This window comes from Ranitomeya variabilis, chromosome 8, assembly GCF_051348905.1.
Source record: "Ranitomeya variabilis isolate aRanVar5 chromosome 8, aRanVar5.hap1, whole genome shotgun sequence".
NCBI lineage: Eukaryota > Metazoa > Chordata > Amphibia > Anura > Dendrobatidae > Ranitomeya > Ranitomeya variabilis.
Window position 1 is genome coordinate 35,743,398 of NC_135239.1, and position 54,829 is coordinate 35,798,226.

The window sequence follows — 54,829 nt, forward strand, 5'->3', positions numbered from 1 at the left end:
AAAAACGCTGTGTAACAAAGCTCCGACATAAACCTTCCTTGGAAAATATGGTTGCTATTGTCCATGGGTTATGTGTGGCACTGCAGCTCACCCACATTCACTTTAATGGAGCAGGTGTGGGAAAGAAAATGTCGCTGAAATCTTCAACGTTCCAGTTTACTTTTGGTAGAGATTAACTTTATATTGCTGGATGGAATGTAAAAAATAAGATTCTACCCCGATGTTATGTGATGATATAAAGTCATCAATTGCATTTTGCCGCAGACTGTTTTTTTCCCGTTTATTTCCTGTACATTCTCTTTTAAGACGTTTCTCTCACTATAAAGTTCCATTAAGTTTTAATTGTTAGATAAGAGTTACAAGTAATAATAATGAACATTCTCATGACAAATTAATGCAGCAAGAATCAACCTGGGTTTTCTCTCACTGTATTTATTTACTTTACTCACTTATATAGCGCCATCATATTCCCCAGCGCTTTATAGACATCACCACTGTCCCCATTGGGGCTCACAATCTAGATTCCCTATCAGGATGCCTAAGGAGTGTGGGAGGAAATCAGAGGAACCCACGCAAACACGGGGAGAACATACAAACTCATTGCAACTGTCCTTGGTGGGATTTGAAACCAGGACTCCAGCGCTGCAAGGCTGCAGTGCTAACCACTGAGCCACCATGCAGTGCTAACCACTGAGCCACCTTGCCCTATATTTGTGTGAAGGTCGTCCCATGGTGTCTAGTGTTTGAGGAAACAACGTAGATTTTTTTTTTTTGTAAAACAGGACAGGAAAGTACAGCTTTGACTTTCAGGTGCCAACACATAGTGGCGCCGGGTGCGGGGGTCAGAGAGGTGGCTATCCTGGGCGCCACATTTTATGGGGGTACAAAATTTCATCCTCTTTTTTTTTTTGCTTTGCTCTCAATTCAGTGGGGGACAACGAAGCCCGACAGGCTTTTTTGTTGCCAAGGCATGAGGTTAGTGTAATAAAATAGTTACATAAACAGTGTAAACAATGTATTACAACATTCTATAACTTTTCTTATGTTAAAGTTAAAGAAAAAGCAAAGAATAAACAAACGTCTTCCAGGTCAAAGTATATTTAAAGGGTTTGTCCATGCTTAGGGCTCAAGTCTGCAGTCATTCTATGTGACTGCAGACTTGTGAATCCCCCCAGAGCAAACATTGCTCACTGTCAGGATTCCCTGGTGTCGGAAGCGCGTGGTCATATGAACACCAGTATATGATATGCATACTTCCGGCCACTTTCCGACTAGACTTGGATTCAGAGAGGACGTGCACGTCTAGTTGGCATGTGACCGCACATATGCAAAACACATCCATGCGGTCACATGACCGCCGCCGGAGAATTCTGACAAAGCACAATGTCAGAGTGACTGCAGACTTGAGCATCCCCTTTAAATCAGTAGTCCCTTAACAAAAATATGTGTGCTTGGCGGATAAGGGTTCAATACTAGACCGGTGGAAGGGACTCGGTCAGTACAGGGCCTTACCCCGGGTGTTGGCAACAAAAGCCTAAGTTTTTTTTGTCTGGTCCCTGAATGTAGACTTAGGGAACAAGAAGAATTGGATTAATACCCCCCAATTATTATAGCCCCCCAGAATGAAGTTAGAGAAGAGTTACATATGTGTAAGTAGTGTAGCCCCCCATAGGCTCATAAATAGAGCGCGAGAATGCACCTGGGATGGATCAGAGGCGGACTGTGACTAGCCCCCCACTCACATCATATTAGGAGTGGAGAAACAAGGCCCCCAATCTCCAATTATTATGGGTCTTTTATTATTATGGGACCTTTCAGGCCCCCATAGACCAATACCCAGGTGTGACTGCAACCCCTGCTCCCGCCATGTGTCTGCATGAGACCCCTCACCTCATACTTGTCCCTTTCCCCAGCACAATATTAGTGGAGGGGCCACAAAGGGCTTTGCAGGCGGCCACACACCGTAGATACCGGAGAGCAGAACCCGACGATTTGGGTAAATGACCGTTTACCCCTAAAGGAGGGATTGGACATGTTGGTTTTCAGCATGCCCCATCCCTTTATTTCCAGGGGAGATAAACCAGCGTCAGAGGGGTCCCCATTGGGAACACTTCACTGTGGGAATATCACTGTGTTATAGGGGTCAGGCTGTACCGTGCCCACTCTGCATTATGGCGACTGTCTGTAAGAGCCCCCCGGGCGCTGTATGGCTGCACAGATCGCGGAGCAGGGCCATGCTGGGCACATGCCCGGGCACACAGGAGGCCGCTGGGCTGATGGTGGCACACAAAGCCTGGCACACACAATGGGGGCTGCACGCACCGAGCACACAGGGGACGGCGCCCCCTCCCATTGGCCGGCCGGGTGGGTGAGGGGCAGCGGAAGGTCCGGGCTCCGCCTCCTCCAGGACACGTTCTCATCACATACACACAGTGCATGCAGCAGACGGGGGAGACCTGGGCCGGGCCCGGGACACACTGAGCGCAGGCAGCAGGCGAGCGGTGGCGGCCGGCGGGACATGGGGCGAGGCGTCAGCACAGCCCGGGACTGAGCCGCGCACCTTCCCCGCCGCCTGCTCCTACTGCTCGGACACTCGGTGCAGCACCGGCCGCAGCCGCACGGAACCGCGCTCCTCCCCGGACCGGGAGTCGTCACCGGGGGTCGCTAGGCCGCCCCGCCGCTCGCTCGTCATGTTCGCCAAGGGGAAAGGCTCCGCGGTGCCGTCAGACGGGCAGGCCCGGGAAAAGTAAGTGTGGCCTGGGCTGGGGACGGGGAGAAGCTCGTGCGGAGCCTTTGTGCTGCCCCTCACCCATTATGTGCCCTGTGCCCCCCGAGCAGCGGCTGCCCCCTGTGCTCTGCGGACCCCTGACCTCTATGTGTGCCCCCCGAGTAATGTGTGCCCCCAACTCGTGTCCTGTGTACAGCACTGCCTTGAAAGCTTGGACCCCCACATGTTGGTGCCCCCCAAAGTGCAGTCTTTGCGTGTTGGCTTCCCCCTTCCAAGCGCGGCGTTGCTTGTTGGTGTCCCGTCCCCCCCCCCAAAGCGTGGGCCTTGCTCATTGGCGCCCCCCCCCCCCCCCCAGCGTGGGCCTTGCTCATTGGCGTCCCCCCCCCCCCCCCAAGCGTGGGCCTTGCTCATTGGCCGTCCCCCCCCCCCAAGCGTGGGCCTTGCTCATTGGCGTCCCCCCCCCCCAAGCGTGGGCCTTGCTCATTGGCGTCCCCCCCCCCCCCAAGCGTGGGCCTTGCTCATTGGCGTCCCCCCCCCCCCCAAGCGTGGGCCTTGCTCATTGGCGTCCCCCCCAAGCGTGGGCCTTGCTCATTGGCGTCCCCCCCCAAGCGTGGGCCTTGCTCATTGGCGTCCCCCCCCCCCAAGCGTGGGCCTTGCTCATTGGCGTCCCCCCCCCCCCAAGCGTGGGCCTTGCTCATTGGCGTCCCCCCAAGCGTGGGCCTTGCTCATTGGCGTCCCCCCCCCAGCGTGGGCCTTGCTCATTGGCGTCCCCCCCCCCCCAGGCGTGGGCCTTGCTCATTGGCGTCCCCCCCCCCCAAGCGTGGGCCTTGCTCATTGGCGTCCCCCCCCCCCCCCCCAAGCGTGGGCCTTGCTCATTGGCGTCCCCCCCCCCCCCAAGCGTGGGCCTTGCTCATTGGCGTGTCCCCCCCCCCCCCAAGCGTGGGCCTTGCTCATTGGCGTTCTCCCCCCCCAAGCGTGGGCCTTGCTCGTTGGCATCCCCCCCACAAAGCGCGGGCCTTGCTCGTTGGCATCCCCCCACAAAGCGCGAGCCTTGCTCGTTGACGTCCCACCTCACAGCGCGAGCCTTGCTCGTTGGCGTCTGCCCCAGAAAGCATGGGCGTTGCTCGTTGGCATCCCCCCCCCCCGATAAAACGTGGGCCTTGCTCATTGGTGTCCCCCCCCCCCCCCCTCAAAGCGTGGGCCTTGCTTGTGTTGGCATCCCCCCCACAAAGCGCGGGCCTTGCTCTTTGGCACCCCCACCACAAAGTGCGGGCCTTGCTTGTTGGTCCCCCCCCAGAAAGCACTGGCCTTGCTCGTTGGCATCCCCCCCACAAAGCGCGAGCCTTGCTCGTTGACGTCCCACCTCACAGCGCGAGCCTTGCTCGTTGGCGTCTCCCCCAGAAAGCATGGGCGTTGCTCGTTGGCGTGTCGCCCCCCCCCCCCCCCCAAGCGCAGGCCTTGCTCGTTGGCGCTCCCCCAAATTGTGGGCCTTGCACGTTGGTGTCTCCTCGCCCCCCCCCCAAAAGCACGGGCCTTGCACTTTGGCGTCCCCCCCAAGCGCAGGCCTTGCTCGTTGGCGCTCCCCCAAATTGTGGGCCTTGCACGTTGGTGTCTCCTCGCCCCCCCCCCCCAAAAGCACGGGCCTTGCACTTTGGCGTTCCCCCCCCCCCCCCCCAAGCGTGGGCCTTGCTCATTGGCGTCCCCCCCCCCCAAGCGTGGGCCTTGCTCATTGGCGTCCCCCCCCCAAGCGTGGGCCTTGCTCGTTGGCCCCCCTCCCCCAAGCGTGGGCCTTGCTCATTGGCCCCCCTCCCCCAAGCGTGGGCCTTGCTCATTGGCCCCCCTCCCCCAAGCGTGGGCCTTGCTCATTGGCCCCCCTCCCCCAAGCGTGGGCCTTGCTCATTGGCCCCCCTCCCCCAAGCGTGGGCCTTGCTCATTGGCGTCCCCCCTCAAAAAGCGCGTGCCTTGCTCGTTGGCGTCCCCCCTCACAAAGCGCAAGCCTTGCTCGTTGGCGTGTCGTCCCCCCCCCCCCCCCAAGCGCAGGCCTTGCTCGTTGGCGCCCCCCCAAATTGTGGGCCCTGCACGTTGGCGTCTCTCCCCCCTCCCCCTCCAATGTATGCGCCTTGCGTGTTGGCCCCCCTCAAAGCGCAGCCAATGTGTACGCACCTCTCAATCCATATGTAGTGTGCAAGAACATGCCACGTGTAGTCTCTGGACCCCTGATCTTTATGCACCCCATTATGCACCTTCTGATTAATGGTTGCACCATGAAATTTGTGCCTTCTTTGGTTTGCGGACGCCTAAGCTTTATATGTATGTGTGTATTTTCCCTTATGTACCCCATCCCATGTGTAATTCACCCACTGCTCCCTAATCCCATGAATAATTCCTGTGCCCCCATCCCATATATACCCCTGAATGTTTTCACCCACAAACATGTTCCCCACAATGTTATCTGCTGCTCCCAAAATAATAATAAATGTATATAGCGCCATTAATTCCATGGTGCTGTACACTAGATGGGGTTGCAGTAAACAAACTACCGGTAACAATGACACACTAGTACAGAGGGGCGAGGACCCTGCCTTGTGGGCTTACATTCTACAGGATGGTGGGGAAGGAGACAGTAGGTCGGGGGTTGCAGTAGCTCTGATGGTGTTGAGATGGCCGTGTGGTCATTACAGGATGTAAGCTTCTTTGAAGAGATGGGTTTTCAGGTTTCTTTTGAAGGATCCAAATGTGGTGGATAACCGGATGTGTTGGGGCACAGAATTCCAGAGGATGGGGGGATATTCGGGAGAAGTCTTGGAGGCGATTGGATGAGGAGCGAATAAGCGTGGAGGAGAGAAGGAGGTTTAGGGAGGACCGGAGATTACGTGAGGGAAGATATTGAGAGATAGGTTATGGATGGCTTTGTAGGTCAGTGTTAGTAGTTTAAACTGGATACGCTGGGAAATTGGGATCCAGTGAAGGGATTTGCAAAGAGGAGAAGCAGGAGTGTAGCGAGGAGAGAGATTAGTTAGTCGGGCAGCAGAGTTAGGCTACTTTCACACTCTTCCGTCTTTTTTCCTCCGTCGCAATCCGTCGTTATGGCAAAAAAAGGATCCTGCAAATGTGCCCGCAGGATTCATTTTTTTTTGCCATTGACTTTAACTAACGACGGATGGACACACGTCGCATCCGTCGTGCGACGGATGCGTCGTGTTTTTGCGGTCTGTTGTGACAAAAAAGTTCAATGTAACATTTTTTTTGTCCGTCGGCTCCGCCATTTCCGACCGCGCATGCGCGGCCGGAACTCCCCCCACTCCTCCCCGGAACTCACAATGGGCAGCGGATGCATCGTAAAACTGCATCCGCTGCCCACGGTTTGCGACGGCCCCGTACCGACGGATGTGTGAAAGTAGCCTTAAGGATAGACTGAAGAGGTGCGAGAGTGTTAGAAGGTAGGCCACAGAGGAGGATGTTGCAGTAGTCGAGGCGGGAGATGATTAGGGCATGCACAAGCATTTTGGTAGATTGAGGGTTGAGGAAAGGCCGGATTCTGGAAATATTTTTGAGCTGGAGGCGACAGGAGGTGGCGAGAGCTTGGATGTGTGGTTTGAAGGACAGGGCAGAGTCCAGGGTTACTCCGAGGCAGCGGATTTTGGGGACAGGGGAAAGTGTGATTTCATTTATTTTAATAGATCAGGTAGGGAATATGTGCGAGATGGAGAAAAGATTAGTTCAGATTTGTCCACATTGAGCTTGAGAGGTGACGTCTGGGCCAGAGAGGTAGATCTGAGTGTCATCAGCATATATATGTATACTTCCCATTATGTACCCCAACTTATAGGACCCCCATTTTTTCTGCTGCCCCTAATCTAGATATTCTCCTGAATGTGCACCCTAATAGATGGTGAATGTCCCCCTCATTATCCCCTGAATGTTTGCTGGTCTGTATCTGATGCACCCTTCTGTACTGTACCCCATGAATTTCTGCACCCTTCCATTTGGCAGCTCATTTATCCCTCAGATTATGTACCCCCATTTGTTCTGCTGTCGCCCTGGCAATGTGCCCTCATATTAATGACTGTGCTCTATAGTGGTGGCTACTTACTCACTTGTCATTAGATGTTACCAAAATTATTGGTGCCCCTTAATTAATTTGTGCCCCCCAACAGGAGGGTTGCTGGCTTAGTAACCCCTCTAGTTTTGTGCGTCAATATAGCCCCAGTGCCCCATAGTGCTGGCATTCTCTTCCAGAGCTTCTGTACCCCAGCCGCGATGGCCTGTAAAACATCCCTTTAAATAGTTGTGATGCCACCTGTGTATGATCACAGCGTCTGTGCCCAGCGGGCATCTGTTTTCTTTGGGGTGTTTGCGATATTTACCGCTCATCATCCTGGTACTGTATATTGATTACCCTGGGGTCCATATTTTAGAGAAATTCAATCAATCCTGTTTTAACCGTGCAGCAATTTAAAGTGACGACGCCTCTTTGAAACCTTGTGATGTCATAATTTAAAGGGGCATTTTAAAACATGGCGGCTTCCCTCTTCATACATTAGCAGGCTTGACCATAGGTTGTATGTGATACTATCTCTTGGCCTCATTGACTTTATTGGAGCAGAGTGGACAGGTGTGGCGCCGTTTCTGGATGAAAGTGGTAATGTTTCCAAATTTTGGATTACCGTACTCCTTTAAATGTATTCATATACCAAATCTTCCTTGAAAAGGGGTCTGGCTTTCTTCTCTAACCGCACCACTTCTCGTTCGATTGACAGCTGCCCCCAAATGCCTCAACTTTGAGATCACAATCTAACAAAAAGCTCAGGCTAAAAGAATAAAGAAATACATTAAAAAAAAAAAAAAAATTAGTCTTGACGCTTTCCCATCCCCTGGTTTGTGCACTTCCCGCTGCAGTGATGAACAGACATGTGACCGCTGCAGCCAATCACTGGTCCCAGTGGTCACATGTCCCTTTGATGGCAGATAAAAATCAAACATTGAATGGGAGTGAGTGGTTTCTTAAACTTTTGGTTCTTTTTTTTTCCCCCCTCATTTTCTCACTTTAAGGGCAATTACAAAGAACTCCTTCCAAAAAACAAAACAGTCTGCTGACATGTCCACTGATTCGCTGCAGAAATAAACAGCAGCCTTTATTCTGCTAATGCATATGTAGTACAGTTTTGGTGTTTTTGACTTTTTGTTGTTTTTGCAGCCCTATATATGAATATTTTTGCATATTAGGAATCTATTTCCGTGGAATATTGCTGCAGACTTCAGTCTTTTCCACTTTTTCCTTCTGTCCACGACCGGCTCCATCTTGGTGACGTTTCCCCTCTTATGTTCATGTCCTGTCTTCTTTGGTTCAGGTTTCTTCTTTTCCTGTTTCCCTGGTATTTCGTGTTTCGGACCCCCTCCCCCATTTTTTTCCTTTGTACACTCTCTCCAGCATTGATTGTGGTCGCTTGTCCACTGTCTGATCTTCTGTGACCCGTGTTACACGTAAGCCTGAACCCGCAGCGCTACATATAATAATGCACTTGAGAAGTTCAGCAATCTGGTGCGCCCGTTGCATTATTTTATTTGCAGTGACCTGGAGTTAAAGCGGAGAATTCACATGTGGCTAAAATTCACGCTACTGTCCTATTTATCTGAATGGGCCTTGCAGAAATCAATGCACTGTTATGAACTGGCAAACCAGACCTTACCCCTTTTATCAATGGATACCAAAAGCGTGCACAATGGTGGCGATCTTGTGATTTACCTACATGGCCAGCGCCATCCTGAATGCACTGGTTGCTCAGACTGGAGAATGGCGCCTACATCTGTGGATGACTTGTTTTATGCGCGTTCCGGAGATGGTGCAGCCATGATTTCCGCGCACCATCCTGAGTTATGGATACAGATAGTTGGTGCAAATTGATTCACAGAACCCTGTCTTATCGGCCACGTTGGTAAACTTTGACAGCTGGACGGGAGCCCCGAGAATCTGCCAGCCTGGTGCGACCTTACATGTGCGCGACATCTATTCCCTGCATGCAAACCTGGAGCCAGCAATGAATTCTGGGAGATTACAGCTCTGAAGTTTACAGAATTGTGAATGCAGCTCTGGACAAGCTGTACTGTAGCTACCGAAACTCCAATTTTTCTCGTCCTTTAAAAACATAAATAAATTGCTAAAGGTGTAGGTCTCGAATGTTTGCACTCTGATTTGGCACATTGAGCTGCCTTGTGTCCCCTACAGACTAATTATGGGGGATCTCAGTGTCTTGTTACCGTTGTCCTTGTAGCTCAGGTGTTTTGCCTCGTCCTCCTTCTCTGTACGTGTCTTGCATCTTCCTAGGTGTGTAAGATCCATGCTTATAGTTTTCCCCTTTCTCTTGCAGACTTGCTCTTTATGTATATGAATATCTACTTCATGTGGGTGCCCAGAAATCTGCACAGACGTTCCTGTCAGAGGTGAGAACTGAATGGCTTCATTGACATAGATATATTATGCTGTCTTTTTCAGACTATAAGACGCACCGGACCTTAAGACGCACCCCAAATTTTTAGAAGCAAAATGGGGAAAAAAATTAATGCGTCAAATGGGGGTCCATCTTACAGTCCTGAATTCAGCTTACTCGGGTGGGGGATCGGTGGAATGGAGTCACAGGGGGTGTTTGGTGGTCCGGTGATGATATGACCCAGACTGGTGCACACGTTGGGTGGTGTGCGGAGCTATGGTGACATTTTGTGTAAGCCCCCACACTTCTGTTCCCTCAATGCTGTGGCCTTCGGAAGAATGGCCGCATGCGCAGACAGATCTCGGCTACGAGATCAGAGAGCTGAGATCTCAATCTGCCCATGCGTAGCCTCTGGCGGCCATTTTCCTGGAGGCCAGATTGATTCTCCAGGCGCATTGGAGATTGAGACCCCGTGTTCCTGCTGATTTTTGTAGGTTAGTACTGTCGACGATAAGGTCCGAGTCCTGGCCACAGAACCGGCTGAGAGTCTTCTAACCTGAACTTAGTGGCCTCATATAGACTTCAAGCTCAAGTTCTGGGTCAGGAGATTTTGGACATTGTGGTCCATCCTTGTTCGGCAAAAGTAAAACGGACTCTCGGAGAGTGATCCACTACCGGAATTGTGACCGCACTTGCTCAGAATTTTATTATGGGTGATCCATTTCAGACAAAAGCAATGCATAATCGTAAAGTCGGGCCACCCATAGAGTATAGTAATTATTTCTGTAGGCTCTACTTCAGTTTTTGCTCCCAAATGCAAGTGGAAAAGGAACTTTATAGGTGTGAGCTTATTATCAAAGGCACAAGCGAGTCTGTAGATGAACCGGACAAAGGGATTCTCCGTCGCCTCTTGCATCCTACCACTTGGGTCAACTAGTGCCTGTCAAATATCATGCATGTGCCCTATTCCTTAGAATGAGGTGTATGCATAATATCTGCCTTGCATAGCAGTCACCTACCGACCCAATGTCTTCCTGATTGATGAATTTGAAGGTGCTGCAGAAGCCCTCTTAAAGTTTGGAGGGATACGGCCTTTGCTATTGCTGCAAGAAACCCCTGTCTACTTGTTTTACTCATCTGTGCAGTGTTCACATCCTTCATTCCTTGTTCTTACAGATAAGGTGGGAGAAGAACATCACATTAGGGGAACCTCCAGGATTCTTACATTCGTGGTGGTGGTGAGTGAAGCATTGTACAAATTTGTTCCTTTTTTTTTTTTTTGAGAGAGAGCTGCACTATGATTTTGCCCCCAAAATATAAAGGTTGCCCTGTTCGTTAGTAATAAAAGGTCCATTTATATTGTAAGTAGTGGTGCGCGAGTATGCTCAGATAAGGTGTTATCTGAGCATGCTTGGGTGCTAACCGAGTGTCTTCAGCGTGCTCGAAAAATATGTTCCGAGTCCCCCGCGGCTGCATGTCTCGCGGCTTTTCGACAGCTGCAACATATGCAGGGATTACCTGTTTGTTAGGCAATCCCTGCGAGACATGCAGCCGCAGGGACTTGGTACATATTTTTTGAGCACTCTGAAGACACTCGATTAGCACCCGAGCATGCTCAGATAACACCTCATCTGAGCACGTTCACTCATCACTAATTGTAAGACTATCATAAACACTCGGGATAATTTTGCAGTGTAAACAGGATACCACCCAAAGAGCGACCAAAACTCTTGTTCGTCAGGTGAAACATTTTCTGTAGCCTCTAGATACACATAATTATTATATTTTTATGCATTTCATGTCCTCTCTTGTTGGAATTGGTGTAGATAGTTGGTTCTCCAGGTTCCAAGACTTTCATTGTAGTTTTTATTATAAGACTTTTTTTTTCATGGGCGTCTTCTGTTTATACTTTGTGGAAAGGTTTCTGTGTGTTCATACCCTGACTTGTTACCTTTCTTTGCACTCAGTGTATTTTGGGACCTGTACTGTGCTGCGCCGGAGCGCAGAGACACCTGTGAACATTCAAGTGAAGCGAAGGCTTTCCACGACTATGTAAGTAGCTGGGGTTTTCTGCCAGTATTCCCCTTCCATAAAGAATCATTGATGTTGTGCTTGTTTTGTGGTTAATGCTACAATTTACAGGGGTCTAACGTTGCAGCGGTGCGGTAGCAGAACTGGGCAGGTAGACATTGTCGCTTGGTGGGGATGAGTTGCCGAAAATCGTTCAGTGACAATCGTCAAATGATTGTGCAGTATCAGGAGGGGTTTGTGTAACCGTTGATAAATTAAATAAGTCCATTGCTTGGCGTTCTCCGTTCCACAAATTAACGCTGAATTGTCATTCAGTATTGGCACATGGCTTCTAAATTTTAGCCACACTCATTAACTGGCTCTTTCTGCTAAGCCATGCCCCTTCTCGAGTGTAATAAGGGTCTAAAACACATAATAAAGGTGATGTAAGGCATGCAGGACAGATTTTTTTTTTTTTTTTTTTGGGTGTAAATTGAGGCGCATGTAGCTTGTGAAATCTCCCCTAGGGGGTCTGGTTGATCCATCGGACGGAGAGCTTTATAGGCAGATTGTTTTTCCCCTGGTGCGGACAGGTTATTACTAGATCGTCATGTAACATCTCACCTACTGTGTAGGTGATGATTGTGATCTCTTGGTGAGATCCGGTGAGCTTGCTATGTAAGTAGCAGATCTAATATTGCTTAATTTGTGTTGTATTTGGCAGCATTATACATGTTCCGTAAACCATGAAGGCGGCCATTTCTCACACGCAGTGCAGTCTGTAGCTTTCTGAATATTTTGGGCTATGGTTAGAATTGTGGAATAATCATCGTAAGGTCTGTGGTAAACGATTTCTGTTGGTTTTTCTGTCAACTCCCCTCGATGAGAGAAGGATTGGGCATGTTTGATTTCAGCATGACTGATCATCTGGCAGCGACTGGAAACAAAAGGATCGGTTGGTGAAATTCCTCCTTCACAATCCTTCTCTCCCATAACATCATTAATTTGGGGAGAGTCGGGAGACCCCAGTACATATCATCGTTATCCGATCCCGCCAAAGGGATTGTGAGTCTCCGTCGCCCCTCCCATTTTTTTTTTTTTTCTATTTTCTGACATAACGTCAACATCGTTGCAGCCAATCATGGAGCTCAGTGGCTTTGACTGTTGGATTCTGTCTACATGGGTAAAGCCTCTGAGCTCTGTGATTGGCTGCAGCGCTGTCAATAAATAAATATATATATATATATATATATATATATATATATATATATACACACACACACACACAAAATATATATTTATATATATATATATATATATATATATATATATACACACACACACACAAAATATATATTTATATTTTTTATGTTCTACATTGTTATATTAAACGCAGAATCATTTTTTGCAACTGAAGGAATAGCCCCGGCTTGCAGAAGTGTATATAACCTCTCAGCAATTACTGTCCTAATTCACTAATGAGAATAAATGAATATTGTTAGTGGCCAGCAGAGTGTAGAGACCCTGATACAAATGACATCACATTCCACGATGGGGTCAGAATCTGTGTTTTCCAGGAGCGCATGGTCTTATGACCACTTATAGGCTTCAGTGGAGCCAGAAGTGATCCTGTGCCTGACCTAAGGGGTCATGTGTCAGGCTACCACCCTCCATGGCCCCATAGCCGGCCTTGTGGGTGGCCAAGCCAAATTAATTTTTTTGGTTTATCCACTCTGATTTGCAGCCTTACAACTTATGTCTATGTGAAAACTGAACTGCATGTTCACCTGTAATGTATTGCTCACATGCATTTGTGCACCATTTATTTTATTTTTTTTTAGCCGCAGTAATGGTGTGGTTCGTACCTTAGAATCCATAGTGACAGTATTAAAAAGAGAGAGGAAAAATTTGCACCTCAACAAAAAAAAAAATATATATTGCAGTACCCAAAATGTGAAAACTTTTGAAGTTGGACTTAGACAAGGTTGTTTGAGCCCCGACGTCCCATAACCATATATTGGTGCAACCTGGATATAGCATAAGTGCTACCATGGGGGAAATAATGCAGCAGGGGCTCAGTCCATATCAGACAACTGTACCCGGCATTAATTGGGCAGTGATGCGTGTCCTATACATTCATGCTGTTTCCATCTTATACATTTTCTACATTTTTTTTTTTTTTCTTTGGTTTTTATATGTTGAGGCATTGATGAATGACTCTTCTGGAGGGTGAGTTGACATTTCGGGTGATGAGTCAATGCTTAGTCATCATCAGTGAACCAAAAATCCCAATTAATTCTTATCGTGATGAACGCCGTGTACGTCGCTGCCAGTTTAATGGAACATTGTACTTCTCTTCAAGACTGGAGATGTGACGTCGCTGATCAGAGGCCCTGGGCTGGAATCGGATCTAAATTTCATATAATCAGATTCTTCCCTGTACGAAACTAATTTCAAGCTGGGGTGTATTCATAATGGATTCGCAGGTCTCTGCTCCAGCACCCAGGTCACTCCTTATTCCCATGTCTGTGTGTTCCCATCGGGTAGGAGGGGGATCTCAGGGCTCCGCATAGTGTTGTCTGCAGCACATCTTCCATGTACATTGGGTGTTTTTTTTGGGGGGTGTTTTTTTTTTTATACAGCAAAAAAAAAAAAAATCTGATCTGCCCTATGTGACCTTATTCGTCATCTGATTGCCACCATGTTTACGCAGCCCAGTGATCTGGAAGAGCCCTGTTTGGCCGATTGGCCGGCCTAAATGGACCTTAATTTGTTTTATCGTTGAGATTTGGCATAAAAAAAAAAAAATTGTGTTCACAGCTCTTACGCTTCTACATGGTAACAGACTACAAACAAAACCCTGTTTAATCTGGTCCTGCAGTTTTATTTTGTTCATCCCACCATGAGAAATTTATCTGATTGGAAAGTAGAGGATATATTTAAAGCCTAAAGGTACCGTCACATTAAGCGACGCTGCAGCGATAGCGACAACGATGCCGATCGCTGCAGCGTCGCTGCTTGGCCGCTGGAGAGCTGTCACACAGACCGCTCTCCAGCGACCAACGATGCCGAGGTCCCCGGGTAACCAGGGTAAACATCGAGTTGCTAAGCGCAGGGCCGCGCTTAGTAACCCGATGTTTACCCTGGTTACCAGCGTAAAATGTAAAAAAAACAAACAGTACATACTTACATTCGCGTCCCCTGGCGTCCGCTTCCTGCACTGACTGACTGACTGAGTGCCGGCAGTAGCAGGGCACAGCGGTGACGTCACCGCTGTGCTGTGCTTTCACTTTCACTTTGCGGCGCTCAGTCAGTGTGGGAAGCGGACGCCGGGGGACGCATGTAAGTATGTACTGTTTGTTTTTTTTACATTTTACGCTGGTAACCAGGGTAAACATCGGGTTACTAAGCGCGGCCCTGCGCTTAGTAACCCGATGTTTACCCTGGTTACCAGTGTAAAATATCGCTGGTATCGTTGCTTTTGCTGTCAAACACAACGATACACGGCGATCGGACGACCAAATAAAGTTCTGAACTTTATTCAGCGACATCACAGCAGGATCCTGATCGCTGCTGCGTGTCAAACTAAACAATATCGCTAGCCAGGACGCTGCAACGTCACAGATCGCTAGCGATATCGTTTAGTGTGACGGTACCTTTACAGTCTTAATTTTTATTTCATGAATGAATTGTACATGTGAAAATGAGATATATTACAAAGTTGCTTATCTGGGAAATGTGCTGCTTTCTTTTGGATTGTTCTTTCACTCTCAATTTGCAGGTAAAACCTGTGTTTAGTTAATACAGGATTTTCCCATTAATGAAATGGGAGTAGATAGTTGGTGCTCATAAAGTTTTTTTTTATGGAGAATTTGCTGTCTTTCAGGAGAACTAGCAGCAGAATGTCTGCCTGCCTCTAGCTCCTCCCTCCGTAGAATGTCTGTCTGCCTCTAGCTCCTCCCTCCGTAGAATGTCTGTGCCTACCTCTAGCTCCTCCCTCCGTAGAATGTCTGTGCCTACCTCTAGCTCCTCCCTCCGTAGAATGTCTCTGCCTACCTCTAGCTCCTCCCTCCGTAGAATGTCTCTGCCTACCTCTAGCTCCTCCCTCCGTAGAATGTCTGTCTGCCTCTAGCTCCTCCCTCCGTAGAATGTCTGTGCCTACCTCTAGCTCCTCCCTCCGTAGAATGTCTGTCTGCCTCTAGCTCCTCCCTCCGTAGAATGTCTGTGCCTACCTCTAGCTCCTCCCTCCGTAGAATGTCTCTGCCTACCTCTAGCTCCTCCCTCCGTAGGATGTCTGTGCCTGCCTCTAGCTCCTCCCTCCGTAGGATGTCTGTGCCTGCCTCTAGCTCCTCCCTCCGTAGGATGTCTGTGCCTGCCTCTAGCTCCTCCCTCCGTAGGATGTCTGTGCCTACCTCTAGCTCCTCCCTCCGTAGAATGTCTGTCTGCCTCTAGCTCCTCCCTCCGTAGAATGTCTGTGCCTACCTCTAGCTCCTCCCTCCGTAGAATGTCTCTGCCTACCTCTAGCTCCTCCCTCCGTAGGATGTCTGTCTGCCTCTAGCTCCTCCCTCCGTAGGATGTCTGTGCCTACCTCTAGCTCCTCCCTCCGTAGGATGTCTGTGCCTACCTCTAGCTCCTCCCTCCGTAGGATGTCTGTGCCTCTAGCTCCTCCCTCCGTAGGATGTCTGTGTCTGCCTCTAGCTCCTCCCTCCGTAGGATGTCTGTGCCTGCCTCTAGCTCCCCCCTCCGCAGAATGTTGGGCACACCAATTGCTGCCATCTAACATTCCATGGAGGGAGGAGCTTGAAGCAGTTGGACCTTCTGCTGCAAGTTCTGCATAGTACTTTATGAGCACCAGCTGTTATCTCCTATCTCCATAATGGGATAATTACTTTTGCAAAACTGCGATTTGAGAATGAAATCTTTAATCCAAAATGAGAACCCAAAGTGATTTCTCGCGGACATATTACAAAGCTTCTTATTCTAATGTGAATGATTTATGTCATAAAATCTGTTTAAAGTTTTAAGTTCTTATTATTGCATTATCAGACTACGCTGGCTTTGTTTGTAGTCTGTTACCGTGGAGACACATAGAAGCTTTAGGTATAAACCAGCGATCCGCTCTGATCATTAGTATGTTGCTACACAGAAAAAAAAATATCAAAGATCCTTAATATCTAATGAGAAAAGCTAGTTCACTGTGATGGGTATGAAGGCCCACAATGATGTTTGGGGGGGGGAGGTTAAATGTGCAGGAGCCATCGTGTTGAGTTTCAGAACCAAATCCTTTGGCTTTCAAGGACACTAGTGAAAACATGCACATGTGCATATGTATGGGGGAGCCGGAAGGAATCGCCATCAATCGGACGAGCATGTGACCGTTGTGTGGCCAGCCTTGGGGTGTATCCACACGTGCCAGTAGTGGGCAGAAATCGCATGCAATAATGCAAATTTTGATGGGCCAAAACGGCTGTGCACCACGTCATGCGTTATTACTGCCTCAATAGTGAGTGTCTTATGGGGTGTCGTATGTTGCTCTTTTTAATTTCTCCTCTTGGATATCATGTCTCCAGTGACCAAAGGTTGCAGATCTCCACCAGAGAGGGGCCGCTGTTGCCCCCTGACTCATAAACCTCACTTATCTGTTTTTATTGTTCTTGGTCAAGGAAACAAAAGGGACACACAGCCATTCACATCTGCAATTCTGTGCTAAGAACAAAAAGCCTCTCTTACATTGGGAGGTAAAGGACAGCCATAAATCAGTGAACCAGACTGGAACACCTCTGCCCCAGCCTCATCCTCCTTTTCACAGGGGCTAATTACCAGCTTTGTGTAGTGGCTTCTGACAATGTGACGCAAACCCCCATCCCACCCCTGGTTTCTGACGAAAACTCTTATCGAGGCATGGATGTGGCTGATCATATTCTAACGTGATGTGAACCGCTTCACCCATCCCCCTCCCCGGTGAGTGCCGCTGTCTCCATCCTCCAGAATGTTTTGCAGCGCGAGGATTAGCTGGACTCCGTGCACAGGTGTCCAGGGGAGCAGATGTGGATTAATCTGCTGCCTTCTGTGCAGCGCTGCTCACATCCCTGACCAAGGTGTACTTTCCTTTAAGCCCGATTTTCATACTTTTTCTTAGGAGACATTACAACTTTACAACGACTCGGACCGTTTAAATCACTTTGATTTTAGTTGTTGCAACATTCCTGGCAAAAAAAACCAAAACATTCTGCATGGCAGTCCCCCCTCTATATAGATGATGATGATGATGATGATGATGATGATGATGATGATGATGATGATGATGATGATGATAATAATAATCATCTTTATTTTTATATAGCGCTAACATATTTCCGCAGCGCTTTACAGTTTGCACTTATTATTATTATTATTATTATTATTATTATTATCAGATCAATCCACCCTCATCCATCCGCTAGAGTCAGCTTCTCACGTGTGGTTCTTGGGCCACATATGAAGTCCAAACCAGGAGTGTACAACCTTTCCGGCACTACCTATAAAACTTCCCATGGAATAGGATATGCCTATTTACCTGGAGTCCCCTTCTGATTTGGCACACCCGAATAACAGGCCAAGGTGGCCATTGAACCCATTCTGACTCTCAGCAGATTGTTGCACTTCCGGGGGTCTCCTGTCCCGAACGAACAGTGTGTGTCTATGATGATGCGGTAGGTTCAGGACAGGAGACCCACGGTCATGCCAGATATTGCAGCAGCATTATTAAACCACAATGGGAGAGAGCCTCGTTCTTGTGCAACCATTTTTAGCAAAGAGTCCCAAATATAGGGGTACCCCAGATGTCATTGTCACCCCTGCCGCAAAAACGAATGTGTATTATTCAGTTCTACAGCGCGACTAATGATTTATCCCATGCTGCCTCATGCATGATGTTCAGAACTACCAGTTGGGTATTGTTCGGGGGTGAGAATGTCATTTATGTCTCAGTTATTAACATGGGATGATTCCTGCCTATAAATAAGCAGTGAGTGACTATATACAAGTCATTGATCGCCTGTTTAATTGTCCCTTTGCACAGGCTGATCATGCAATCGTTCTGTCTCCATGCAGCATACAATATTAATGGCACCCATAAACTATCTGGTTGGCCTACAAGCTAATGTTTTGCTAGTTCGCCGGCTCATCTGTGCTATGTCTATATGGGCCGGTGAGCCTTTATACTTCAGTAGTGCGTGCATTAAATAATGTATTCATTGAAGTTGCACGAAACGGTGTCCAATCAGTGTTCTACAAAAAAATAGGGTTTGTGCAATGATTCCAGTTACCAATGATCCTTGGTGTTTTATCTGCAGAGGAAATAATCCAATAAAATAGGAGCCGTTGTACGGTGACAATAAGGGGCAATTAGACATATTTATGGTTTAAGTAGCCTGGACAGGAAATTGTACAGCACCGCTGATTGTCCGAGGAAGACCCTCGTCTTTTATGATTCCCCCAGGACCTGGGCTGGGTGCCTGCACTAATCCTGCCTCTACCAATATCTGCCGACGGAGAAAGTGTTACTTGCAGTCTCCGTGGAGGTGCTGGATTCACTTGTCACTCCTTCAGTTGAGATAAATACGTGGTTTCGCTGCTGTGTACTTAACCGGGTAACATAACCCATCTCTAGCGTCCATGACGGTGCCAGGGTGAGGGAGAACAATGATAATTGGGCAACTGAATAGACGTCTCCATGATTGCTGATGTAAACGGTCCTGGCAATGTTTCTTCTCGTTCTGTTACAGGTTACATTTCGCTTTTTATATTTGTTCTTTGAGCAAATACTTCTACAAGTTTGGTAGTTTCTGTATCTCTGATGGTGAGGAGGTCGGATCTCCTCGAGGTGACAACACACCTTAAGGCGCTCTTGGATAACTTGACACCTGTAAACGCTTTGTTCCCGATTTATCTACAGGTTTTAACGCCGACGAACAAGCAAAATGCTCTTTTGTAAGGCGGTTGAATCATTTATGCATTCGGTATCGGCAGCACGTCGCTCCTTGTAGACAATGTCGTATGGGGACAGAGCAATCGTATTAGCGATGGTTGTGCTCATCGGTCTCTCTAAACAATCCCCTGAAGAAGCACCAATTGACTTGTCTACTTGGCGCTTCTTAAAAGGCCAATCTAAAGGGTTCCATCTAAATACCCGATTACATAGGTCAGCCAAATACTTTCCAATGACACCTATTTCTGCTATTTCACTGTATGCATGCACCAGTTTACTGAGCGTGCATGTGTTGTGAATTCTAGCTACTCCCGTAGCTTCTTATGGAGCCTGAGCACAAAAGATTGAGCATGTTAAAATTTCATGGTGCATTTTAGATGGCACGTTTCTGCAGGTTAACTAGTGACCATGGACTTTAGCGAGTATATATGCTGGGGTGCGCAGTCCGTCACAATGGATTAATGATCTGTGCATTTAAAGTAGCTCAAGTGCTGCTAAGTAAGGGTACTGTCTCACAGTGGCACTTTTGTCGCTACGACGGTACGATTCGTGACGTTCCAGCGATATCCATACGATATCGCTGTGTCTGACACGCAGCAGCGATCAGGGACCCTGCTGAGAATCGTACGTCGTAGCAGATCGTTTGGAACTTTCTTTCCTCGCTGGATCTCCCGCTGTCATCGTTGGATCGGTGTGTGTGACACCGATCCAACGATGCGTTCGCTTGTAACCAGGGTAAACATCGGGTTACTAAGCGCAGGGCCGCGCTTAGTAACCCGATGTTTACCCTGGTTACCATCGTAAATGTTACAAAAAACAAACAGTACATACTCACATTCCGGTGTCCGTCAGGTCCCTTGCCGTCTGCTTCCCGCTCTGACTGACTGCCGGCCGTAAAGTAAGAGCAGAGCACAGCTCTGCTGTTACGGCCGGCGCTCAGTCAGTGCAGGGAAGCGGACGCCGGGGGACGCGAAGGTGAGTATGTACTGTTTATTTTACATTTTACACTGGTAACCAGGGTAAAAATCGGGTTACTAAGCGCGGCCCTGCGCTTAGCAACCCGATGTTTACCCTGGTTACCCGGGGCCTTCGGCATCGTTGGTCGCTGGAGAGCGGTCTGTGTGACAGCTCCCCAGCGACCATACAACGACTTACCAACGATCACGACCAGGTCGTATCGCTGGTCGTGATCGTTGGAAAGTTGCAGAGTGTGACAGTACCCTTAGGGTACCGTCTCACACAACGATTTACCAACGATCACGACCAGCGATACGAACTGGTCGTGATCGTTGGTAAGTCGTTGTATGGTCACTGGGGAGCTGTCACACAGACCGCTCTCCAGCGACCAACGATGCCGAGGTTCGCTGGTAACCAGGGTAAACATCGGGTTACTAAGCGCAGGGCCGCGCTTAGTAACCCGATATTTACCGTGGTTACCAGCGTAAAAGTAAAAAAAAACAAACCGTACATACTCACCATCTGATGTTCGTCAGGTCCCTTGCCGTCCGCTTCCCGCTCTGACTGAGTGCCGCCGTACAGTGAGAGCAGAGCGCAGCGGTGACGTCACCGCTGTGATCTGCTCTCACTTTCCGGCCGGCAGACAGTCAGAGCGGGAAGCGGACGGCAAGGGACCTGACGAACATCAGATGGTGAGTATGTACGTTTTTTTTTTTTTACTTTTACGCTGGTAACCACGGTAAACATCGGGTTACTAAGCGCGGCCCTGCGCTTAGTAACCCGATGTTTACCCTGGTTACCAGCGAACGCATCGCTGGATCGGTGTCACACACAACGATCCAGCGATGACAGCGGGAGATCCAGCGACGAAAGAAAGTTTCAAACGATCTGCTACGACGTACGATTCTCAGCAGGGTCCCTGATCGCTGCTGCGTGTCAGACACAGCGATATCGTATGGATATCGCTAGAACGTCACGAATCGTGCCGTCGTAGCGATGAAAATGCCACTGTGTGACGGTACCCTAAGTGGTCCATATGTGTGAGGTAGGTCAACACAAAGGTGGGAATGACATTCTTTTGTGCTGAGAAGATAAAAACTGAATGCTTCTCCCCCCCCCAACATGCATCAGGAGTGAGAGAACAATTCAGGAGATTAGGAGTAGAGACTTCCAAACTTCATCCCTGTCCAACTACTGGGAAGACGGGACACAAGACTGCGTAGTTCTGTGTTCCCCTGGATCCCTGCGTGTAGGGTTGTGTCCGACTCCCCCTGGCTCCTTGCGTGTAGTGTTGTCCCCCAGGCTGCCTGTATGTAGCATTGCGTTCCCCCTGGCTCCCTGCGTGTAGCTCTGCCCCTTGCGTGGTCCTGTGTCCTCCTGGCTCCCTGCATGTAGCCCTGCTCCCTGCGTAGTCCTGTGTCCCCCTGGCTGCCTGTAGGTAGCATTGTGTTCCCCCTGGCTCCCTGCGTGTAGCTCTGCTCCCTGCGTAGTCCTGTGTCCCCCCTGGCTGCTTGTATGTAGCATTGTGTCCCCCCTGGCTCCCTGCGTGTAGCGCTGCTCCCTGCGTAGTCCTGTGTCCCCCCTGGCTGCCTGTATGTAGCATTGTGTCCCCCCTGGCTCCCTGCGTGTAGCCCTTCTCCCTGCGTAGTCCTGTGTCCCCCTGCTCCGTGCATCATCCTGTGTCCCCCTGGCTCCCTGTGTGTAGCATTGTGTCCCCCCCTGGCTCCCTGCGTGTGGTCCTGCTCCGTGCATCGTCCTGTGTCCCCCTGGCTCCCTGCGTGTAGCCCTTCTCCCTGCGTAGTCCTGTGTCCCCCTGCTCCGTGCATCATCCTGTGTCCCCCTGGCTCCCTGTGTGTAGCATTGTGTCCCCCCCTGGCTCCCTGCGTGTGGTCCTGCTCCGTGCATCGTCCTGTGTCCCCCTGGCTCCCTGCGTGCAGCCCTTCTCCCTGCGTAGTCCTGTGTCCCCCTGCTCCGTGCATCGTCCTGTGTCCCCCTGGCTCCCTGTGTGTAGCATTGTGTCCCCCCCTGGCTCCCTGCGTGTGGTCCTGCTCCGTGCATCGTCCTGTGTCCCCCTGGCTCCCTGCGTGTAGCCCTTCTCCCTGCGTAGTCCTGTGTCCCCCTGCTCCGTGCATCATCCTGTGTCCCCCTGGCTCCCTGTGTGTAGCATTGTGTCCCCCCCTGGCTCCCTGCGTGTGGTCCTGCTCCGTGCATCGTCCTGTGTCCCCCTGGCTCCCTGCGTGTAGCCCTTCTCCCTGCGTAGTCCTGTGTCCCCCTGGTCCGTGCATCGTCCTGTGTCCCCCTGGCTCCCTGTGTGTAGCATTGTGTCCCCCCCTGGCTCCCTGCGTGTGGTCCTGCTCCGTGCATCATCCTGTGTCCCCCTGGCTCCCTGTATGTAGCATTGTGTCCCCCCTGGCTCCCTGCGTGTAGCACTGCTCCCTGCGTAAAGCTGCCCCCGGATCCTCCATAGATCCTCTTCGTTTTACTGGTCTGCTTTTGCCCGCACATATTAGATTTCTTTCAAAAAGGCAAAAATGGGTTTGCCAATGTTAATTTGTGCTTTCTAGGATTAGAAAGTACTACTCAAACAAGACCCCGATTATTAGTCTCTGCAGGGTCAAAATAATGAAACTACACCTTGCCTCCTCCATATTAAGGCCTTGTTGATACTTTCATCGCTTAATGAGGATTTTGTTATGAATTTCGCCCTGAAATCCACAAAAATTTGCTAACAATCTGCACCCATTGCATGGGCATAGTGTTTTCAGCGAACATCGCTCTCGTGCAACTGCAGAAGAAAATCAAATCTGCTCCTTTTCAAAATAACACATGGAAATAACTTTGAGTTGTGGATGTTACTTCTGTGCAAAGGTGTCTTGTGATCAAATTTGGATATTAGAGGATTTTGTTTTTGGGATAATGCTTTGGTTTAGAAAGTCATAATTTCCAGGATCCATTGCGCTTCTTTTGTGCAATATCTGAAATGTTTCTTGTTTTGTGGTCTATCTTGCGGACGCTCGGTTAGCGGAGGATTTGTTGTGGACTTTGTTGCCCGTTTCACCTGGTGCATTGATAAGATTTGGTACAATCTCCTGCACTTATACTGTGCGCACAACCTGAAATATAAGGTGATGGTCCCTAGTGACGCCATGTATGAGTCAGTGGTCTATGGACTCGTCCCTGGATGTCCGCCAGACATCCATCCTGCCTCTGGAAGGGACAGCCATGCCTCCAGACCATCTGCTCCTGGAAATCTGAAGACTTGTCCTCCTGTGAATAAGACAATGGAGCGAGTGCTGGTGCTACACTTCATGAGCACCTGACAAAGCCTTTCTTTCCAACTGACGGAAATATGGCACTTTGCTCAGAAATGTAACGGATTATTGGGACTTCAATCTATTGGGGGTGATGGCTGGAGTTGGCCTTTTACGGTAGCGTTGATGCTGATCATTGCTTTCCAAAATGTAAGAATTCACGGCGTGCTGCCGATCTGAGAATACACAGGATGTCCTGAATGTGCCGTAGAGTCGGCCATCGCTCGTGCACTGCGACATTGCGGCAGATTTGCCGTGCAATGGGGAAGGTCCCAGTTTGCACCCCTAGGGCTTCAGGCGCTCTGTATGGTCACGTCATATGGTAGAGGGGCTCTTATGATGTCCTCTCACAATCGATGGCTGTCAGGGAATCCGTCTTGGCCATGGCATGTGCCGTGCACTCTACTATGATCTCTGTAGGGCAGCGTTACAATTCTGAGGCTACTTTGTTTTGGCCGACTTGTGGGGTGACCTTCATGGCCGATGTCGTGATGGTTCTCCTTTTGCACACAATGGTTAATCCGCCAAACTGGACGCCATCCAGTCCGCTGGCTCTATAATGGTTAGCTCCGTTTCTTTGCAATGTTTACCCCCATCATGCCACACAATCAATTATTTTCTCTTTTTGATGGGGTGTTTTAAATGGTCGGTAGGAGGTTCTCTAATCTAGGGGGACAGCAGCCTGTGGCCCACCAGCTATGGAGAAACTACAGCTCCCAGCATGCTAAAGTTGTGGATTCCTGCTTGGATAAATCCAATAAATGCTTAATCGTTTATATTGGATCATATTGCTCACTTTATGGGCATACGTAGTAAAAGGGAAGTGTGGCCCCTGACAAGCCATCAACAGCAAACTTGACAGTTTTAGGGTGACCAGGTTCACAATGTAACGTGTATGGGCCTCCAGACACTCCCCAACAGCAGGCGGATGACCAAGGATCAGGCATATTGATTTTCAACATGCCCTATACCTTTGTTCCCAAGTAAAGGTACCTTCACACGAAGCGACGCTGCAGCGATAGCGACAACGATGTCGATCGCTGCAGCGTCGCTGTTTGGTCGCTGGAGAGCTGTCACACAGACCGCTCTCCAGCGATCAACTATGCCGAGGTCCCCTGGTAACCAGGGTAAACATCGGGTAACTAAGCGCAGGGCCGCGCTTAGTAACCCGATGTTTACCCTGGTTACCAGCGTAAAATCTAAAAAAAACAAACAGCACATACTTACATTCACGTCCCCCTGCGTCCACTTCCTGACTGACTGAGCGCCGTACAGTGAGAGCAGAGCGGTGACGTCACCGCTGTGCTGCTTTCACTTTCACTTTGCGGCGCTGAGTCAGAGGAGGAAGCAGACTGCAGGGGACGCAATGTGAGTATGTGCTGTTTGTTTTTTTTACATTTTACGCTAGTAACCAGGGTAAACATCGGGTAACTAAGCGCGGCCCTGCGCTTAGTTACCCGATGTTTACCCTGGTTACCAGCGTAAAATATCGCTGGTATCGTTGCTTTTGCTTTCAAACACAACGATACACAGCGATCGGACGACCAAATAAAGTTCTGGACTTTATTCAGCGACCAGCGACATCACAGCAGGATCCTGATCGCTGCTGCGTGTCAAACGAAACGATATCGCTAGCGAGGACGCTGCAACGTCACGGATTGCTAGCGATATCGTTATAATGTCGTTTCGTGTGAAGGTACCTTTAGATAAGCGCCGCCAGAGGTGTTTTAACAGTTGCATACTCTCCTCTCTCCATTAAAAACATATGCATACTCCGCCAAACAAAGCGTGCATGTGTATGATGGTGTCGGGAGGAATAGCGGATGGTTATTAAAGGTGTCTGGACAGTGAGATGGATGGGATGGCAAAGACTCTGACCGTATAAACTTCCTTACTTGTGATTTAAAATATGGTTTACTTTCATTGCTCTTTAATACCGGGCAGTGATCTTTCCTAATGCTAATTTTTTTTTTCTTCTGCTTCTTGTGTTAGTGCAAGATTAAAGTCATATAAAAAGTCCAATGGTAGAGTATAGGATGTTATGCATAAGGGTAAAATTAATAGTAATAATAATAAAATTCTGCAGGTGATAAACATGCTATTTCAATCTTTTATTGCTGGTCCTTTGGTGTACATGAATGCTGGGATTCTGCAACTTTTTATTTTTTTATTTTACATGCATTCTTTTTCAGGCTCCTATAATATATGGAATAATGTTATATTTATTATTTGTTTAAATTATATATAAATAGCTACTTTATGACCCCCAAACCCTCCCCCCCCCCCCCCCCCAGTATTACTTGTCCCAGTGCAGAAGTCTTGGGGGTCACTTCTTCCTGATCAGAGACAGGTCATATGTGTTTTCTTTAGGTTGTAGATCAGGCCTCGGCTTTGTTTCTCCTCATCTCTTCCCCTTTAAGATTTGTCAGTGCAGCAGTTCAGGGGTTAATGCCCTGTGGTTCAGAATAGGGCAAGCAGCAGTGTGGAGGACCCTGAGCAGATGCATGGGGAGGGGGTGGGGAAGGGCAGTATTTGCATAACTGATTAAGGCCTTCAGGGGGATTACTTGGAAAAAAAAGGGGGGAAGGGTTTTGGTGGTGACACAATGGATGCTACAAAGGATGGGAGATACTCTGCATTCCCCTATAATGCCCTTTATTGTCAGGAATTTCTTCCAGGACTGATCCCATGGGCAGGGTAAATCTGTGCCCTGCAGATAAGTGTGTATGTATGTATGTAGCATATACATATGTGTGTGTGTAATATATTATATTTTATATATATATATATATATATATATATATATATATATATATATATATATATATATATATATATATATATAATTTTTTTTCTATATTATCTATATATATATATATATATATATATATATATATATATATATATATATATATATATATATATATATATATATATATATATATATATAATTTTTTTTTCCCAATGCAAACATCCTGTTATGTTGGCGGTGATGAGGTTAACAGCGGCGTGCTCGTTGCTGTTTCCTTGGATACGACTCTGTAATGTGCAGGTGACCCACTGGTCGCAGGAGTCTCCTGACTTTTTGACGTTCTCTTGCTGATGCTTTATCCTACAGAATTTCTGGCATCTTAAGTATTCGTGTTGCTGTGAATGGCACCTCTCAATCCCCCCTTCCCTAACCTGAGGATCTTCTCGCCCCCCCCCCCCCCCCCCCCCATTTTTTTCTTAACCCTCCCCAGACCTACATTTCTTAACTTTTTATACTCTGTACACTATCTTATGAAATCGATAGTTTTAGCAAAATACGGTATATACAATACATAAATTGTATCCACACATTGTTTAAAAAATAAAACTGCCTGCAGTGTAAAGCATGGTGGACAGAGTAGCGGCCTGAGAGAGGGGTGCAGATTTCTCGCTGGTGGTTGGTGTTGGTACTCGGTTCTTGGTAGCTTTTGGGAGGGGGAGCACATAATGACGAAGGTAGAGACGTTTGCTGACGCGTTTCACATGGTCATTTGCGCTGCAGCCCCAGCGAGCCATCCTTGTATATTTTGCTCCTGTTGTAATGAGTGCGAGCTCTGCTGTCCGGTAAGAGCGGCGCCCCTGCTTAGCATATTGTGCCTGATTGATGGCTGCCAGGCTGGAACAGATGCCCCCGCGCCCCCCTGACGCGCCCCAGGACACCCTGTAGTCCATAATAATAGGAGACATGGGAACAAAGAGCGGCCGGCCGATCTGTGAGTCTGATGTCTATTCTCTTCACACCTGCCTTGTTTACTTGTACCCACCGCCAGGCACAGATCTGCAGATACCATTTTTTTTTTGTTTCTTGAATTTTTCAGCACAAAAAAAGTGTCCAACTTGGTTAACGAGAAGAAAAGGCCTTCATTTATTTTTGAGGGTTAACCCTCTTTTTTGCCTAATAGTTACACGGCTGCCAATGTTGAACCCACTGTTTTAATGTGGTCGAACTTAAATTAGATAAAGCCCCAAATCTTGATAACTTGGAACAATAGTGTGTTAGAGGAATTAAACTATTTTGGGTGTCCATGCTTATTTGACGCTTGTCTCCAAAAAAAAAGAAAAAAAAATTGATCTTCCCACCATCCCCAACCCATCAGACCTGTTTTATCTCCTGAGGTGTGGTCCACGGCGAAACTTCAAAACTGGCCATTCAACTTTGGATAATAAATCAACTGAGCGGAAAAGAAAGAAGTTACAAACTCTTATCATAGCGGGCTCGCTGACTGATGCTCAGTTAACTTGTTCTGCAGCCTGAAAGAAGCAGATCTCTCCCCCATACACAGTAACGTTCGGTTCACCTGAGACTCCTCTTGATGGCGGCTTACTGCACAGCCAAATAGTTGCCGTAAAAATTCAGAAGACCGGAAATATTTCTCTATCCTGACTTCATGTTTCAGGGGAAGAGGAAGAGTAGGGAGACCTCCACACAAATTAACTTGGCATATTGAGGGGTCTTTACACCGTTTGTCCTCAGTCAGTTGAAATACTCCCCGCGTCTCACACGCCACATGACTGTCCGGAGAAATAGCTGTCAAGCTAAGCTAGCATTCTGCTGAGAGCTATTGACAGTGTATGGCCGCCTTAAAGGGGGGTCTTCATGACTCGGCTTATCAGATACTTAAGGCCTACTGTTGTTCTGTCCGCCTTTACAATCAATAAAAGTTTACAAAGATGATGATTCAATAAACCAATATGGCTGCACTTCCTGTTGTTACTCTGATAAAAAAACAAAAATGGCCGCTCCAGCTGAATAGAAAAACACCAAAATCTCTGAAAGTAAAAGTAACCTAGTGGCAAAACTTTGCCCTTCCCTCTTCCTTAGGGTGTACTAATAAATGGCCATGTTTATGGTTTGTGTGGAAATCCACTTTAAACACGCCATAGTAGATATTGGGGAGGGGGGGGGGGGCGTCCGACTGTTTGGCCTGATATCAGGTGACTTTCTAGTGGCCGCCTTCTGCTATGAGAACAGCAGGTGTGACAGTTCTCGCCGACTGAAGATGATGTGATTACTTTAATTAGATAAGAGACTTAGCGGGATTCCAATTAAACCTACCTGACTGCACCGCCAGCTAAACCTGTCAGCTGCCATTAGGTCATCGGAGGCAGCAGACAGTGCCCGCTCGGAGAGTCATGCCCATCTTCTGATGTGTGGCTGTGCAGCTTAGTACAGCGCCCCCATGCGTGCTCCTTAGGAGGCACCACACTGTATACCTTCAGCTGATCAGTATTAATCGGTACCAGTGCAGGAATCCCTGTAATGTAAGGCAGGATGTAACAAGAGGCTAATGGGCTCTTCAGCATGGAGGGTACTTGACAAATGCAGGTTATTTTCCATGATAAATCAGGGTGTTGTAATGCAAAAGAGAGTGGGCCGGGCGGCATGTATATAGCATTATTGCCCCCAGTGTTATGCTGATTGCTGCTCTTTCATGGCATTGTGATATTGGGGCTGATCTCATGCTGTGCCTGACCCCAAGATCTGGTACAACAGCGCCCTCTGCTGGCAGAAGGATGGAATCACTGTTTGTTTTTTGTCTTCTGCAGTTTATAACTTCATTCTGGACAGCTGCTCCCATAGTCTCCGTCTGTACCAAAAGTGAAGGGCGTCTTGTATACTGGGAACCAAACCGCTGCAGCCAATCATAATTGGCTGTGGTTGGGTGACTTTCATAATCATATAGGAGGTCATCAATTCCAGTGACTGAGAGGTGGGGGGAATTCAAGGAGTCAGCAATGGTTGTTTATTTTTTTTTGTCTTGCTTTTTTGATCATTCCCTTCTCTTAAGAAAATGATGAAAACAAAAAATATAATAATCCTCCTGCTTTCCAATCTAGGATGTTCAGGTACTTCCTATATTAGGGGTGGGTTTATGGATCGAGTACTGATCGCTGTTTAGCCATGTAATATCTGGCAGTGGCACATAAATGGTTCCAATATGCACGTGCCAATGTTTGGGTGCCCATTGTCTGCTGAACGCCCCCGTCATGGCCATCTTTGTATCCCCATGAATGTAGGAGTGTTTTTTTTTTTTTTTTTTTTTTATACTTTACAGTGCAATACTGAGGTATTTCGGTGTGTGTTTATATAGTATAAGGGATCAGATGGTTGCAGGTTCAAGATATCAAAGAGGCCCCCATCAAATAAGTGAATAATAATAATAAATGTAAAAAATAATAGTTTGAATTTGTCCCTTTTTCGCAGTAAAAAAAAATTTGTATGCATGTTGGTATTGCCACATCTGTAAAAGTCTGTTGTATAGAAATTTAAAAAAGAATTAAACCATACAGTAAATGCTGTATTGGGGTGGAAAAAAAGCCGTAAGTATTTAGTAATTTTTCACCTCCCAATAAATGGGCAATCAAAACATCGACTGTAACCTAAAAAAGTTATGAATAAATAAATAAAAAATGGTTGTGGGTCTCAAAAAGTGGCAACACAAAGCAAGTTTTCTTTTTTAAGCTAAAATAAAAAAAAAAAAGTTTCATATCGCTACAGTCCTATTGCCTTAGAGAATTATGTTGCTTTTTTTAATTTTTTTTTTTTTTTTTTAAATCGAATGCTGAAACCAATGGTGAAAATAATACCGGTAATAATAATAATAATAATAATAAAAAAAAGACACCGGCAATAAAATATTTAATAATAATAATAATAACGGTAATACCGGTAATAAATAAAAAAATATATATACCGGCAATAATAAAAATACCTGCAATAAAATATTATTATTATTATTATTATTATTATTATTATTTATTTTTCTATAAATGGGAAAGCAAAGCGTACGTGACTTCAGTCAAGGCCGGAACTTATTGTCATGGGAAATCATGGCCATCATATAAGTGGCTGTATGAGACAATGAAAAGTATTGCTGGCTGGGACACTGGGATACAGGCCGCCTGTAAGCCGGGGACTCGCAGGTTCGTAGTTGCATGGATAACCTGTAAATGACAGCTGCGGTCCCCGGAGGACAGAGGAGGTCGTGCCTGCAGTCCGGAAAAGTAGATTGATTTAGAGGGGCGTTTCATATCAACCTGAAAAAGAAAATGTTTTGGTGGAACTGCCGTAATTTTTTTTTTGCATTTTGTATGGTCCTAAAGTCAGAAAATGAACTTTGCAGTGTGATAACTTGTGGCCGCACTACAGATGCTGAGACGTGTGGTTGTTACGGCCATCTGACTATATACAGGTGCACTGGTTGATTCTGTGTTATGCAGCACGTTTTTTCTCTTTATTTAGGGGTAATTTATAGTCTTATAGCTTTTTAAGGTTAGTGTAATCTGTTATCAGCCATTTGTCAGATGAGGGTCTGACTGTAGAATCTTTAGTAACATGGACTTGTAAAGTTTGTGGTCCAAGCACACACCAGGGTACAGTATTAAGTTGAGATCCATGCTGGGCCTTGTAGTTCCCCAGTAGCTGTATAACCACGTGTTGCTTACCTCTGTTTTTCCTCTCTTCCGCAGAGCGCAGCAGCCGCCCCGAGCCCAGTGCTTGGTAACATTCCTCCAAACGATGGCATGCCGGGAGGGCCGATTCCCCCTGGATTTTTCCAGGTACGCTCCTTTTTACGGTTTTCCGTTCGGGCGAGCGTTCCGCAGCAGCTTCATCCTTTCCAGCAGGAACGCAGTCTTGTGCAGCAGCCAGATCTCCGATTAGTGGGCGTACAGGTGCCGAGGCGTCCTTCCTCTGCTGCTAATTATGGGACCCGCTAATCAGCAGGAATTATCAGTGGCATTAATGTTTAGCAAAGCTGTTAAACAAATGCTTGCAAAATGGCTAATTAATTTCTCTTAATTAAGGCAACTGCTGGTGGTAACTAGCCGTGCCTTCTCTGGCAGAGGGTTCACGGGACGAGCTTCTGCTCACGGAGCATCACAGCTGCAGAGTCTGCTCCACAGAGAGCGGAGGGATGTCGCCGCTATGATACGGCGCGCGCTCTGCTCCATCTGCACACACCAAGCCGAAAAATATCAAAGCTAGAGAAAGCGCGCCAAGAGCTTTTATCAACGATTAGCAAGGGGCGCTGCAGTGCCAGTCACTAAGACGCTGTTTTGTCTTCAGCAGGGGCCACCTGGTTCACAGCCATCGCCCCATGCACAGCCACCTCCTCACAACCCAAACATGATGGGTCCTCACAGTCAGGTAAGTCATTTCATGCCACGGCTCATGAACAACAGCGCCACCAATATGCGTAGTCTGCGTCAGGTATTACAGCTCAAATCGCTCATTAAGCTGCAAATGTAATGTGGCTGCTTTCATTCTGAAATGGTGCAACCTCTGACCATGGGTTGTGTCTGGAATTGCATTTATTTAAATGAAGCTAATCTGCAATAATTTTCTCAACCCAGGATTAGGGTTCGTGCTTCCATGGTTTTTTTTTTTTTTCTGTAATTTTTTAAAGTGCAGTAATGGTCCATCTAGGGGGAAGGGTGGTGGTATAGCCATAGGAGGTGCAGAGGTAGCAGTGGAGGGATGGTGGTATAGCCATAGGAGGTGCAGAGGTGGCCATGGAGAGGTGGTGGTGGTATAGCCATAGGAGGTGCAGAGGTAGCAGTGGAGGGGTGGTGGTATATCCATAGGAGGTGCAGAGGTGGCCGTGGAGGGGTGGTGATATATCCATAGGAGGTGCAGAGGTAGCAGTGGAGGGGTGGTGGTATAGCCATAGGAGGTGCAGAGGTGGCCATGGAGAGGTGGTGGTGGTATAGCCATAGGAGGTGCAGAGGTAGCAGTGGAGGGGTGGTGATATATCCATAGGAGGTGCAGAGGTGGCTGTGGAGGGGTGGTGATATATCCATAGGAGGTGCAGAGGTAGCAGTGGAGGGGTGGTGATATATCCATAGGAGGTGCAGAGGTAGCAGTAGAGGGGTGGTGGTATATCCATAGGAGGTGCAGAGGTGGCCGTGGAGGGGTGGTATAGCCACAGGAGGTGCAGAGGTAGCAGTGGAGGGGTGGTGGTGGTATATCCATAGGAGGTGCAGAGGTAGCCGTGGAGGGGTGGTATAGCCACAGGAGGTGCAGAGGTAGCAGTGGAGGGGTGGTGGTGGTATATCCATAGGAGGTGCAGAGGTAGCCGTGGAGGGGTGGTATAGCCATAGGAGGTGCAGAGGTAGCAGTGGAGGGGTGGTGGTGGTATAGCCATAGGAGGTGCAGAGGTAGCAGTGGAGGGGTGGTGGTGGTATAGCCATAGGAGGTGCAGAGGTAGCAGTGGAGGGGTGGTGGTGGTATAGCCATAGGAGGTGCAGAGGTAGCAGTGGAGGGGTGGTGGTGGTATAGCCATAGGAGGTGCAGAGGTAGCAGTGGAGGGGTAGTGGTGGTATATCCATAGGAGGTGCAGAGGTAGCCGTGGAGGGGTGGTGGTATATCCATAGGAGATGCAGAGGTAGCTGTGGAGGGGTGGTGGTGGTATAGCCATAGGAAGTGCAGAGGTGGCCGTGGAGGGGTGGTGGTGGTATAGCCATAGGAGGTGCAGAGGTGGCCGTGGAGGGGTGGTGGTGGTATAGCCATAGGAGGTGCAGAGGTAGCAGTGGAGGGGTGGTGGTGGTATATCCATAGGAGGTGCAGAGGTAGCCGTGGAGGGGTGGTGGTGGTGGTATAGCCATAGGAGGTGCAGAGGTGGCCGTGGAGGGGTAGTGGTGGTATAGCCATAGGAGGTGCAGAGGTAGCCGTGGAGGGGTGGTGGTATAGCCATAGGAGGTGCAGAGGTAGCCTTGGACCTGAGGGGGCGCACAGCTTACACTGTGACGTAAAACACTACTATTTTATAATGGTCCTGGGTAAATGGACGTTATGTTGTAGACCTTTTACAGGGGCCCAAATGTTGAGATACGTTTTTGATGAACACTTTTGCATTGATATCTTAAGATACTACAATGTATATTTCCGTCCGCAAACACCAACTGAGCTCTGCCAGATCTGCAATTACTTTGCACATAACTTGTTTTTTTTCCAATACTTTTAATTTCCTATTCCAGCCTTTTATGTCTCCTCGATATGGTGGCGGACCCAGGCCTCATATAAGAATGGCAAGTCAGGTGAGAAAAATAAACTACGTCGTCATTGGCAGCATTTACTGACCTTTTACTGAACCACAATCTCGCTCATAACCGATCATAGGAAAAATTCCCCACTATCATGAGTCCGGACTATTTTTGCAATAATATTGGCAGTGGTTAATGCCACTACTGGTGTCCCTGTGGGACCTATGCTGCCATAAGTCCGTGGTGGGACTGTAGCCTTAATTGTTTTTATGCATTACTGTGGATCTAACAATCCCCTCTTACAGCCTCCAGGGGGCGTCCCAGGATCACAGCCTTTGTTACCAAACTCCATGGATCCAACCCGACAAGGTAACCCTCTGATGAAGCAGAACGCGCCCATTTCACAAGTCACGTGGAGCAGCCTAATAATTAGTTTTTTTATTCTTAAGGACACCCTGGTATGGGAGGACCCATGCAACGGATGAATCCCCCTAGACCAATGGGCCCCATGGGTCCGGGACCTCAGGTGAGCAACTCTGTTACTTTAGCCACTGATTCTTCTGCGTCCATACTTTTATTTTCACCTCCTTTTCAGTTAACAATCGTGCCGCATGCTTCTATACCGGTATATCTGTCATTATCACTGGCATTCCTAACGTGCGGCTTGTGTGCATCATAAAACAAAGATCCGATTGGTACTTATATGCATACCTCCCAACTTTTGAAGATGGGAAAGAGGGACAAAGTTAGCGGCGCACGAAGCGCGCCGCGGCAAATTTTAGGCCACGCCTCTGACCACACCCATTCATAATTAGTCACACCCATATCCACGTCCCAACTACACCCATTTAGCACTGCTGATCACACTGTTTCATATACAATAGTTATAAACAAAAAAATATGGCCACACAGTGCTCCATACTGTATAATGACCGCACATGACGCTCCATGCTGTATAATGGCCACACATGACGCTCCATACTGTATAATGGCCACACATGACGCTCCATACTGTATAATGGCCACACATGACGCTCCATACTGTATAATGGCCACACATGACGCTCCATACTGTATAATGGCCACACATGACGCTCCATACTGTATAATGGCCGCACATGACGCTCCATACTGTATAATGACCGCACATGATGCTCCATACTGTATAATGACCGCACATGATGCTCCATACTGTATAATGACCGCACATGATGCTCCATACTGTATAATGACCGCACATGATGCCCCATACCGTATAATGGCCGCACATGATGCTCCATACTGTATAATGACTGCACATGATGCTCCAGACCGTATAATGACCACACATGATGCCCCATACTGTATAATGGCCACACATGACGCTCCATACTGTATAATGGCCACACATGATGCTCCATACTGTATAATGACCGCACATGATGCTCCGTATTGTATATTGACCGCACATGATGCTGCATACTGTATACTGGCTGCACATGATGCTCCATATTGTATAATGACTGCACATGATGCCCCATACTGTATAATGGCCACACATGACGCTCCATACTGTATAATGACCGCACATGATGCTCCATACTGTATAATGGCCGCACATGATGCTCCATACTGTATAATGACCGCACATGATGCTCCATACTGTATAATGGCCGCACATGATGCTCCATACTGTATAATGACCGCACATGATGCTCCGTATTGTATATTGACCGCACATGATGCTGCATACTGTATACTGGCTGCACATGATGCTCCATATTGTATAATGACTGCACATGATGCTCCATACTGTATAATGGCCGCACATGATGCTCCATACTGTATAATGACCGCACATGATGCCCCATACTGTATAATTGCCACACATGACGCTCCATACTGTATAATGACCGCACATGATGCCCCATACTGTATAATTGCCACACATGACGCTCCATACTGTATAATGACGGCATGCATACCGTATAATGGCCCCACATGATGCTCCATACCGTATAATGGCCGCACATGACGCTCCATACTGTATAATGACCGCACATGATGCTCCATACTGTATGATGACCACACATGATGCTCCATACTGTATGCTGGGTGCACATGATGCTTCATACTGTATAATGACCACACATGATGCTCCATACTGTATAATGACCGCACATGATGCTGCATACTGTATAATGACCGCACATGATGCTCCATACTGTATAATGGCCACAGTTCTCCATACTGTATAATGACATACAGGCACGCAGCTCACACACACACGCTCACACACATGCACACGCACACAGCTCACACACACGGCCCACACACACGCAGCACACACACAGCTCACACACGCACGCAGCTCACACACATGCAGCATCACACACACAGTATCACACATACACACGCAGCATCACAAACGCAGCTCACAAACACATGCAGCTTTGACACAAATGCATCACATACGCAGCCTTCACACACACACCCATCACACACACACGCAGTCATCACACACACACACGCAGTCATCACACACACACACGCAGCCATCACACACACACACACACACACGCAGCCATCACACACACACACGCAGCCATCACACACACACACACCCAGCCATCACACACACGCAGCCATCACACACACACACCCAGCCATCACACACACACACCCAGCCATCACACACACACACACCCAGCCATCACACACACCCAGCCATCACACACACACACGCAGCCATCACACACACACACACACGCAGCCATCACACACACACACGCAGCCATCACACACACACACACGCAGCCATCACACACACGCAGCCATCACACACACACACCCAGCCATCACACACACACACACCCAGCCATCACACACACACACACACCCAGCCATCACACACACACCCAGCCATCACACACACAGTGACCCAGCCATCACACACACACACCCACAGCCAGGTTGGCACTAGGAGGGTGCTGGCTGGCACTGTTAGAGGTGTTACAGTGCTACCTGTGGATGGAGAGGTGCATGGACACACTGCACTATCTGGTTTGCAGGCTTCTCCCTGCCGCCCCTTATCCGCCATACACAATGCATGCCGGTGTGTGCCGGTAATGATGACCGCCTCCCTCCCCCTCACACGCCGCTGCCGCCTCCGAGTGACACAAGGACCAGACTCTGCGCCTCAGCATCGGGTACCACAGATTCCCGCGCATGCGCGTTGCGGTGCGTGGTGGGGGAGACACCAGGCTGGAGTCGGCGCCGCGCACGCAGCTGGTCCCTCCTTCCCCGATCTCCTGGCCCAGATTTACTAAACAAAGGCTGCAGAGTGTGATCATGCCGGCCGCTTACGTCACTGACCCCGCCCGGAGTGCGGGACTAGTCCTAATCGTCTCTACGTCCCGGAAGTGGGCGGGGCTTCACCGGCGGCCGCAAATTCGGGATTTTAAATGCCCGAAGCGGGACAGCGGGACCCCGGTGCCAAAGCGGGACTGTCCCGCTGAAATCGGGACGGTTGGGAGGTATGCTTATATGTATTTTTGCAAAATGAAACCTGTCCGATCTTGATTCTCTGATCATAATTACCAATGCAAGTCTATGGGTCAGTGAAAAAAATCAGATGGCGTCCATATTCTGCACGTTTGGATAGGAGAAAGTTTAGAAACCTCCATTTATTCCTTTCCCCCATACAAGAAAAAATGGTGACATTTTAACAATGACAATGAAAAACAAACAAACTGGTAAAACCTGGACTTTTTTTTTCTTTTGCATATGAGAAAAAAAATTCACTGGTGACTGAATGAGCCCTTATACTTTAGTGGATTGGTCTGGAATAATTCAGAAATGTGTCCTTTGGTTCAGTATAGCACATGTGTCACTACACCCAATCCACAGTTATTAGAAAGCTTACCCCACAAAACACGTGCATGGATAGGTCCTAACCGTCCGACCTTTGCTGGCCCCACTGATCTGCCCCATTATTTAAGCGATTGGCTGGGGATCTCAGGATGAGGATTTGCACCCATTAAAGTTTTTGATATGTAGCTAGAAATCATCAACCTTTATCTTAAGTTAAGAATACCTTTTTAGAGGGGCATGTACGCGTGTATTTTGACCTAAAAAAAAAAAAAAAAATCATCCCAGTTTTCAATAAAACTTTGGCTCTGAATTCTGATGGGTTTTCCTGCTCATTGCTGGTTGCAGAATGAGTAATCTGAGAACCTGTCAGTGAGCTAGATGTGACCATTTGCTTCCCTGCACATTACTGGCTGCACAATGTTTGTTTGTGGTTTTTTTTGTGGTTTTTTTTTTGATGACTTGCCAAGCATTGGAACATTTTAACCAGTTCCGGACCTGGCCATTTACATCTGTTTGCATTCTCCCCCCCCCCCCCCCCATAAAAAGCGGTGTAAAGAGCTGTAAAATTGTTACTCATTTGGATAGTCCAAAAATGTTAGCATCTTTTTCGTGATCCATTTGGTTTTATTTTAATTTCACACTTTTTTTTTTGCCTACACAAGGGGATATTGGTGGTGAAATAAGGGAAATGTGTCTTGTTTCACATTTATCTGATTTTTTTTTTTTTTTTTTTTTTTTTTACCACAAACTACATTTTAATGTGTTCTGTGACCATTTTTATATATTGGGCATGTGTTTTTTTTTTTTCTCCTTTCCCTGACGAGAGCAGTGCTAACTATTTGTATTGACCAGTATTCTTTTTTTTTTTTTTTTTTTTAACGTACCATTTTATTTTTCATTTATTTCACGCATTGTCTCCTACCCCTATGAGGTTATAAAAGACCTTTTGGGGATAATTTCAACATTTTTATTTTTTGCCCAATTTCCCCTGTAACCGGTATATTGGCCCCAGTTGCTGTAGAAATTCAGCCTCGCACCGGTATATCAGAGCTGACTGGGTCTCTTAGGCCATAACAGCTCCTGCCTGTGATCACCAAACTGATGAGTCTGGGGGAGAAAGTGCCGTCAGCACCTTCTCTTACTGTATACACAGCGACTGGGAAGGTGGAGGTGGTAATAAACCCTGTCTGCCTTCTCTATGGGGCGCTCAGATGTGTCCCATACACTTTAAGACTTGGTTACAGCCGTACATGTTGATTAAAGGATACGAATAATCGACGAACCCCTCTGATCATGGACGTGGGTTCCTCGCCTCCCAATGCCTGAAGTCGTTAGTGCCTCGGGTTCTGCAGCGCTTATGGCTGGATCAATGGAAGCATTAATCATGTCCTGTGTCGACTAATTATGATAATGATCAGGCTTCTGTTTGCTTCATCTGCAGCAGAATTCGGTAGATGTGCGATTACTGGACGGCATGTTATTCTGTGGGACTAACCCTCTTGTTTTTCTTCTCTTCCATTTCTTTCCGGATGATCCCCCCCGTTACCGTAGTCTGATCCTTGGTTATCATTGCAGAATTATGGAAGCGGGATGAGGCCACCACCCAATTCATTAGGGCCTGGCATGAGCATGTAAGAGGGCGTTTCACGGGAGCGGTAGGGGGTGATGTATAGTTTGTTGAAAATAATGGATTGATTTCTTTTAGGGGTCCTGGTGCGGGGAGGCCGTGGCCAAATCCAAATAGTGCAAATTCGGTAAGTCTAGCTTACTGGAGCAGAGGTTTTTTATTTTTTTTGATTTTTGTTTTGATTTTTAAACTTTTATTAATTTTTTTTTTTTTTTTTTTAATTCCACTTTTAATTTTTAGACTTTGGGGGGGCATTTACACCCCCCATTTTTTTGAAGTCCTTGTTTCCGACCATGGATCCCATTAAACATTTATTGTGTAAACCTACCACATAGGGCAACCCTTATTACGTGCAATGATTTGTATATCATTTTATTTCTTAGCAGATTCCCTATTCGTCGTCATCGCCTGGCACATATGTGGTAAGTACTAGAAACTCTGACTTATGAAATTAGGATGTGGCACATTTACTATAGCGGTAAAACAAAAATTCCTATCAAAAGGTAAAGCAGTTGTTTAGAAAATTAATTTTACAAATATTGATTGCATGGCTTGTATCTTCACAGGGCCCACCTGGTGGCGGAGGACCCCCCGGAACGCCCATCATGCCCAGTCCTGCAGGTATGTATGATGCTTGTGATATACGGCTATTTATTATAATAAATATTTGTATAGAATATATCAAACACATTTTTTTTTATTTATATTTAATTTTATTGTATTATATATTTTTTATGAATTTGGCAATAATCTCCGTATAAAAGGAATGCATGAAAATATTTTATTTTAATCTTTGTTTTATAGAATCCACAAACTCAAGTGACAATATATACACAATGATAAATCCTGGTCCGCCCACAGGGAACCGCTCAAATGTAAGTGAATCGGACTGCCATAATAGTGGTCATCACCCTGTGGCTGTCCAGATGCTGCAAAACTACAACTCCCAGCATGCCCTGGCAGCCCCAGGCTGAGAGATCCTTTTCGAATAGCTGACAAAGGTTGGAAACTACTTCCATTATAACCTATTTTTCATGTGTTACGGTCTATTACAAGCTGTGAGATTTCATTGAACTTAGTCAGTCCCTGCCATCTTATTGCACACTTTGACCAGGCCATGAAGATCCTGTATCAATAGTGAAAAATACTTGGAAGTACTACAACTCCTCAAATTCTCATGCAACATATGATGCTCGATTTCTCCTTCAGTTGCAGGCAGGTGGGGCGGCTGCCTGCATTTTATAAAAGGGTCTTTATACTCATGAGAAGTCCCCTTTATATGTCAGGAAGATCTTAAAAAAAAAAAAAAAAAAAATGAACTCAATACCAGTATAAAAAGACGGAAATTAAATTGGTCGACTCTCTGAAAGCGGAGAAACTAAAGGTTTCATAAATGCATTTTGTTTTTTTTGTTTTTTGCTCAGTTCCCAATGGGACCAGGCTCAGATGGACCTATGGGAGGAATGGGTGGTATGGAGCCTCATCATATGAACGGGTCATTAGGTAAGTGATCTGAGAGTGTATATGTAATATTGGCCGTTGGTTATTAAAATTGATTTATACTCCATTCATACCCTAATATAATATAATTTTCTGTTTGTTTTTTTTTTTGTTAGGATCTGGAGATATGGACGGACTCCCTAAGGTGAGGCATCACACATACTAACTATATCCTAACAGGGGAAATCAGTGACTGGGGTGTAGAGTAAAAATAAAATCTGATTGCCCTCCTACCAAAGTTTCCTGGTCCCCTCAGTCCTGTGGAGGAGCTCAGATATTAGCACTTTAGGGTTCGTCTCTGCCTGACTCTCTTGGTCTCAATTTAGGGATTCTCCTGACCTTTGATGTTTTTTTTTTTTTCTTCGTTTGCACATGGAATTAGTGGATGATCAGCGCCGGTCTTGGCTTTTACTTAAAGGGTTATAGCACACTGTATTGGTCTCCTGGCCGACTTTTTAATAAGTAAATTGTAAAGTTGAAAGTTTGCAATATTACCAATTTAACAAGTTGAGGTTTATCCCTCAAGTTTTCTTAAGCAAATACGATTATTTGGTCTAATCAAAGGAGGCATGAGTATAAACCGCTGTGCGGACGTATCAAACCTTCGCTATATACAGCCAGAGGAAAGCCCGCTATGGGCCTGTACATCTTATCGAGGATACTAAACATGTTAATTGAACCCCCACAAAAATATAAGCCACCGGCATATTATTTAGCAGCCAAAAGTACATTCCATCTAGTAGTTTATATAAAACTAATGCAAAAAAAGTTTTGGGGAAAAAACAAACGTAAAAGCTTATTTAGTAACGTGCAAAATTTAACATGGAGGTAATATTTGGACCAGTGAATGTCTTGTATAAATAGTTGTAATAGTGTCACCCTATGAAATACAGCTATAGATTGTGATTATGTTCTTTTGTCTTCCAGAATTCCCCAAATAACATAAGTGGCATTAGTAACCCTCCTGGGACACCGCGAGATGACGGAGAGTTAGGAGGAAACTTTCTTCATTCCTTCCAAAATGACAATGTGAGTCGTTTTACTTTATTCACATCCCCGTATTTTTTTTTCTTTCTACGTGGTTGATGGTTGTAAAATGTTCAGGTTCATTTGTATGAACTGACTGGCGGCACTGAACGACCGCCGATCTGCAGCTTCTTTATTATCCCGTTTACAAAGGCAGACTGCTCAATCTGTCATTTTTCTTGGCAGCGGAGGACAATGAGCTGCTGAGAACGATTATTTTGTGCAGCACAAAAGATAATTTCACTCTACGAACGAGTGTTTTGCTCATACATCGGTAGCCTGTATTATACTGCAGGGTTAAAGTAATGAACTCCACTTGTCTAAATCGGGACTCGCCAGAGATCATTTGACCGCCCATGGTGATTGCTGAAGAAATAAATGTTGCCGATTGAAATTAATATAAAATACATGGTCCTGCCTACCAAAATTAATGTATGCATGTGTGCCCTAGAAAGGTATATGGATGAGACAGCACCTTCTAGATTTGTGGTGTCAGACCTGTGCTCTTTTACACAACACCCCACTGTGCAGGAAACTGCAGCTGGCCCTGACCACTTGAAACCAGTGGTGTGCCCCCTTCATTTTCCAGGTTGGGACAAATCCGAGAGGTTAAAGGAGTTGTCCAGGTTCGGTTCAAGACTAGTGAATCCTCACAGTACGATTTTTCAGGATTTTCTGATGCCAGGAGCAGGCAGGTGTGTGACCACAAGTATGCAATTTCCATACATATGGTCACATGCCAACTAGACCTGTGCTGCAAGTGTATTGAGAGGGCATGGATCCGACTAGTCAGGATGTGGCCGGAAGTATGTAAATTGCCTACTTGCGGTCACATGATCTTTGCCTGTTCCCTGCGTCAAGAGCATCCTGACCGTGTGCACATAAAGTGACTGCAGAATTGAGCCCCAAGGTGGAAATTCCATGCATGATCCTTTTGCTTTCAGGGAAGATCAGTTGCAGTGGGGCTTTTACCTGTCTCCCCATTGAAAACCTAATCGCTGTGTTGGGGACGAATGAAGCTCCCAGTTAAAAGTTCTGCCGCCCGTTCTCATTTGTGTGGTCAGCTATAGTCCCACGTTCGTGGTGATTATCACATGTGTAACCCCCGTGTTTCATTCTTTCAGTACTCTCCCAGCATGACTATGAGTGTGTGACGACGGAGACAATACTCAACTCAGCTGCTGCTCGGAAGAATCCCGGTGATTGGAGAAGAGAATTGTCTGGAGTTGCGGAAATGACGAGAACGGCTCCTTCAGTTTGGTTTCATGTAATAAAAAGCCAAGACTTTTTATTCCATCAAACACAGTACAAAAAACTGTCACGATGAGAAAATCCTGCTCAGAGGATGTATATCTGTACAGAAAACTTTCTTTTTTTAATTTTTATTTTTTCCAAGAGGAGACTTTGCGTTATAAAACCTGATTGCTGTGTCCTTCCCCCCCCCCCCCCCCAAATGTTCTATGTCTGTGACGTGATATCCAGGAGAATAGCTGAAATAGGAAACTTCATGTCCTTTTAGTTTTTAGCTTTTTATTTTATTTTTTAACGAACTGAGAATCTCAGATGCCCACTTCCCTCCAAAGAGTTTTTTTTTTTTCTTGTCTCATGCACCTCCCAGGAAAAAAAAAAAGTTCTCCACTGTGCAGAAATTCTGCTCGGACCTGCACCCTTCTTTACCTCATACAATACAACACTTGATATTTGTTTTTAAACACCTAAGACTCTTTATTTTTTAAGTCTACAAGAGCGATAATTAACTAGAAACTTCTAGAATCCAGAGGAAGAACTGGGAAAAGGATGTTTTATAGGATTGCAAAGCCTGCAATGTACAGGTTTGTGGCACTGGTCTTCAGCGAGGTGGCACTGGTGGAGGAAGTGGGCAGCAAAGACATCCCTGCCAGGCTGCCATCTGCATAACCACTGCCTGGTCTGGCTTCCATCATCATCAACGTCGCCCTAGAACATGTTCCGCTGATATACAACACTGTATTTTAATTTTTTTATATATATTTTCAGACTGAAAGGAGAAACTTTTTTTTTTTATAAAACAGCTACACTCTGGTTTTGCTTGTTTGCGTATTAAAAGGGACAGTCCGTGTAAGCTGTTTGGTTGAGTTTCTGATCAAATTATCATGTGTTCCAGGGTTTTTTGTAAATCTTATTTTTTTTTTTTTCTCATTTTATTTGCCAGGAGTAACTGACGGAGGGAACATTAGCCGCTCCTCTCAGGACATTGTTACAAAAAAAATTCCTTGTGTATTCAAAAATAAAAAAAAGGGATAGTTAAATTATTGTCTCTTGATATGGGACAGCTTGGAATGATATGGTTAATTTTTCCGCCTCCATGCTGTAATAAATTTAATAAATTGAAACAAATGTCTAGTGGTTTATTTTTCTCCTTCGCCTCATTGGGGACACAGACCGTGCATTGGGGGACACAGACCATGGGTGTATGCTGCTGACACTAAGTTAACACAAAAAAGTTAGCTCCTCTGCAGTATTCACCCTCCTGCTGGCTCCCAGAGAACCAGTTCTTGCTTAGTTCTGTAGGAGGCACACGGACGGGTCTGCTATTCAGACCCAAAACTCATTATTTTATTTTTTACAATGGACAAAGGGGCGATGGATCCTTTGAAGGCTCCGATCTCCCCGAACCATCAACAGGCGAGCACGGAGAGTGTCGCTTCTCCGTATCCTCTCCTGCGACGTGGGATGCCACTGCCTGAGCTGATTCTTAGGGGCGACAGGTCCCTTAAAGGGCACCGATCTCCCCACACCTTCAACGGACAAGCACATGGAGTGTCATCTCCACGTATCCTTTTCTGCAGCCAGGCCTATTGCCGGACATTCAGCCCTGCCCCATCCTAGGGGATTAACCTCTTGGATGTACAGAGGCCCACCTCGTGGCGTCCGAGCAGTCCCCACTGCACCACCACTGTCAAAACGAATGGTACAAGGAGGCGGATGGTCCCTCTCCACCTCACTCCTAAAGGTATGGTGGATTATTTTACCCCTTATCCCTGCACTGTCCAAACCAGCAGCAGCACAGGAGGACCTGCAGCATGCTGCCTTACCTGCCAACCGGCAGCTTCTCCGGGTAAGTGCTGGGGCTGGAGGCCTCCTCTCAGGCAGTCTGGGGCAATGCTGGGTAAGGGGGCCATCCTCATTGCAGGGGCATGCATCGGCACCGCAAACTTAGTCCCTGGCTTTGGCCCTGTTGTAGGCCGCAACCACAACTCCGCCCATGCTATGATGCGAAGCAGAGGCTGTGTCGACCGGTCCTGACGCTTCTCGCACAGCAAAAGAAGCGCCTCTCAAATCTCGGCCATCTTTCTCCCCCCCCCCGCAGACCGTCTCAGCACTATCTGCCATCAAGACGGAGGCAGCAGGTGTTGTGCAGGGTCCACACAGTCAAAGTAAAGCAGAAGGAGCGGGGACACAGACCTGGGTAAGGGAGCGCTGCATTTTACAGACTGAATCTCTCCATGATCCTCCTCCCTGCTGTAAACCCTTCTTTTATTCAGTCGCCATGACAGCACAACGAGAGAGGGGATCCGCCCTTCAGGGACAGGAAACCTCAGGCATAAAAGGGCGGCACCTCACTCCCCCGTCAGTTGGTTTCCTGTCCCTGACAGGGGAACCTCTTCAGGCAGACCCTATGAAGAGGGTTGAAGATTAAAGAAGAGATCCCACGTCTGACAGACTGACGCAGGTAGCGGGGGTCCCCTACCTCGGTCTGGTCAGATTGTGGAAGCACCACACGGCAGGGGTACTGTCTGTGTCGGTGACAGCAGAGAGAAGCGGCCTCTGGGAGTGGCCGACTTCTATTGTGGGCCGCGCGTACCTGGTATGTATTTAGGGCTTGCTTCATGGGGTCGCGTCTGGGTGCCTCCGGGGGTCTGTGCGCTGCACGGGGCGGGCGTGCTGATTGCTCCGGGCGGCACTGGCGTCTCCCTGCGCGTGTCTGCCGGCGCTGCTGTGGTCGCAACCGGAAGTGACGTTTCCGGATGTTGCGACGGGCGGCGCGGCTCGATGACGCGGCGGGGCATGCGCAGTAGCGTCGTCCTCGATCAATGGCGGCGCCCTGTTGTCCGGATAGTGCCGGATCTCGCAGGGGGCGCGGGCGGGCCCTGGGGAGCGTGCCCTATCAACACTAATCGCACCACCTGGAGTTCCTGCTGTCCCCCATCCGGGGGTGGTACCATGGGGGTATATTAAAGGAGCTCATGCTGGCTGCAGGCTGCTCCTGTTCCTTTTCTGTAATGGATTCATCGGACGGAGCATCGCGGCTGGTCAGGCAGCAGCAGCAAGAATTGGAAGAGCCTCAGGTCAGCTCCCAGCAGCGGTCTAGTGGCAGTAGTCGCGCTGGTGGAGCTAGAGCGGCTCAAAGATCAACCAAGTCCTCAGGCCGTAAGGAACCTCCGGCTAAGAAGGACCCCCCGATCACGGTACCATTCGCTACAGGGATGGGTAAGTGAGCTACGTGAAAGTACGCTTTCTGATTGCTGTCCCTCCTTGTATTCCCTCTCTCCTTATTAGGGGAGAAAATGTACCTCTAAAACCAAGCATAGGGAGTGTGCCATATGTACGGAGCCACTTCCAGATGGACATAAAAAGAAGCTGTGCAAATCCTGCATACAGCATTTAATCGAGGAGGAGGCCCCTGACCTAACGTCTACTCTTAGGGACATGGTTAGACAGGAGGTCAGAGATTCCATGAAGTCCAGGTCTCAGAAATCAGTCTCCAAAAAGAGGAAAGAGATTTCATCCCTGGTGTCAGAGGTGGATTCAGAGTCAGGCGGTGTGAGCTCGGATTCACTTCCGTCTTCATCATCCTCAGAAGATATAGAGTCCAGTCGAGCCTGTCTGTCACTAGATAGGGTTAATTACCTAGTGAAGGCTGTTAACAACACCATGGGGATTGAGGAAACCCAGTCAGAAAGTTCTATTCAGGACATTATGTTTAAAGGCATAGACCTTAAAACCCGAAGGTTTTTTCCGGTAGTAGAAAAAATCAAGTCGCTGATTATGAAGGAATGGAAGAAGCCCGAAAGGAAAGGTTCGCTTCCACCAGCTTTCAAAAGAAGGTATCCTTTCGAGGAAGAGGCTTCATCTTCTTGGGACAAGGTCCCGAAACTGGATGCAGCGGTGGCCAAAGCATGCAAGAAGTCCTCTCTCCCATTTGAGGATTTGGGTAATTTAAAAGACCCGCTTGATAGAAAAGCTGATGTGTTCCTTAAAGGGGCTTGGGAGACATCTGCGGGATCTCTGAGACCAGCAATTGCGGCCACTTGCACGGCCCGGTCATTGATGGTGTGGCTAGGCCACCTGGAAGATCAGCTTAAGGATAAAGTTCCTAGAAGTGAAATCCTATCGTCTATGTCCGTAATACAGGATGCTGCAGCCTTCCTTTCTGATGCATCAGCGGATTCCGTTAGGCTGGCCGCAAGGTCCTCAGCCTTATCCAACGCAGCCCGCAGAGCACTCTGGATAAAATGTTGGCCAGGAGACTTACAGGCCAGATCAAAGTTATGTGGCATCCCCTGTGAAGGGGTTCATTTGTTTGGTCCAGTATTAGATGAGCTGCTTGAGAATGCAGGTGACAGTAAAAAACGATTCCCTCTATTGAGAAGACCCTTTTATAGGCGAGATTACACCAGAGGATGGTCTTATCGCCGAAGATCCGATAGAGAGCCAAATAGAGATTCGACCAGATATTACAGCAGCAGACGAAGAGGTAGAGGTTATTTGTTTAACTCCTCTCGAGACTCTAAAAAATCTCAATGACTGGCGGACCAGGTGGGCGATAGGCTTTTGGCCTTCTACCCAGCCTGGTTGAAGATCACCAATAGTCCATGGATCCTCAGTATCATTAAAGAGGGCCTAAAATTTCAGTTCCATCATATGCCTCAGGATTAATTTAAATTAACTCCTATCCGTCGTTCTTCCGCAGAACAATTGGCATTGGAGTCAGAAGTCCATGATCTCCAACAAAAGGGGGTTCTGATTAAGGTACCCACGGAGGAACGAGGTAAGGGGTTTTACTCCCCTTTATTCCTGATTAAAAAGCCTGATGGGTCATATCGCACCATCATCAACCTTAAAGGCCTGAATGAATTCTTGCTGATCCCATCCTTTAAAATGGAATCTGTGAAAACAGCAATAAAACTTATTTTTCACAATTGCTTCATGGTCGTCTTAGATCTGAAAGACGCCTATTACCATGTCCCAATACATGTAAATCATCAGCGCTTTCTCAGGGTGGCGGTTTCTCTTGCCGGCACAGTACAGCACTTTCAATATCGGGCACTCCCTTTTGGTGTTGCAGTTGCACCCCGGGTTTTCACTAAGATCATGGTAGAGGTTATGGCACACCTTCACGAACAAAACATACTAATAATTCCCTACCTAGATGACTTATTGATTGTGGGGCATTCAGAGTCACACTGTAAAGACCAGTTGGAAAAAGTGATAGCAGCATTACATAACTTAGGATGGGTTATTAATCTCAAGAAATCGCGTCTTCAGCCCTTAACATCGCAGGAGTTTTTGGGTCTTATCATAGATTCGGGTCAGCAGGAATGTCGCCTGCCGGACTCAAAAGTCCACAGTATTCACCGGCTGGTCACCAGAGCGATTAAAAATCCTGTAGTCTCCTTAAGGGGGGCAATGTCACTTTTGGGTTCTCTTACTTCTTGTTTTCCGGCGGTGCTCTGGGCACAGTTTCACGTTAGGTCTCTGCGGTGGGATGTTCTACATAATTTTCGTCGGCTGGACGCTAACCTCGATAACAAATTTTCACTATCTGTTGAGGCCACTGATTCACTAGTTTGGTGCACACACATTCCAAATCTTCATTGAGGGGTACCCTGGTCAAATCGAATCACGCGAATAATAACTGATGCTAGCCCCACGGGTTGGGGGGGCTCACTGGGAGAATAATTGCATTCAGGGTTTGTGGTCCCAGCCTGAACGAGAGTCCTCCTCCAATTTAAAGGAATTGTTGGCGGTAGAACGTGCCTTAAATGGGTTCCTTATACCTCTACAGGGTAGACATGTCAGACTACTCTCTGACAACCAGGTGACCGTTGCCTATATTAACCACCAAGGAGGTACGCGGTCTAGATCATTAATGGACGTTGCGAATCGTATTTTTCAGATGGCCGAAAATCACCTGCTCTCCCTTACGGCTCTCCACATAAAGGGAAAACTAAATACCATGGCCGATTATTTAAGCCGCAACGAACTCAAACAAGGGGACTGGTCTCTAAAACCGGCTGTCTTCAATCAGATCGTACATTTGTGGGGATGTCCGGAGATAGATCTCTTTGCCAATCGAGGAAACAGAAAACTACATCAATTCTGTTCCCTAAATCCAAGGGACAACCCGTGCGCAGTCGACGCTCTCTCAATCTCCTGGAACTTCGGTCTCGCCTATGCCTTTCCCCCTCTAAATCTAATTCCTTTAGTTCTGAGGAAAATTCGGGAAGACAGGGCCCGAGTGATTCTAATAGCCCCGTTCTGGCCCAGAAGATCGTGGTTCCCATGGCTGAGAAACATGTCCATTTCCCAACCATGGATCCTCCCAGAGATACCAGACCTCCTCTCCCAGGGTCCAGTCCTGCATCCACGAGTAACCAACTTACACCTAACAGCGTGGAATTTGAGAGGTCACTTCTAAAAGGGAAGGGATTCTCTCAAAATCTTATAGATACACTGCTTAAAAGTAGGAAAGCCTCCACGACTAACATCTATGTCAGGGTCTGGAGAAGATTCCTTTCGAGTTCAGGGGCACAAATTGATCAAAAACCTGACATTACGCAAATCTTAGAATTTTTACAAAGGGGCCTAGAGATGGGCTTAGCCACCAGTACCCTCAGAGTTCAGGTTTCAGCCCTGGGGGCGCTATATAATTCTGACTTAGCCAATAATCGCTGGATATCTAGATTCTTCAAGGCCGTTACCAGATCCAGACCAGTTATTAAACAAAAAATAGTCCCATGGGACCTAAATCTTGTGCTCTCAGCTCTAACACAAGCCCCGTTCGAGCCTATTGATACTGTCCCAATCAAAATCCTGTCGGTCAAAACAGCCCTCTTAGTTAGCCTCACATCTGCGAGAAGGGTTAGTGATCTACAAGCATTGTCGAGACAACCTCCATATATGCAGTTTAGGGAAGATAGAGTGGTTATGAGACCTGACCCCCTTTATCTTCCAAAAGTTGCCTCAAAATTTAATAGATCCCAAGAGGTCGTCCTACCTTCTTTCTGTTCTAATCCCTCTAATGATAAGGAACATAGGTTTCATTGTTTAGACGTACGTAGGTGTCTTCTCAGATACATTTCAGTAACAGACACCTGGAAAAAAGATCACTCCTTATTTTTATCCTACCAGGGAGTTAGGAAAGGGCTTAGGGTATAAAAAAATACACTATCCAGATGGATTGGGGAGGCGATATCTCTCGCTTATACCGCAGGTGGCGTGGAAATTCCAGAAGGTATAAAGGCTCATTCCACTCGGGCGGTAGCCACATCCTGGGCTGAGAGAGCAGACGTGTCGATTGAAGACATTTGTAAGGCGGCCACATGGTCTTCTCCATCTACCTTTCTTAAGCACTATAGATTAGATCTAGGTGGCTCCTCCGACCTCACGTTCGGGAGAAGGGTGCTGGAGGCAGTAGTCCCTCCCTAGTCACTTTTTTACTTCTCTGAAAGTCTCTCGTTGTGCTGTCATGGCGACTGAATAAATACATACGCTACTTACCTGGTAGCAGTGTTTTTTCAGGAGCCATGACAGCACCCTTATATTCCCTACCCTCTTTCTTTATTGGGATCGACACTTCCTGTAGTATAAATCCTAAGTTTACTCACTGGGTGAATTGTACCATATTTAATATTGTTTATGTGCTACTAACCTAGAAGGTCCTCTTGTACTCTGTAAACCAACTGACGGGGGAGTGAGGTGCCGCCCTTTTATGCCTGAGGTTTCCTGTCCCTGAAGGGCAGATCCCCCTCTCTCGTTGTGCTGTCATGGCTCCTGAAAAAACACTGCTACCAGGTAAGTAGAGTATGTATTTCTCGGCAGGACCTCTTCTCAGCAGCCCTTACTATTGTAGGGCCACATAGAAGGGTACATCATGTCCCAGCCTAAGGCATCCAAAAAGTCTAACATTAGACTATGGCTATATTCTTTACTTCATGCTCCTCCTGCCAATCTGCGTTTCCAAAGGCTCAGAGTTCGCTGCTCTGCAATGCCTGTGACTCCACCTGGGCTCAGGAGCCCTCCGCCGCCACAGAGCCCAGTGTACCTAGTCCCCTTGAGTGGGCTTCGTCACTGTCTCAATCCATGGCTTTGCTGGCAAAAGCTATTGAATCCCACTGTGATCCTTTGGGGGACCGCAGCATTTGCAGGACTGATGTAGACTGCCCCTCCCCAAGCCAGAAGCAGTCGGTTAGCAGGGGCCGAAAGCACTCTAGAAGCCGTCAGGCACCTAGAAAACAGATCCGTAGCACGTCTCCTGAGCAGCCCCGTGCCTTGTCATCTCACAGCTCCATTTTTTGCTCTCTCCAGAGTTCAGTAGCGAACGCGAATCTGATGGCTTAGATCCGGATTAGCCAAACTTTCAGAAGACTGTGGATTCGCTTATTGAGGCAGTCAACCAGGCTTCAAAAGGTTGAGGAAGATTCTGGATCAGACTTTGTCCTTTAAGAGAACTAGACGCTCTCATAAGGCATTTGCTATTCACCCTGAATTTAGAGCCATAGTTAATAGGCACAGAGAGCGCCCGGATAAACGCTTCACAGGACAAAGGCCTCTTGAAGCAAAGTATCCTTTATCAGCTGATCTGAAAAAGGATTGGGTAGATCCCCCAGCATCGCACCTAGCATCCAAAACTCTCCTGTCCGTGCCGGATGGCTCATCTATCAAAAATCCCACGGACCATCAGAAGGCTTGGCGCACTCTGTTTTTGAGGCCTCAGGTTCGGCTCTCTATCCATCCTTTGCCGTAGCATGGGTAGCTAAGGCTATGGTTTTCTAGTCAGAGACCTTAGCTAATTCACTTCGGAACGGTAACCTTCCTCCAGAGGCGGCGCACCTTGCCAACCAAATTTCCCACGCAGGCGATTACTTGGTACATGCATCCTTGGATGCGGCTGGGTGTGCTGCTCAGTCAGCAGCCAATGCCATCTCTATCAGAAGGTCATTATGGCTCAGAGTGGAAGGTGGACTCTATCAAAAAAGTCTCTCACCTCCCTTCCTTATCAAAGCAGCCGATTATTTGGAGAAAAGCTGGATCAGATCATTTCCGATACTACAGGAGGAAAGAGTAAATTCCTTCCCCAACAGAGACTTAGGTGTCCCTTTCGGAGACAGCAACAAATCCGTTTCCGTTCCTTTCTCTCCACTCCAAGCTGGGGCCACTACCATTACTTTGTCGGGTTCAGGACATTCTCCACGAAGAGATGGAGGAACTCGGGTCTCGAACAGTCAAGGACAAAAGGACTTGGATCCCAGAGATTTTCCTCACGCTGACTATCAGCGATATCCGGTCGACACCGGCCGGGTAGGCGGCCGCCTACTTCTTTCGTCAGGTCTGGCTTTCCGTCATCTCCGACTAGTGGGTCAGAGATCTGGTGTCGTCCTGATACAAAATCGACTTTGCTACGTGCCCCACTTCACATTTCTTGTCCTCCCTCTTCAGAGGCAAGGTTCTCCCGGGCCATAGACTCATTGCGTCACGATGGTGTCATTGTCCCCGTCAGCAAAAGGTTTCACGGTTTCTATTCAAACCTTTTTGTCGTCCCAAAGAAGGACGGAAAGGTGAGACCCATACTAGACCTCAAACTTCTAAACAAGTTTGTCAAGGTCCGTCATTTCTGCATGGAATCTCTGCGTTCAGTTATCACTTCTCTGGAAAAAGGGGAATTTTTGGCCTCAATCGACATCCGAGACGATTACTTGCACATTCTAATTTTTCCCCCTCACCAGAGATTCCTGCGCTTCGCCATTCGCGACCAGCATTTCCAATTCACGGCCCTGTCCTTCAGCCTTGCTACTGCCCCCAGTGTGTTCACAAAGGTTATCGCGGCCGTCAAGTCCATCCTGCACTCTCGGGGTGTGATCGTTCTGCCCTATCTGGATGACCTGTTGATCAAAGGTCCGTCTTTCCACACTGCGTGGAGTCTGTTCACATTACTTGCGATACCCTTTCTTGCCTGGGCTGGCTGATAAACCTAAGCAAATCCTCCCCGGTCCCAGCCCAGCAGATTTCCTTTCTAGGAATGTCCCTGGACTCATCTTGGGGGTTGGTAATTCTCCCTCCAGACAAACTCTTAGCCCTTCAACAAGGAACCTGAGCGCTTCTTCAGTCTTGCCCTCCGGTTTGCAATGAGGGTACTAGGAAAGATGGTGGCCGCAATGGAAGCGGTTCCCTTTGTGTAACTGCACCTTCGTCCCCTACAAAATGCCCTTCTGGCAGCATGGGACAGAAACCCTTTCTCCCTCGACCGAAGGTACCGCTTATCCCTGCAGGTAGGGCTGGACTGGGACTAAAATTCAGCCCTGGCATTTGAAGGTACACAGGCCCACTTGTCACATGGTGACTGTATATCTTTGTACACTTGTAGGTTACAAGAAGTGAGGGGAGTGTAAGACGACTATATAACATATAATCACAGCTGTATCCAGCATTACAGCTCAGTCCTATTTATTGCTTTTAGTTGCAGTACCAAGAAAAGCTGCTACTTTACCTACATAACTGGATCTCGTAGATAATGAAGGGATTGAGACGACCAAAGGCTATGGAACCTCATTCTGATGCTCCATAAACTATGCCTACAGCCACTTTTGGTTCCGCTGCGCTGCACGAGAGCCGGTGACTCTGAAAAGTGGTGACATCAGTAACGTCACCGCTCTTCAGATATTCCGGGTCTTGGACTGAGCTCGGTGACTGTGAAGAGCGGTATTGTTACTACCGTCACCTCTCTTCAGAGTCGCTGGATCTCGCCAGGTCTGGGCTAGTAGTGGGGGTGTCTGATAGACACCCCTCCATTACTTACACCAGGGATTGATAGCAGCTGACATTACGCAGCTGACATCAACCCTAAAAATCATTACACATACCAGAATTAAATGCTTTGGCGGCTGGGAAAAGCAGTAGAGTTGGCGCTATTCCCAGGCGCCGGGTGCTAACTACAACTGTCATCATCCTTGCCTGGTCTCCCTGTGAAGCATTTCTGTTGTTTTTACAAGCACTGATCTCAGGCAGCTAAACGAGTGTGATCGACAATACTGAAGTCGTTTGCTTGTTTCCCGGCCTCTTCACACCAATTGAGAAAGAAAGAAGGGAACAGAACAATCACAATCAGATCAATCTGTCCCCATACAGTATCATGTTATCAGCAGCACATCTAGTTTACACCGGCGATATGCTGCTGAGAACAAGGATTTCTGTTCCCACAAACAATCCAATCACTCGATGAATAGGCAGCATTTTGCTTGTTTAGTATAGAAACATACAGGCCATTAACACCCAGAAACTTATGAAGAACTTGCAGTCTTCATTGGCCCCAATCTCCTCCATCTCTTGTCCTGATTCTGCTCTGAAGCATTACAATGAAACCCTGCAAAGTGCCCTGGAAGAAGCTGCACCTCCTATACATAGAACAACTCGGCACAGACGGCGACAACCGTGGCACACGCTGCAAACACGTTTCCTGCAGCGGTGCTCCAGGTGCGCCGAACGTCTGTGGAGAAAATCTAATCTGCCCGAAGATTTCATCCATTATAAGTTCATGCTAAAAACATACAACTCTGCCCTTCACCTCTCCAAACAAACCTATTTCAACACCCTCATCACCTCGCTGTCCAATAACCCTAAACGTCTCTTTGACACTTTCCGGTCCCTACTCAACCCAAGAGAGCAGGCCCCAACCACAGATCTCCACGCTGACGATCTGGCCAATTACTTCAAAGAAAAAATTGACCACATTCGACAGGAAATCATTTCCCAATCTCTTCATACCAAGCACTGTCCTCCCTCCCCCACTGCATCTAGTTCACTCTCTGACTTTGAACCAGTTACAGAAGAAGAAGTAAGCAGGCTCCTTGCATCTTCTCGCCCGACCACTTGCACCAGCGACCCCATTCCGTCGCATCTCCTCCAGTCCCTTTCCCCGGCTGTCACCTCTCACCTAACAAAAATATTCAACCTTTCCCTCACTTCCGGTATTTTTCCCTCCTCATTTAAGCATGCCATCATACATCCACTACTTAAAAAGCCCTCCCTCGATCAAAATTGTGCCGCTAATTATAGACCTGTCTCTAATCTTCCCTTCATCTCTAAACTCCTGGAACGCCTGGTCCACTCCCGTCTTACCCGCTATCTCTCAGATAATTCTCTTCTCGA

General features: G+C 47.4%; 1 protein-coding gene across 7 annotated transcripts; it reads left to right on the forward strand.

Moving 5' to 3' along the window:
- Window positions 1-2,400: 2,400 nt before the first annotated feature.
- On the forward strand, window positions 2,401-43,798 carry SSBP3 (single stranded DNA binding protein 3). Of its 7 annotated transcripts, none has more exons than XM_077277120.1 (18): window positions 2,401-2,746; window positions 9,097-9,169; window positions 10,333-10,394; window positions 11,124-11,208; window positions 30,904-30,993; window positions 31,502-31,582; window positions 33,412-33,471; window positions 33,723-33,786; window positions 33,867-33,943; window positions 38,821-38,900; window positions 38,975-39,023; window positions 39,280-39,318; window positions 39,463-39,517; window positions 39,701-39,771; window positions 40,321-40,399; window positions 40,513-40,541; window positions 41,324-41,425; window positions 42,547-43,798. In XM_077277120.1, the coding sequence occupies exons 1-18, from the start codon at window positions 2,691-2,693 to the stop codon at window positions 42,574-42,576; spliced, it is 1,182 nt and encodes a 393-aa protein (XP_077133235.1). In that variant the 5' UTR covers window positions 2,401-2,690; the 3' UTR covers window positions 42,577-43,798. The 7 variants fall into 7 exon arrangements, with proteins under 7 accessions (XP_077133235.1, XP_077133229.1, XP_077133231.1 ...); XM_077277114.1 differs by having other exon boundaries at window positions 2,549-2,746; window positions 39,283-39,318; XM_077277116.1 differs by having other exon boundaries at window positions 2,549-2,746; window positions 38,845-38,900.
- Window positions 43,799-54,829: the final 11,031 nt, after the last annotated feature.

Bases quoted from the DNA above. Each gene is read 5' to 3' on its own strand.
- SSBP3 (XM_077277120.1), top strand. From the start codon at position 2,691: ATGTTCGCCAAGGGGAAAGGCTCCGCGGTGCCGTCAGACGGGCAGGCC. The intron at 33,944-38,820 runs GTGAGCAACTCT...CCGTTACCGTAG, and splicing joins CCATGGGTCCGGGACCTCAG to TCTGATCCTTGGTTATCATT. The intron at 41,426-42,546 runs GTGAGTCGTTTT...TCATTCTTTCAG, and splicing joins ATTCCTTCCAAAATGACAAT to TACTCTCCCAGCATGACTAT.